At 35.4% G+C, this 72089-nt stretch overlaps 5 protein-coding genes across 6 annotated transcripts; 3 read left to right on the top strand and 2 right to left on the bottom strand.

The window, feature by feature from the left end:
• Positions 1–4901: 4901 nt before the first annotated feature.
• On the top strand, positions 4902–8594 carry LOC109004890 (transcription factor MYBS3-like). Its single transcript, XM_018983596.2, has 3 exons — positions 4902–5327; positions 7234–7442; positions 7785–8594. Exons 1-3 carry the CDS (start codon positions 5027–5029, stop codon positions 8310–8312), a joined length of 1038 nt encoding a protein of 345 aa, XP_018839141.2. The 5' UTR covers positions 4902–5026; the 3' UTR covers positions 8313–8594.
• Positions 8595–16545: 7951 nt separating this feature from the next.
• On the top strand, positions 16546–18401 carry LOC109004883 (histidine-containing phosphotransfer protein 4). Its single transcript, XM_018983591.2, has 6 exons — positions 16546–16667; positions 17161–17291; positions 17385–17453; positions 17569–17640; positions 17953–18025; positions 18130–18401. The coding sequence occupies exons 1-6, from the start codon at positions 16608–16610 to the stop codon at positions 18181–18183; spliced, it is 459 nt and encodes a 152-aa protein (XP_018839136.1). The 5' UTR covers positions 16546–16607; the 3' UTR covers positions 18184–18401.
• Positions 18402–20976: 2575 nt separating this feature from the next.
• Positions 20977–22861, top strand: LOC109004882 (histidine-containing phosphotransfer protein 4-like). Its single transcript, XM_018983590.2, has 6 exons — positions 20977–21127; positions 21394–21524; positions 21626–21694; positions 22008–22079; positions 22439–22511; positions 22627–22861. The coding sequence occupies exons 1-6, from the start codon at positions 21068–21070 to the stop codon at positions 22672–22674; spliced, it is 453 nt and encodes a 150-aa protein (XP_018839135.1). The 5' UTR covers positions 20977–21067; the 3' UTR covers positions 22675–22861.
• Positions 22862–38017: 15156 nt separating this feature from the next.
• LOC108988262 (MMS19 nucleotide excision repair protein homolog) lies at positions 38018–53398 on the bottom strand. 2 transcript variants are annotated; one of them, XM_018961475.2, is made up of 20 exons: positions 53196–53398; positions 52116–52178; positions 51974–52028; positions 51555–51652; positions 49891–50049; positions 49597–49656; positions 48616–48804; positions 45905–45958; positions 44424–44510; positions 43609–44317; positions 42894–43273; positions 42497–42570; positions 41878–41983; positions 40742–41646; positions 40029–40104; positions 39815–39926; positions 38989–39065; positions 38720–38800; positions 38463–38542; positions 38018–38377 (listed from the first exon to the last, which is right to left on the bottom strand). In XM_018961475.2, the coding sequence occupies exons 1-20, from the start codon at positions 53265–53267 to the stop codon at positions 38344–38346; spliced, it is 3471 nt and encodes a 1156-aa protein (XP_018817020.2). In that variant the 5' UTR covers positions 53268–53398; the 3' UTR covers positions 38018–38343. The 2 variants fall into 2 exon arrangements, with proteins under 2 accessions (XP_018817020.2, XP_035548542.1); XM_035692649.1 differs by lacking the exons at positions 51974–52028; positions 52116–52178; positions 53196–53398 and having other exon boundaries at positions 49891–50045.
• A 7842-nt stretch (positions 53399–61240) lies between these two features.
• On the bottom strand, positions 61241–65117 carry LOC108984463. Its single transcript, XM_018956434.2, has 4 exons — positions 64877–65117; positions 63045–63155; positions 62016–62958; positions 61241–61913 (listed from the first exon to the last, which is right to left on the bottom strand). Exons 1-4 carry the CDS (start codon positions 65087–65089, stop codon positions 61684–61686), a joined length of 1497 nt encoding a protein of 498 aa, XP_018811979.2. The 5' UTR covers positions 65090–65117; the 3' UTR covers positions 61241–61683.
• Positions 65118–72089: the final 6972 nt, after the last annotated feature.

The following is a 72089-nucleotide window of genomic DNA, read 5'->3' as shown; positions in this document are numbered from 1 at the left end:
GTTTTACTTTTAGAATTTGTTTTTTTAGATGAAAGTTAAAATTTAAATAATATATTATTATAATATATTTTTTTAATATTATTTTTATTTTAAAAATTGAATTAAAATTTAAAAAAATTATAATAATTAAATAAAATAAAATAAGATGAATTGAACTATAAAAACAAACTAAACATATCCCAAATAAAATGAAGATGTTTTGGGATTTTTTTTTTTTTTTAAATGAAGATGCGGTCAATGAGGACAAATGTCATTGGAGAATGGTGAACACGGGGGCGGCCTAACTCGAAGAGCTGACTTCATAGGTAGTGGTCGTGATTTGGGGTTGAGGCTGTCTCTCTTTCTGTCTATTCGTCCATCGAAGAAAAAATACACAAATTCACTCCTTTTATATTTGCATTATTGAGAGAGAGAGTGACCAAGTCAATGCTTTTCTTTCTTCTTCCATTTATCTGCCTTCCAAAAAACTGTAGTAAAATATCTTAAAATGACAGTGATACCAATCCTCAAAAGATATTTATATCCTTCGCTTTTGTCGAGTTTAATATATTATTAATTATTAATTAGTTTCTATAATATTATTTTTCATCATTTAATATTCAACTTTCTTTTAAGAAAAAATGCCTGTATGTACATTAAATTTACATTTTAAATATGCACAATATAGTTTATAGACTTTTGTTACTTATTATTTCTACACATTATATTAATTTTATTTTTTTTATTGTATTATTTCTAAATTAATTAAGTTTTTCTACTCATTATCTATACACTACATATTTAATAAAAAAAATTAAAAATTAAAAAAATTATATATAGTGTAAAGATAATAATCATTTTAATATATTGTATTTGCATAAAAATTGTATGAGATCTGATGAGTAAGATGTACGTTAAAGTGTTTGCTATTATTTTCAGAAAATAATATACGTACAACTCTTTATAGGATTATATTTAAATATAACATTTTCTATAAAATAAATTATAAAAATAACATCATTTTATAAAAATATATTCAATTTAATATATAACTATAAGAAAATTTTTCATTATTTTGACAGTAAACACCAAAGAGCGGATCCATGCTGGGACTCTCGTATTTTTTTAAAAAATATTTTAATTATAAATAAATTATATAAAAATAATTTTATAAATTGATATGGTTTCACGTGATTTATCAGATTATAAAATTATTTTTATTATAAAATAAATCTAATAAATTATATAAAATTACGTTAATTTATGTGATTATTTTTATGTAATCTATTTGACAGAAAAAAATTGAATAAAAATAGATGAAAGAAAAAACATTATCAAAACATCCCTTCACTTTACTGTTATGGGATTCTTTCGTATACCTTGCTTTTCTTTTCTTTTCTTTTTCCCCAATAATTTATCGAAGACCACAACCCGAAGGGTTGATGCATCTCACGTCTCATGCTAAAGTCAGTACGCTATCCTACACAATAAAGTCATGCGCAGAGATTCCTGGAAATTTATCCCTCCAAGATAACATCCATTCGTGGAAAAGATGCAAGAGAGTCACTCTATCTACGTCCTCCACCACATCATACTTAATTCTGCAAAGCTTGACTTCCCTTCATCCCTCTGTAATTTCCTACTTTGCAGCATCTGCTTCCACGTGGCATCTCCAAAAGTTCCTTATCCCCCTGCTTTCTTTTCCAATTCACGCGTCCGTACACATCAGCTTTCATCTTTATCTCGTATTGTGATGATAATGTTGTTTATGCGTGAAAAATCCCGTATATTTAACCACAACTTGCGCGGTGGGTTGAAATTAAATATTGAGGATGAGTTTAAGATTAAAATATTTTAATTATATAAAAATGTCATAAAAATAAGTTTATAAGTTTACATAATTTTAGGTAATACATTAAATTTTAAAATAATTTTTACTATAAAATAGATTTAAGATATCGTATAAAATTATATAAATTTATAATTTTATTTTTATAAGATATTGTAGCATTTCTCATGTAAGATATAAGGACGGTTCTTCTCCTATAAGCAACTTTTCCTATATATTTTCAGTCTTTCTTTTTGGATTAATTTATGCATATATGAAAAAGAGAATATCACACGTGAATATAATGGAGTTGAAAATAAGAAATAACATAGCGTAAGCGGTCAATGCTGCAATAAAACCTTTATACTGTTGAATTTTTATTGTTTTTAAAAAATACTATAGTCATAAAATAAATTTATAAAATAATCTCATTGTATCTTTATTTGACTTGTCAAATTTTAAAGTTAATTTTATTATAATGCATATTTGATGACTCATATAGAACCATATTAATTTATAAAATTATTTTTATATAATTTATTTATAAAATTACTTTTTATATAATGTATTTATGAGTGTATCACTCTCGTTATTTTTTACCTATCAGTCCGGGATTTAGTAGCTATGAGTTTCTTTTATTTCCTTTTTGTTTTCACTATTAAAATGGGTTTTAGCTCAATTATTAGGATTAGAGGTACTAGGTTTGATGAAGAATAAATATATGGGTCAAACTCATGATTAGGTTTTGGGACAATTGGAAGAAAATGACAACATATTTAGAATCTTTTGGTTTTAGAAATAAGATTAGATGTCAATTCAGTTGGATTTAAAGCATCCAAAGCTTTGTTGTGTCCCTCGACATCTGGTAAGCTAGCCCAATCATGACTACATCTTTCCAATTTAGTAATCCCTTTTACTGAGATCATTAAACTTCAAACAATTAATTACAGTTGTTCGGATAATACAATAATTGTAGGAATAAATGTTCGTCTTAAAATGTTTTATGAATTGTGTATTTGTAATTTAAATTAAATTATGAGTCGGTAGCACGAGAGTGGTCACCCATAAGGCTTAATACCCTTTTTTTATTAATAAATTTTTTTTTAAAAAAAAAAAAATTCACAAATTCATTTAAAAATTCCTCATTAACAATTAAGTAAAAAAAAATAAATTAATCGGTGACTTTTGTAGTGCGCTGCATCCACATGCCGCATGCAGCATTTTCCTTAAATTATTGTTTGTGGGAAGCTCGCTAAGGGTGTTAGTGTAATAAGAACGCGAGGATTAGGACCGATTAAAATGGGTTTGATTGAGATATATTCCTTTTCAATTTTTTTATTTATTTTTGGATAGGATATTCCTTTTCAATTAGTATCTAACAAAGAAAGCTTTCCAATAGGGCTTAATTTGACGTGATAAACATAAAAAATAAAAAGTTGAAAAAAAATAAAAAAAGATAGCGAGACGAAGCACACGTGAATGGTGATCCATGCCGTAAATATCCCATCCATTCTTAGGTATTCAACCCCACATAAAGCAGACATGTGCCACTTGCTAATTACAACGTGGCATATTGTGGATGACCAAGTGCATCCACTAGGCTTTTTTTTTTTTTTGCCGGATAAGTACTCTTTGGGGAAGCCCAATTGATTTGAAGCACCTCCCTTGTCAATCTGCCATCGGATCAGTACCAGCATTAATTAATATATATATATGAATTATTATCCATAATCTTTCATTTTTATATTAATATTTTTGTATTTTTTTTTTTATATCTTGTATTTTCTATTTGTCTATTTAATGTTATATTAAGGATAAAATAATATATCGTTTATTCTTGCTCTTGTGGCTTCAAAAAGTGCAGTTTGGTCGTTATAAAAATAAAAAAAATAAAAAAGAAATTGGTTTTCGTGAATTTGGGTAAATTGTGGATCACACGTTTTCCTGCCGACCATCCGTTTCCATAAACAATCAAAGACAAAAGTGGATTACATAGGTAAGTAGATTGACCCAACGTGTCACCCGCTAGTGAAATTACTTTCCTGTTCCTGGATTTCTTGACCTCGAATTTACATCATCTAAGGTTAATGAATAGACTGATTCATAAAATCTAAAATTAAATAATCATTTTGTCACCTTCCCACCAATCCTAATAATGGAGATCATACCATCGTATAGCGTTTATTATTTTAGAATTTTGAATAGATATTTTTTTATTATTATATTGGACATTTTCACAAAGTCCATTGATACTGAGATGACATAGGCATCAAGTGGAGTGGGGCTTCCTTACTTGGACTAATGCAAAAAAATGAATAATTAATTAATTTGATTGATTGAATTTCAAACTACATAGGGCAAAGGTTTAATTTTAGAGCAGCCCCCAACTTGATTAATTATAGTGAGGTGACTGGTGAGCTATAAAAAGATTTTTCCACCCCAATTTCTCACTTTTAAATTAATTATAGAATTTGTAAAATTGCGGAGGAAGTATGATGACGTTAACAGCAATTAGAAGGTAACAACTCTTGTTAAACTAATCCAGGAAAAAAAGAGGAGCAATGTTCATTTTTTCATTTAAAACATGATTTTTTAATTTCTATTATTATTTAATTTAAATTATTTTGGATAAGAGGGAAATCAAAGCATCCAATTAAAACTAAAAATTATCTGATTAACTAACATTTACAATAATTATTAGTTGTCAGGAATTATGAGACAAATGAGAAGAAAAATGAAATAAAATCGTCAGTTGTAGGGGCTAAAATGAATTAAATATAAAAAAAGGTCCAAACTGCAATGAGAGAAAAACATAAGATCCAATAAAAATACCAAAAGAGCAGGACGTTTAACGTTATAAGCTCCAAAAAAAAACAAAAACAAAAACAAAAACAAAAAACAAAAACAAAAACAAAAGAGCAGGACGTTATCCCTTCTGAAAGGATGAAATGGTAATATCGCGAGAACTTCAACGAACGAACCACCGCATTCCTCTATCCCTTAATTAATTCCCACTAAAAAGGAAGTTCATTTCCCGTTCTACCCCTATCATTCCCCAATATAAAATCTCCCTATTCGCTCCCAAAGACCAAACCCCAATCATTTATCTTTAAGTCTTACCCATCTCTCTACTTCTCCCTGGCTCTCGCTCGCTGTATCTGACAAAATATTCATCGGACTAGGACAAACTTTGCAGTGACACGACCGACTGGGCTTGGCATGACTCGGCGGTGCTCGCACTGCAGCAACAACGGCCACAATTCGCGCACGTGTCCGAACCGCGGTGGAGGAGGATGCGTGAAGCTCTTCGGCGTGAAGCTAACCGATGGCTCGATCATCAAGAAAAGCGCGAGCATGGGGAACCTCTCGGCTCACTATCATTCCTCCTCTTCCGCCGCCGCTTCCCCCAATCACCTGGACTCCCCCTCCTCCGACCTCGTCCACGTGTCCGATGGATACTTGTCCGACGATCCGGCCCACGCCTCCTGCTCTGCCAACCGACGTGGCGACCGAAAGAAAGGTAATTTGAGAATATTTTACTATCATCTTCAGATTTAGCATGGTATTTTTTGTGTGGGTTTGAGAAGGTTTTATTTTCTTTGGATTGGTTTGTAGCGATTCTGGATAATGGTTTAAGGTCGGGCTCTGTTTATGATTTGTTATTGAATTAATTAACTAACTTGTCTCCCGTTCTTACTTTTTTTTTGCCCTTTTAACTTTTTGTTTTAGTGTTTGTTTGCTCATTTTTGACTTTGTCATTTTTCGAACCTTTTGCTTTCCGATCTTTGGGTAATTTTCCATTTGAAGAAAATTAAGTCATTTAATTTTCGAAGGCGGTGTTTATTTTTCTTTGTAGTTGCGGAAGGTAATGACGAAGATATAAAGCATATATATTTGTGTGTTCCATACTTAACCCGTTTATGGCTATTGTATCTTTCAGTACAAGTCACAGCTTTGGTGATGAGCTGGATTGGTTTGATTTGGAAGGAATGTTGCTATTTATTTTCTTTCAATGTTAATAATTTTTAAGTTTCTTCGGTAAACGAGGTTATGTTGGTGAAAAATGATGTACTCTACGACAGATTCGTTGAACATATATTTGATTTCTGGATACCCATAATTGCTGTATGATTTTTACTGTAGGTTTTCCACGTTTTGACATTTGATCAAGACATGAAAAGTGGTTCTCCATGGTTTTACTTTACTTTTAATTTTCTAATTTGGGAAATTCCAGCAAGTGGCTTTTGGGCACGGGACAGATTCTATTAGTAATTTTTGTCTTTTTAAAACGATCAATGAATTTCTTTATCCATTTGGAACTTGACGTTGTATGCTAGGCAGCCTTACGACAACGGGTTGTATTTGCTTGAAGATTTCGTTTGTAGTTTTTTTCTTTTTTTTTTTTGTTGGCACTGGGTGTCCAAGAACTCAGTTCTGACTAATTCCAGGGTGCACATGTCCTGAGGACTCAAACCTTAGACCTAGAGGGAGCGTACTACCAAGACCAAAGTCTTTACGGCTTGAGCCAACCCTAGAAGTTTTGTCTGTAGTTCTAGAAGGACTTTTTTTCTCCTTACGCTTTCAATACTAGTTCTTGGGTAGATACGGCCTTAACCTGATCAATAGCTAAAGAAGTCTAAGTGACTAACAATGAGGGGATGGTTGAATATAATATATACTATATGTATTTGTACATGTATATGTATCATGGTTACGTTTTGTCCAGAGCTTTAAGTTAGTGCTTTACGAAAAAATAATGTGTAGCTTTCCGTTTAATTTTATCAACGTTCCCTGGTTCATTCAGCAAATTCTTTTACATTGAGTCTATTCATTTATCAGTTAAAATTTCCTGTGTTTAAATCCATGTCAAATACGCTCACCCACATATTTGCATTATAACTAGATTACCTGCTGTTTCAAAGCAGAACTCTACAATCCTTACCTTACGATATAGATAATTTATTGGCATTGGTAATGCCTAAGTATTTGTTTTCTTATGTTTTTGGCTCTCATTCACGTGAGCTGCTGATTCAATCATGCATTGCTATCCAAGATTGTCTGATATTTTATCAAATAACAGGTGATATATTGCCTGGCGAGAGTATTTGATTATCTGGATTGCAGATTTTTGGTGGGTTTCCTATATAAAACAGAGTGTTAAGACTGAATGGATAAAAGCATATCATTTCATATTTCTCAATTTACATGAAGGGCTAGTTGCCAAAAACCCGACAAAACTTTAAGTACTATGGAAAACTTGTTCGTAGACATTAATTCATTATGTTCGTTCTGCCATATTAGAAGTGACTATTCAATTGGTCCCTGTACTTTTTTAAGGTGATTTAAATAATAACAAGTATTATATTGGGAAGTTTCCCACTAAATGGAGAATCATTTTTTTTTCCCATTCTTAATTTGGTTTTCAGGTGTCCCATGGACAGAAGAGGAACATCGACAGTTCTTAATTGGTCTTAATAAATTGGGGAAAGGCGACTGGCGTGGGATAGCACGGAATTTTGTCATATCGAGGACTCCAACACAAGTGGCAAGTCATGCACAGAAGTACTTTATCCGGCAAACTAATGCTAACCGAAAAAAGAGACGTTCCAGCCTTTTCGACATGGTCCAAGATATGGTCTGTCTCACTTCTTACATTATCTTAGGTATTTCACACGTAAAGACACTCAAATCTTCAGGCACAGACAGTCACAGCCAAATGGTTATGGGTGCCTAATTAGTTCACACCTTCCAGATTGTCCATTTTGCTCGCTTTGGTGAAGAAAAATCCATTGGTCATTGCTTGTTAATTTTCCTTTTCCATTGCAGTTATTGCATTTATTTCTTTTTGTAAACATATAATATATGTAATCCAAAGAACGCAAAAGGTATATTATTAATCAAATGGAGTTTAATGGTGGTAGCAATAAGTTATTTCGTAGATATGTTCTGGGTTGATTATATTTTGTTTCTTTTTCAGGCCACAGAGACACCGCCTGTGCCAGAGGACCAAATATTGCTACCTTCTGCTCAGACTAGAGAAACTGATATTGCAATGTCATTACCTTCATTAAATCTCACCCTCAAGTCAGAATTTGAACCTATGGAAGCCACACCTGAAGAAAAAGTTCAAGAACATGATGAAAGTGAGGGATCAAGTGGACTGGCACCTATGATTCCTGGATTCTTCCCTGCTTATTTACCTCTCCATTTTCCAATTTGGCCACCTAATACGGCTCCTGTGGAAGAAGAGAAGGGTGGAGAGACGTCCCATCATCAGGTCCTGAAACCAACTCCAATCCTCCCCAAGGAACCTGTCAATGTAGATGAACTTTTTGGCATGTCTCAACTCAGTCTCGTTGAGGCTGAGAGAAGCCATAGAGAGCCTTCGCCCCTCTCTTTAAAATTGATAGGAGGGCCCTCGAGGCAATCAGCGTTTCATGCAAATGCTCCAGTCAGCGGATCTGATTTAAACAAGGGTGAGAGTAGTGTAATTGAATCCGTTTGAAATGGGGGTGAAGTGAAGCATATCAAGATCTTTTTTCCTTCCTTTCTCAATCTTGCACAATCATGTTTTCACCGAGTCATCTTTGTTTATTTCCTATGTTGTATGATGTATTGCGGTGTTTATAACGTAGGTTAGATCAGTTTCGTAGGAAATATTTATTCTTTCTAACTGTAAACAGCTAGCAGTTGAAATAATCGAATCAAATTGGCAGCATTTTTAGCTTTGTAGATAAACTCTGATTGGCATATATGTCTCGTAGACTATGATTTATTATTTTCCCAACTGTTTGTTCATTCATTCTGAGGCAGAGCTGGGTCCCGTTTGGATCTTGGAACATACTGAGATCAATTCAATTCAGTATAATTTTAAGCCGAGTTTAATATTGAAATATCTAACTTTTAAATCACTAAATATTATTTAACTCAAAATATTTCTGCACAGGAGATTTATAATTTTTTTTAATTCAACATCGGACTAATAATTTTTTTTTTAATTTTTTATAAATATATCTAAATTTATTTTAATATTTAAGTATATCTAAATTTATTTTAAATAAATTCTATAAAACTCATTTTATTATTTCAATTCACTGAAATATCACGTTAACTCAGCCAAAAATCCGCCAGTTAATTCTACTGCCCTCTGGTATGCCCTTAGGTAGTACCCAGCCCTCAATCTCGGCCTAGCCCTTCAAGGACCTATATTATCTTCCATCAGTGATCTTGGTATAATTGTTTATGCAGAACAACTTCAATTTCTCCCTGGGGAATTTGTTAGACTTTTGTTTCGGCTATTGGGAGATACACCGCACGGACTGATGGTTTTACTTATATGATTCCCCGGGGGAAACGCTGAACTGCATAAAGGACCAAAGTCTTCATTGCAGCAATATGCCATCTTAAATAAATAATATTTAATGGCTGAACGCGTACATTACCATCAATTTGAACTTTTAAGATATGTGGTAATATAAGTCACCAACGTATTTTTTTTTTTTTTTTTGCTTTCTAATCAAACCTCCTTATCATAGATAAAATTAAAAATATTACAGACTTGAGGGAAGGTCATTCCCTATCTATATATAAGTTACAAGTAGGTAATTTATCTATAGGTATGTGATAAAAAATAAAGTTGGTTGCTACCTATTGCGCCACTGAGTGTGCATATCGATTTTGAGATCGATCTACTTTTTTAACGCTCCAACCTAATTGATTTTCTCACATTCAAGCAATATCATCCATGATAGGTCTTATTTTTCAAGCTTGATCTTCACTTTGAATTGCCGAGGTTACAAGTTGTGAGTCTCCTTCCATGATTGTGCTCACTTTTAACAAGTTTTTTGTCATTTTTGTTGCAAGGAGAGCTGCACAGGCTTTTGCAATTAGCATATTTGTGGAGTGATTTCTTTCCATCCAGATTTCTATGATTTCTCCATTTGAATTTCGGCTTAGTGTTGACGAAGTGGAGAATGTATCCCTCATTGCTGCATCAAAGGATATGCTTATGTGCCCTTCTGGTGGATTTTGCCATTTCATAATTTTTGCAAAATTTGACTTTGTTTTCCATGTCTGTAAATTTTCTTGGTATAAGAAACACAGTTGCTCCTCTACTTTCTTTAGAGAGATAACGGAATTGTTGTGAAAAATGTCATTCCTCGTTCACCAAATGAAATCTAACATCAATATTGCAAAGATTTGGAAGGGGTGTTCTACTTGGATGCCCAGCCCCAATTTTGACTCGAGCTTGATTATGATCGAGATCCATTCTTGTATTGTATCAATCGCCATAGAAATGACCAGCTGCTTTGACTTCATAATATTCTGGTCATTGGGCATTTTGTAAAAAGATGAAGTGTTGTTTCTTCTTGATCTTCACATAATGGACATTTAGAGCAAAGCAGACTTGGAATATAGCACTTCAACTCATTTTCTTGTTGGTAGTATATTCCAGATGATATTCCATAGAATGAGCTTGTGGCAATCATGAATCTTTAACTGCCAAGTTTTCCCGAGCAAATTGCTTGGAAAGTTTTGCGGTAAGGGATTTGCAGTTTCGGTTGTTATATGGTAGGCTGTTTTGATAGAGAATTCTCCATTTTGATTTTTTTATCCAAATCAGACTATTTGTTCGCTGATTGGATTGGGGCAATCTAATTTTTTGAATTGCTTTTATAGTGTCATGTTCAAAAAGGTTATGCAACTTTTGCATATGGGATATTTGGTTAATCAGATCAGAAACTTTCAAAGTAGGGATGGCTTCTATATTTTGGTTCTGTGGTTTGGGTCTGAAATTTTCTAGTGTTGGTATCCACGGATCTGACCAAACTTTGACTGTTCAATTAGGTTTAGAAATAGAAAGGCCCGACTATTGCAGTATATAATGGCCTCCCATCAATCTATTCACTCCAATCAGTCTCCAACGAATCAGGTCCTATATTAAACAAATGTCAAAGGAAAACAGAAAGCAGTAAGTTAGCGATTGTGTTAACTTGCTAATGGAAATCAATTTGGATTTAAAAGTTGGAACACATAGAACATCACTAAAACAAGATGTTCAGAAATAAAAACAGAGTCAATATATGTAACAGACACAAATTGACCACTAGGAAGTTCACAGAAGCATTAATAGAACTGGAAATAGAAGTAAAACAATCAATAGAAGGAACCATATGATTAGTGGCTCTAATATCAAGAATTCAGGAATTTGAATCAAATATAGCAGACTGAGCAACAGAAAAAACAAAGTGAGTATTATTATGAGGAAAAATAATACACAAAAAATTAATCGAAACAACTGCATTGACAGCAGAAGGACCTTCATCAGCAGATTTAGAAGGATGAAGCATGGACAAAAGTTATTGATACTGAGCCTCAGTCAAGGAAAAAAGAGAAACAATCGAGGAATTGCTAATACTAAGGACAACATTATTAGCCATAGACTGTTGCCTTAGTTTCAGTTTGTAGCCTGGGAAGAACCATGCAACTTGTAACATTTTTTAATCACATGACCAATAATTCTACAGTGTTTACATATTGATCTATCCTTCTTAGAAAATGATTTAACAAATCTAATTCCATCAATTTGAGAAACAAAAATATATGAATCAACAGGGGCAAAGAAACAGAAGAGATTTCTTGTTGTTATTTCTCTTGTAAAAAAGAGAAACAAATTTATTAAGAGGAGGTAGAGGCTCCATGGGCAGAATCTGTGCACGAGCATGTGCAAATGATTCATTCAATCCCATCAAAAATTGTAAACACGTTCCTGTTGAACATAGGAGTTCAATGTTCACACAACTCCACAAGAACATGCTTATAATTAGTAAGTTCATTCCAAAGGCCCTTAAGAAGAGTAAAATAATTACTTACCGAAAGAGAACCCTGAGAAAGAGAGGAAATCGATTTCTGCAATTGAAAAATGCGAGGTTCATTTTATGAGAAAATTGTTCCTTAAGATCTGATTATATCTCACAAGCAATTGTAATATACAAGATACTAAAAGAAATTTCAGGAGAGACATAGTTTAAGATCCAAGATATCACCATATTGTTACATTAGAGCCATGAGGAAAGGAGTGAATCCGTCGAATCCAAAGGTTTAGGAATAGAGCCATCAACGAATCCAAGCTTATTCTTCACCGAGAGGGCCATGGACATCGAATTGGACCAAGCATGATAGTTCTCACCAAGAAGAAGCTGAGTGACCAATAGGATACCAAGACTATCACTAGGATGAAGAAAGTAGAGAACTAGTATCCTCAGAGACGGATTTGTGAGACGGCATCATGGAAGCAATAAAAAAAGGACATCTGATACCATGTAAAATGTAAACCCTAAAAGAATACAAAGGGGCAAAAACATAGCACAATAGGAGATGAAACCCTAGTAGAGCATAGGTCGAGACTAAGAGAAGCTTCTGGAGAAAAAGAAATCAATTGAAAATAAACTGTCTGTGTACAGAGACTAAAAAGCCAGTATTTATAGCAGTACATAGGAAAATAAAATACATGTGACTAGCATGTGATACAAAGACAAATAAAAAGAATTAAAAGAATAAATTTAATTAATGATAATGAATCTCCATCACTTGATTGTTACTTCTTCATGTTTGATATGTGTATCGCGTTTCGTTTGGGCTTCTTTTGGATAAAATTTTGGAGGTTGGAGCAAAAGCTGCCGATAGTGGGGATGCTGCTTTCAATAATGTGTACCATACAAGCAATGGATTCTTACGAAGATGAGTGGATTAATTGATGCTGAAAAAGAGGAGAATATATATGAAAGGGTCACTAGTAAGAAAGCAAGTTTAAAGCTAGCTTCTGTATGATTGCATCAATGCCCACAAGTTTGGATTATTCGTGGAGGTTCTGGGAGCAGCTAATTCCTTGATGTGGCAACCCCAAGCTCCTCCTTCTAGGACAGTATGGCATTGACGTGACAACCCGGTGTTCCTTTCTTGTCACGGATGCTACCTCCAGCTTTACTTCTTTTCTCTTCAGCAATCTGTAGTCGGATGAGACGTTTATCTTTTAGTTTAATATAGGAATGTTTTCCTCGGCTACCATTGAAAAGTGTTAGCTGGCTTTCCAAGAATCAAACAGATTTCTCTTCGAGCCAATGACAAAGTGTTAAACATGAGTTGTGGTTAGATGCCTTTTGATCAGGCGTGTTGTATAGATTGACTCTTTGCACTGCTTCTTGTGAATTCTGAACATGAGTAGATTTTCTTGAGCCTGATTTTCTCCGTCCATTAAAAAGGAAAATGAAGATATAACATTTGAATTCTGCCCAACAAACCGTTTTCCCATTTTTTGGAAAGATCTTGGTGGATCCTCTTCCACAAATATCTTAAAAAATGTCACATCTTCTTTATAGAAATTGAGAGGAATGAGATCCCTTGTATATGTATGGGATAAAGCTTGTGATAGATGCATAGGATCTCCCAATTTGTTCTTGCGAGCAAGGACGAAGCAGGATTTATATAGAGGGGGCCGAAGGATATAAAAATTTGTAGGTAACAAAAATTTAAAGATTTTTACGTGGATTCATGTGATCTGTTAGATATAATTTATAATAAAAGTAACTTTACAATTTGATATATCACATCAAACCACATTAATTTATGAATTTATTTTTATATAATATATTTGTGATTAAAATATTTCTCATACTTTAAAAGCATGCATAAGTACTGCATAGTAAATTTCAAATTTGAGTGTAGAATAAAAAAAATTTAATATATAAATTGATCTCAACGTTTTTTTAACAAATAAATATCATTAATTATCACGTTCATTCTCAATGAGCATGTATGTAATTTATGAAGGATAAAACATATTTGGGACTAAAAAAATTTACATATAATACTCTTTTATTACAAAAATATCTTTACTCATTTTTTGATAGATTAAGTCTGCAAAATTTTTTACAGAAAATTATAAAAGCATGACATCATTGACATGCATGGTTGCTAAAGCTAAACTCCTGCTTTTGGCTGTTTTTTGTTTTTAAAGCTCTACTTTTGGCTATTATAAAAGCAAACAAACTAGCTAGGGTTGTATAAAACCATCTCATGCGAACGTGATTGATCTCTGATTGTTATCAAGACTATTTTAGAATCAGATCCAACAGGTGAAATGAGAAATCTAAATCAATTGTTATAATTTCCAGGAAAGTATACATAAATGCTAATATTACAGGGTACAAGCAAGTTGTCATGCAATGACCCGGCCATCCATGATGTGCTTTTAACTTAATTTCAGTACTTTTCAATCATTTTAACAGTTAGCATGCAATAGTATTAAACAAGGGTGAAAATTATAATTTTTAATAGTTTAAGGGTGCAATATGAATGTATTGGTTTAATAAATTGTTAGTTGGATACCAAGTATATTGGTTTGAATTTTGTTTTATATACACAAAATCATATTTTCATGGACAAGCATGGAGATGATTGATCATTGTCCAGGGTGGGATTCTTATCAACATATAAGACGGTGATAGGGGAAAAGAATCGCAATCAATGCCAGGTATAGATCAGAACATATATATATATATATTACCATATTCCGATCCCAATTCTACCCACCCAAAACCCTTCAGCTTTATAACAAAGTAGCAGATGTGACCACACATCTGCAAAAGAAAATGAGAGAGAGAGAGAGAGAGAGAGATCTAGTGAGTGAATGTAAAACATCCATCTGCTTCTCCCTCATCTCATGACTTGGGTGTGACAGAGGAATAAAGGGTTAATCTTTTCTGCAACACTCTCTCTTTTTAACATATTGCTGAAATTGCAGGCTGAATAGCCGAATGGGGGGCTGAGGGGACATGAAAGGGCCACTTGTTTTGCAAGGGAAAGTTCTTATGCCAATCATTGGTGGGATTTTTCTCTCCTTAATATTAATTTTCCTTTTCTGGTCACTCTCGATGATTCTCTCCTTTTCTGGTTATTCTCCACCCACCAAACTCAGCACCGCAGCATAGATTTTTTCTTGTTTTAATCACTTTTGATAATGAGGGAGAAAAAAGGACATAATATATAACATTATCATCAAGGTTCGAATTCAAATTCTGTTATGATAATATATGAAATTATAGCACTGCAGCATAGATTTTTTCATGTTTTAATCACTTTTGACAATGAGGCCGGACAAAAAATGACATAATATATAACATTAATCAAGGTTCAAATTCAAAAATTTTATTACAATAATATATGAAATTATTACTTGTATTAAAAGTTTAAACCGAAAGAAAGAGATAGATTTTATTATTTAATTTATATCTTAATACATACCATTATAGCTTAACATATATATATATATATATGTTATAATACATGTGTATGTATCTGCATGTACATATTGTCACCGATAAACAATTGAGATATTGATTCCAATGAGATCAAGATAACATGTATTTCATCTCAACTCTCTCATTGATCATCTCTATTGAGCTAAAGCTTCTTTTCTTTTATTTATTTATTTTTCATTTTCCTGTTTTATTTTTTTCATAATAAGAAATTAAAGATATGCATATTTGAACGAACGATAGTTCACTTTTATTTCGTTTATTCATTTAGTTATTTAGTTTGGGTTTTGTCAGGAATATCCTTAAATATCCCTCCCTAACTAATGTATTGCCAATATACCATGCATGCCATTCTTTTACAATGACGTTGACGAAAGTTCTATATATTATTCTTTTATGGCTGACATGCAAAGCTGTTATTCGTCATTACTTACCCCTTCATTCTTCAGTTGTTTTCACAGAATATTGGTTGGATTGAGTACAAAAAACGCTAAAATCCGTTTTACTAGAAAAAGGGGAAGCGGTATATATAGAATCTGCAGCCAGTATTTTGTTACGAGTAATTCTATATACAATCTTAAAGTGTATAAATGTCACATAAAGTAATTCTAGATACAGTTATAGGATATACAAGTCCCGTGCACTTTCTTTAAAAAAATAGTGAGACCCACAATTAAAAAATAATTTTTTTTTTATATGATCTCAAATTTATTAACTTTTTAAATAGAGTACATAAAATTTGGATATCTTAAAATTATATAAATTATTTTTCCTTCTTTATTTATCATAACGGTTCGGATGTGGGTTTTATTTATTTATTTATTTTTTGTAGTTGAAGGGTATAATATGTGTTGATATTAGTAGTTTGTGGAGCAGAATATAAAACGCTTAGAGGGAAGATGTGGTTCCGTTTGAATACAGAAATGATTTCATCTTATCTTATTATTATAATTTTTTAAAATTTTTAAATAAAATATAATAAACAATTCAATTTTGTTCAAATCCTAAAACTATAATAATATTAATAAAAAATATTCTAATAATATTTTATTTAATTTTCAACTTTTATCTAAAATCATCTCATCCCATAATCTCACTGTCCAAAAAGTGCCGTAATTTCTTATGAAAAATAATTATTTGTTTGGAATGTCAGAATAGTTTAACTCCTAGGCCTACCTTCTAACATTCTTGGACATGACCTAAATCTGCCTTTTCACTCCATAGTAAAATCATATACTTTGTTCACCCTCCTCTCTGCTCTTGAGACAGAACGAACAATAGATAAGAGAACAAAAATAAAAATAAAGATAAAATAAAGGCGTTCCCTCTCCTCTACTTATCACTTTCGGTCCCTCGTCTCCACTATATAAACCCACTGCGGCCTTGCCATATTGCATTATCATTCAAGCCTTACCTAAAGCCTTCACCCAACTCCTGCACTTCTCTCATCTGTCTCTCTGTCACACACACAGATACATTCTGTAATGGAGAGGAACCAGATGCACAAACACATTTTCCTCATGAGGCAATCCTTCTTTGATCAGGTTTGCTAGTTTCTCAACAGTTCTTGCTGTCAGTACTGGCCTGATTTTATTTCTTTTTATCTGCCTACTGAAGAAATACATACAATTTAAGGCTTGCCTGTTTTATACATAATACCTCACACAGAACAAACACTTTGCATGCAAATATGCAATACTTGTTCATTCTCATGATCACGATACATGAATAACATACTACTAAATTTTCCAACACCCTGAGTAATCTCTGTTCCACGTGCATGTATTGGAGCAATTTCGTCTATCAGTTAATCTCTAAGGTTTAGTCAGCATGCATATATCTTATTTGCAAAGTTGTAGAGTGCCTTTTCAGCTTAGTTATTTTCCATTCTTTAATCTTTCTAACCGGATCCGGTTCATTTGAGTATATGCACAAAGAGTAGAGTTGTAAAAGAACGCTCGAATTCCATTTTAAAGTTTCGATTATATATCTTTTCTCATGTTTATGACGGATATATGAATATTGGAGCGTTTGCAGGGACTGCTTGACGAGCAATTTATCCAGCTGGAGGAGCTGCAAGACGATGCTAATCCTAACTTTGTGGAGGAAGTTGTTACATTATATTACCGGGATTCATCCAGGACTTTACTTAACATAGAGCAATCACTGTAAGTTCTTCATTTTTCAATTATCTTATAATTTTTTTATTTGCTAATTATCTTCTTAACGTATTAGTGACAATGTTTCTGTCGTTAATGCAGAGAGAAGAACCCTCTTGACTTCAATAAGCTGGACAACTATATGCATCAGTTCAAGGGGAGTAGCACCAGGTAGGTAGAATTGAGAACTAAAAAAGTGTAAAATAAAACAAAAAATACAAGTTAGTATATATTTATGAAGTATATTCTGTTCTGTATCTAAAGTTTTCTGCTATAATGGGTGCAGCATTGGGGCCAAAAAGGTGAAAGCTGAGTGCACACAGTTCAGAGAATATTGCAGGGCTGGAAATGGAGAAGGGTAATTCATTTTCCTCTTCATTCTATCATCACATTCCCTCAACTGCACGAGATACTATTCCCATGATCCTCATTATGCCCTGTTAGACTGTTTCTGTACATGTTGCTAATTAGCAGGATCAATTCAGTCGTATTCACATCTGTACATGAGACAGAGGAAGAGGCATAGAAATTAATTTCATGCCCTGTGTCGATATTTTTTTATTTCACTAACACCCTGTGATGGGATGTGATGCTTTTTGCATCGAATTCTCATTGTTGCAATGATCATTCTTGGAGTTTTTGATAATGGTTTCTGCATGAACGTAAGCAGATGCATGAGGACTTTCCAACAACTGAAGAAAGAATATGCCATTCTCAAAAAGAAGCTAGAAACTTATTTTCAGGTGCCTTTTCCATTTAAATATTGAATGAAATTATTTTGTAATCTCAAATTTGCCACGAAACTGCACTTAATTACCTTTTTTCCCCCGGACTATTCTTCATTCAGCAAACAAGACAAGCTGGGCCCTCAGAGACAGCATGTCGCCCTAGGATGAATTGATGGCAGATGGCAGAGAAGGATCCGACGTGACAAGATGTGAATGGGCCAGTTTCAATTAACATGTTTCATGTTCTAACCCACCAAATGAATGGAAATGCTTAGTGTCTAGTGGGATTATGATGTAGGCTATGTTTTTCTTTAACGATAATGCTATGTTTGTTTTGCTCCCTGGCCTCTTCGCGCTCTTCCTTCCAAAATATTGCTTTAATTAATAGTACTTTAAGTTGCTGGGCTCAGTCTCGGTTCGTCAGTTCTATTCTTATTGGCAAGATGGCCCAGATCCAGACCAACAACATAAGGAATTTGCTCGGGCCTTAGCCTCTATCTATTCCTTGTCGTCGATCAATTTCATATATAGCTTTGAAGGCCCAAAAGAATAATATTCTCGTAAATTTGTATAGCGAGGACTAACTTGTTGAAGTCTTTTTTATTTTTTTTCTTTTCCCTACTGGAGAACAAGTTCTTTGCCACTTGTAGAACTATTTAAACGGGCTATTACTACATGAGAAGTGCTGCAGTCGTAAAAAAAATTTCATAAAAATAAATTTATAAACTTTAAAATAATACGATTAGATTCACTTTATAATAAAAATAATTTTATAATTATTGAGTTCGTAAATTTAATTTTATAATTAAAGTATTGTTTCTTACTATGCATATTATATAGCTGGGTGGCTGGACGCAAAACGTGCCATAAAAGCACTGGAAGCTTTGCTTTGTTTTACATTATTTAGTTGGAAACAACCACAAAAAAAGCGCTTTCATAGCAATTATATATGTAATTAATAAAAGAAATAAATTAGATTGAATGCAGTCTATATATAGTACTATATTGAAAAGGGAAATAATTAAAGAACTCTTTAGATCAGACGTTGGATTCCCTGGATTTTGATTGTCAATCCACGTAATATATCCAATGATGGATGTTTTGTTTCGTCAACTGAATGCGTCAATTATCTTCTTGTCAGCATATATCACTAACAGTTTCTCTCAACTAACTCTTAATTAGTTAATTAATTCAATTAATTAATCGGATTCCCCGTTTGCCATTCCACGTGATACACACACACACACACACACGATGTTCCTTCAACATTAATTTGGTCATTTACTAATAATAATCTATTCTAGAACTAAGCGCGCGGTGACTGTGACCCTGAAAAGCCAGTACTACTAGTACCATTAGAAATGGTAGCCTTGTGACTAGGACATCTCATCTCTTTTTACATTGGGTGAATGACATGATCATCATCCTCGTCAAGATTGAGGGGATCAGGTTTGGGTGAATGTTTAGAGGGCCAGGATGTATATAATATACATACTTTGTCAGCACTTTTTGTTCAAAGGATTGAGTGAATGCATCTCGTGTACGTTTTCCCTGCCATTTTCTTTATATATATGTATATATATATGCTGCTGTTTGGATGGATGCATGAAAAATTAGAACAGATGACAACAGATCGAGGTACTTTATGGTTGTTACAACGTGCATATGAAAGCTTACAATGCACGATCGACGTTCATGCAAAGGTTAGAAGGCATATCTAAAAAATAAAGGGAAAAAGAAAGTAATGGATCGAAGTGAAAGTAACGCGTTATAAAGAAGAAAAGTAAGTAGGAATAATTTTGTTCTGTGAGTGTGAGAATTGAAAAAAGAAAGAAAAGTTCTCATATATGCACCGTTGTACTTGAGAGCGGAATGGTCATGTCCGGAACTGTTCTGCTCAGCCACAGTACTCTCCAACCAAAAATACATGAAACCGTGTGTCATTCGTGGGTGTAATTTTTATACCTTGGGATTTATTTCGTCAATAATTTAGACTCGCTTTTTGGCGGATCAGGATAAATTCTGTGTCTCCTACGATGCCCATTATTGTTATTATTATCACTTTCAGATCAAGCGGATATCGCATATGCCACCTCATTTTTCTTTTCGTATTGGGCACCCTACCCTTGTATTTGTTGATCAACTCACTTTTTATTTTCAGCTTAATTACTGCCTGCCATTAAAAAATCAGCAAAAATAGAGCCATTTCTCATTATGGGTAAGCTGGTTTTGCTTTGATGGTGTTGCATATATTATATTTTGTACACGGGATGGAATTATATATATAGTACTGACAAGAATAGTCCATTAATTTAGGTGAGCCAAAGAGATTGCACCAAACTATATATATCCCATTGATGTATGTCTAGTTTAGGTTGAGTGAAAGAGATTGCACCAAACTCTTTGTTTGATCTGAATTGATAGCTTAAGTAAGCATCTCAAGAATGTAATCAGTGAGCGACAGAAAAAAGGGCATTTAGCTTAATTTGTAGTTGTATTTTGTAGAATGGTGTTTGTATTTATGTGAGCAGTTGAAACTGTGAGAGATATTATTGCCATCTCACCACTTTGATCCGCTTCTTCATCTTGTGGAATATGGTGGACTGAGTGCTGCATGATATATCATATAATGAAGCGCAAAATACGCGCCTACATTTAGAATCTGCATTTACGTACGCCTTTAATTAGCTAGCTCATGACTAATGAGCATAAATGACCATAAACACACCCGATAATTATATTTTCCTGAGAATCATATCTCCAAATTCCCAATACCTTCCAACATTGCTTAGATACTAATGGAATCTCCCTTTTACCCAGTCCACATGAACATCGCCCTCTATTCTAGAAAACCAGAAAGAAGGGAAAATCAAAGAATTGTTTGTCCTTTTCTAGGCTCTTGATTTCTCCCCCTCCTCCAGTCTTATATAAACCCCCATTGCCATATAGCATTTTCACTCAAGCCATAAGGTTGCAGCCTTCTCCTTGATCATCTGTTTCTTTTTTGTCTCCCTCAGACAGACACATTTCTTGCTTGGTTTTTGGACATTCCTTCTAATGGATTGGAACCGGTTGGCCAGACAGGTTGCCCTCCAGAAGCAGTCCCTCTTTGATCAGGTTTTTCTTCTCAAGACAGCACCACACCCACAAGTCATGATCTTCTGTGTCTTGTCTTCTGATATGAAAAAAATGCATGAATGTGTCATATGCATCCATATAAATGTTTATACTATTTTAAAACACTAGGGAGCTGCAACATGGATGCAATATTCTGGATAAGATGATAGAAACTCTGCATGCACATTTAAATGTCATCCATTCTATTCCATGAATTTTTTATTTTTCGTTGCTGTGATGGAGAAATGCATATTGTGCCGTTATAGGGATATGTCGACGAACAATTTATCCGGGTGGAGGAACTGCAAGACATCTCGAATCCTAATTTTGTGGAGGAAGTCGTCACATCGTACTACCAGGATACTTCTAGACTAATCGCCAACATAGAGCAGGCATTGTAAGCTTTGTACCCTGTAACCTTTTCCTTAGACTTCTTTTTCTTTCTATCTTTTCTGTCAAGGTGATGGAGATAAAAGTGTTGTATTTGTGTCTTTCCAGGGAGAGGAGGCCACTTGATTTCGATCAGTTGGATGGCTATATTTATCAGCTAAATGGAAGGAGCACAAGGTAAATGTTTTTTTTTTTTAAAGGATAAAATAGCAAAATAACAGTTATTAGATTTCTGAAAGGTACCTCTCTCTCTCTTTGTTGGGTTCAGCAAATAATAATATTTTTAGGGATTTATTATGCATGACTATTCATTCTCACAGCCCACACCTATAACTTTTTCACAAGATGTTGAAGTGTTTTTCACAGGATATGATGGTGTTTTTCGTAGGATGTGAGATGGTAAATAGTGATTGATAAAAATAATTTTTCATATTTTTATCTCTGTCCCTTCTGAATTTTTTGTTTTTGTCTTTTTTCCCAATTGATGCAGCTTCGGAGCCAAAAAGGTGAGAGCCGAGGGTGCTCTGTTCAGGGAATATTGCGAGGCAGAAAATACAGAAGGGTAACTAATTTTCTTCCAACTCATCATCACACTAGCTCCATGCATGGATTGGTGTACAATTTGAGCACTCGCCTGGATTGAGGCCCTGAGTCTTTTCTGTAGACTGTTAAAAGTTTTGGTCGGGTAATAGAAAAAAAGTCTTTTCTTTTTTTGAAAAGTTTTTAGAAATTGTGTTCTAGGCCAAGCTTCTATGTGGTAAACAGTATTCTGACTCTCTCTAGACAACTCCAAGTTGTTGAAAAGATATTCACAGGTTCAGTATCTCACAATTAGCTTGTAGGGATAAACATGCACCCTAAATCTGATAATTAAATTATTAAGTCATAATCATTGTGATTGTGTTGCACAAACGAGAACAGATGCAGGACGACTTTCCAACAACTGAAGACAGAATATGCCACACTAAAAAGGAAACTTGAAGCTTACTTTCAGGTACCTTTCTATTTGCCCTTTGATTGAGTGGGGATTCCATAGCATTTCTATCAAATATATAGAAAAGAGTACTAGTAGTATCCATTTTTCACTGCTTTTATTCCTAAAAATGCAGCTAGCAAGACAAGCTAGGCTCGCCGAGACAGCATCACGACCCAAGTAAGGAATTTGATCAGAAAGAAAGCTGATCCAGATGTTGGAGTATTAAGAGATTTGAAAGTGTAATGTGGGGGAACTTTGTACCTTGCATATGTACAAATTCACCCCAAGAAGGTTTTCGGTTTTTCTGTAACCTATGTTTTAGGTATATTAGCTCCTAAATAAATCTGCAGAAGTTGTTTTGCTGTGTTTCTGTGATGACTATCTTGATGCAATGGGTGGGGGCCAAAGGTGTGTGCGCAAATCAGGAGGAGGAGAGACACCCACAAAAAATATAAATGTAAATTTTATTTTCTAAGTAAAGGTATTTCCAGACATTAAATTGAAAAACAAAAATGAAATTTGGATCATCTATCAATATCAAGTGTACTAAACATTAAACAGAGTCCAGACATTTAGGTTCAGACCAGAGCTGTGTCTTGAAGCAGTTGGTTGCTGGGCTGAAAGATGGATAGTCACAGTCACCAAGGCAGACCCAACCCTTCAGCAATTAGTTGCTGGGCTCATCAAAGCATTTGAGCTTGTTTTGCCATGCTTCTGTTTTTTTTTCGCACACCATTAATTAAACAAAGAATTCTTAAATCAATTTTAGCTTTGCATATTAAATCCGAGCTCATCTTCTGCATTAACAAATATGATAATTTTTTTTTCTTTAAAAAAGGCGACTTGTAGAGTTTTTCTATCATAGCGTGAATATAGTATTTTATTTGTTGGAACCGGATAGGGGTGGAAACAAAAATTGAAACCACACCGACATGTTTTTCAGGGGGTGATACCGCTTGAAACCGGCCGATGAAGGGTGGTAAAACCGGCTAGCATAATTTCGACTGGTTAACCTCGGTTCACAAATCTAAATTTCACAACAAATAGTAGCAAATCTCACAACAAATAATCAAATATCACAACAAAAAATAGAAAAATGAATCGGAGAGAAAGGTAGCCCTTTATCGGCCTTTTGTGCGTGTATCGTCTTATCAAAACTGAGAGGGAGATGAGAGATCTAAGAGCCTTAGAGGGAGATGAGAGGGAGATTGCATCGGAGAGAGAGAGAGAGAGAGAGAGAGAGAGAGAGAGAGAGAGAGAGAGAGAGAGCTGAGAGGGAGATGAGAGATCCGAGAGGGAGAGACAGAGCTTTGAGAGAGAGATGAGAGGGAAATGGCGCAGTAAAAATGATAAAAGGGAAGGAGCAGGGGTCAGGGGTTAGGGTTGAAGCCCTAACCCAAAATGGCGTCGCTTGGTGTATTAAACCAAACGACTTCGTTTCATATATTTTTTTTTTAAACCCTGGGTTTAAAACAACGTCGTTTCACTTATTTGAGTGAAATGACGTCAATTTATACACGTATAATATATATAATCTGTTGGTTCTGAACCAGTCGACGTAAGTTGCAGCCTATTTCTATCGTCGGCCGACCGGTTCTCTATCAGTTTTGGCCAATTCTTTACTTCGACAGCCTATCCGCATCGGTCCCGATAGGCTTTAACGATTTTTGTACACCCCTAAACCAAATACGAGAAAATTAGGAAATTCAATGTATTATCGTCAACTAACAATCAATGGCCCTGCTCTCTCTCTCTCTCTCTCTCTCTCTCTCTCTCTCTCTCTCCCCCACACAGACACATTAACGTTGTTTGATCTCTCTCTCCATTCTCCAACATTCTCTCCATTCACTATGCTTTCTATCCGTCTATCATATGTATCCATATCTATATATATCTGTATATGTGTATACATTTTCACAATTCGGGGTTTTACAGGGATTAAGGAATTCTATCTACTAGGGCTTGAGTCCATTATGCGACGAAAGTAAAGAACTGGGCTCGTAATTCGCGACTCTCTCTCTCTCTTTCTCTCTCCTAGTTTTGCTTTGTTCGAATATTAACTCAGATTTTTTTTTCTCCTTGGGTTTATTACATGAAAAGCGCGTCCTTTTAATTTTGTCTGCATCAGTGAGTATAAAAGTCTACAAAAATTTTTATGGTTCTGATTTTGTCACCCTTTGTCTTGACCGCCTGAGATTCTGTTTCCAATAGTTCAAGACCAGGGACCAGTAGCTCCCATTTTTAGAAATAACAATGGGACTCCAGAGCTCCAGAATTAGGAATTGACTTCTGTCAATCTCTCTCACCCCTATAATGTCAGATTGAAATCAACCATGGCCTCGTACAGGTCCTTCCCTCCACAAACTTCATTCGCGCCCTCGCCGAGTCAAAACCCCCTTCCACCACCACAGCCACAACCGCTGCCGCCTCCACATGCACCGCACCAGCGAGCTCAGTACAATCAGAATGTGGATATGGTGATGGTGGTGGTGGTGGTGCTGCTGCTGATGGATGGGTCTATGTCGTCAGCTCTACCCCCATCTTCTTCATATACCCAAAATTACAACACCACCCAAATGCACCCAAATTTGAATTACCACCACCAACAGTACGGTCCGCCCATGGGTCAACAACACCCTCCTCCACCTCCTCCTCCTCACCAGTATTTGTATCCACCTCCTCCAGAATCTTCTTACCCACCACCCCCACCGCTCCCAGCACCTTCTATGCCACAAACTTCGATGAATATGTAGCCCCCACAAGGTCATATTTATCCGTCTAATAAGTATAATCAGTACGGTCAGCAGCCAATGCGGCCACATCACCACCAAGTTCTTCTATTCCACTGCCAGCTCCCCCGAGTTCACCACCACTTCCTCCTTCGGCTCCTCCACAGAACAAGGAGATTGGACTAGGTATGGGTTCTCATGAGCATGATAAAGGGGCTTCCAAGGAGGTATTGCCTTCTGGAAGGCATAACCATGGAGTTTCGAATCACGTTTTCCCTTCTGAACAGTAGCAGAAGCCCATGGTTCCCCTTGTGCCGGTGAAGAAATTAACGACAATGGAGACTGATGAAAAGAGGAGGTTGAGGAAAAAAAGGGAGTTTGAGAAGCAAAAACAGGAAGAGAAGCAAAGACAGCAATTGAAGGAGTCCCAGAACTCGATTCTGTAAAAGACCCAGATGTTGTCTTCTGCGAAAGGACATGGGTCGATTGTGGGGTCACGGATGGGGGATAGGAGAGCTACTCCATTGTTGAGCGGTGAGAGGGTTGAAAATAGATTGAAGAAGCCAACAACATTTTTGTGCAAGTTGAAGTGAGTACATTGATGATAGTCCTGGGTTTCACATTTGCTTATCTATTTTTTAGATTCCACTTATAATCGAAGTAATATGGGAATGAGACTGTTACTAAAACTAGGTAGCTGAGACTGGAGTTTTCATTTAAGTGTAATTGACAATTTATATGTAGTGGCTTGGCTAGGAGTATGTGTAGATTTTTTTTCCAAGGGGGTTGGGGGGTGGGGGTTATGCGAAAAGACTTTGGGATTTTTCACGTGATTACTTCCCATGCATGCCATCTATATACTTGCATGGGATATTGCAAAGTTCAAACACTTGTACAGTTGTTTTGATTGACACTAATGTTGGTTAGTAATCTTTTGGTCTGAATCGACACTCATGCATCTTCCCATGTGACAATGTTTACACTGTTCACTTCCTATACTAACATTCTCTTTATATGCAATATTCCATTTTTTGCTCATTTAATGTTTCGCAATGAACTCCTAGATCCTAGTGCACAACCAAAGCTCATGGCTATGAAGAAAGAAAAAGATCAGTAAGTCTCCCCCCTTCCCCCTCTCTCTCTCTCTCTCACTCTCTCTCTCTCTCTCTCTCTCTCTCTCACTCTCTCTCTCTCAAAGACTTAATTTTATGAATATATATATCTCAATACATGTCTGACTCATGAATGCTTAGGTACATATGGTGAATATTCATTGGCATGCAGCTACTTTAGGCTTGTAAGATTTAACAAATGAATCATGGATTCTAGCATCATAGAATGGTTATAGGTTGAGTAATCCATTAGTTGGTTAGGTTGTGGAGGCAACATTTGTGACTATTGGAGGAGTTAAAGTACATATTTAGGTGTTGCTAGGATGAGAAGCGACATCATAAATGAGTTATAAAATTCATATTTATCTTTTTTTATTAGAATTTTATTTTGTTTTATTATCTTTCTTACTTATAAAAAAAAAATTATTTTGTTTTATTAACTGAAAAACTACTTATTGATTCCAAAGAAATTAATCACAATTAAACAAGAACATTTGGTGTAACCTGTAGAGCCTGGGGGTTCATCAAAAGGAAATAAACAGTACTGGTTTCAAAAGAGTAAAGAAGGAAGCTGAGCAATTATGTTTCTTGCTTGTAGTTCATATTACTAAGAAGAATATTTGCCCTATCTGTTAAGGTGCTGCCATGACTCCAATATTGTGCTAGATTTCATATTCACATTGGTGATAAAAAGTGACTGAGATGTAAGCATAATGACGATTCTATAATGCGGAATAAACACTTAAAACAGAATAAAAAAAAAACTTTAATGCCAAGGAAACAGTACCTCCAACCATAGATGTTTCTCACGGTTTTGCTGCATTCTCTTACTAATGTTTGGCACTTCCAAAATTTGATCACTCTATTTAGATGGTGTAAGACTAAAGGAGATTGAGTTTGGGGACCAAACCGTAGTATTTATAGCCAAAGCTTCTATCAAGCTTTGGTGGCTACATATCCCACGTGTTCAGTTTATCATGAGATAGTTCCAACGTTCTACTAGCGTGATGAACAATCGGAGTATACCACTTTAAAAACTCCTAAAAGTAAGGGGAGCTGGAGACTCGTTCTTACGAACGGCCTCCATGAGAAAAGGTCAACATTCTCCCACTTGGTTCACACTTAAACCCATCAATAATCTGTATTTAAGTAATAAATACATGAATCATGGCGATAAGTCCTCTAATGATGAGTATTACATTTCATGTATTATTATGTATTTATTTCTTAAATATTATAATTTATGTAGCAACAATTTCTTAATAAATGAACCCTATGTTCATTCTTGATCCAACACAAATGAATTTTCTCAAAATTAAGGTGCACATAAATATGAGGAAAACATCACAATAATTAAGAATTTCATTAAAATAATATTGTTTATACAATGAAAAATTACATAATGGAACTAAGTCTCATATTCACTACATGATTCTTGAATTTCAACGGTGGCATGCCTTTAGTCAAAGGATCAGCTATCATTAACTCAGTGCTGACGTGCTCAATGACTACTCTATTTTCTTTAACATGTTCTCTTATGGCTAAATACTTAATGTCGATGTATTTACTTCGACTTCGACTTTTGTTGTTCTTAACCATAAAAACAACAGCTGAATTATCGCAATACATTCTCAATAGCCTAGAGATAAAACCCATAATTCTAAGCCGAGAAATAAAACTTTTAAGCCATACACCATGTGAAGTAGCCTCAAAACAGGAGACGAACTCGACTTCCATAGTGGAAGTGACAGTCAAAATCTATTTGGCACTCCTCCATGATATAGCTCCACCAGCCATCAAAAAATGTATCCTGATATTGATTTGCGTGAATCAATACAGTCAGCAAAGTCAGAATCTGAGTAGCCAATCACTTCTAGATTGTCCGTCCGTCTATACATAAGCATATAGTCTTTGGTTCCTTGAAGGTGACTCATTACTTTCTTTGCAGCTCTTTAGTGGTCTAAATCTGGATCACTCTGATATCGTTCCAACATTCCCACAACAAATGCAATGCCAGGCCTTGTACAGACCTAAGCATATATTAGGCTTTCGATGGTAGAAGCATATGGAATGTTCTTCATTTGTTCCATTTCAAGGTCGTTCTTCGTGTATTGGTTCAAATTGAACCTATCACCCTTCACTATGGGAGCTACACTTGGTGAACAATCATTCATCCGAAATCTCTCTAAAACTTTATTAATATAGGTTTCCTGAGACAGACTCAATATACCTCGAAATCTATCTCTATGGATCTTAATGCCAATGACATAAGATGTCTCACCCATATCTTTCATATCGAAATTTTTAGAGATGAATTGTTTCACCTCATGCAGCAAATCCTTATCATTGGTTGCTAGCAAAATGTCATCTACATATAAAACAAGAAAATAAATTTTACTCCCATTGACATTCTGGTATATACATTGATCCATAATGTTTTCTACAAAACCGAATGAAAAAATTACATTATGGAATTTCAAATACCATTGGCGGGATGCTTGTTTTAAACCGTATATGGATTTCTTGAGCTTGCAAACCAATTGCTCACCATCACTAGAGGGGAATCCTCTAAGTTGTTCATGTAAACGTCATCCTCTAGATCTTCATTGAGAAATGTCATTTTCACATATATTTGTTGCAACTCTAAATCAAAATGGGCTACTAATGCCAAAATAACGCGCAATAAATCTTTCTTAGATACATGAGAGAAAGTCTCCGTATAATCGATTCCTTCTTTCTGAGTGAATCTCCTAGCAACAAGTATTGCCTTGTATCTCTCAATATTACCCAATAAGTCTTTCTTTGTCTTAAAGACCCATTTATATCCAATAGTTTTTATACTATTAGGCAACTCAACAAGATTCCAGACTCCGTTACTCTTCATAGAATTCATCTATTCCTTCATGACATTGTATCATAATTATGATTCTTTACAACTCATGGCTTGTGAAAAGAACTCGAGATCATTTTCGGCTCCAATGTTATAGTTAAATTCTTGTAGATACATAACATAATCATCAGGAATTGCTGATCTCTTTGGTCTAATAGATTTTCTTAATGTTGTACCATCATAATCTTGTGAAGTATGTGGTTCAACTCGTTGTTCAAAAGTTCTTGGCAACTCTTGAACTATCTTATCTACTAGAATGTCGTCAGCAGCTTGTGGAACTTCAATGATTGGTTGTTCAACACCAGTTTGTACTTGAGGGGTACTGTAAACAATAACCAATCTATCACTTGAGCTGGAAGGTTGAGATTCTGAATGATCATTCTCAAAAACTATGTTTCTGATTTGATCACTCCCACTGATTAAGTTATTTTCAAGAAACTTTACATTTCTTGATTCCATAATCCTAGTACTGTGAAATGGACAATAAAATCTATAATATTTATACCTTTCAGCACATCCAATGAAATATCCATTAATGGTCCTTGGGTCCAGCTTCTTATCTTGTGGATTATAAATTCTCACTTCAGACAGACATCCTCAAACGCGTATATGTCGCAAACTCGATTTCCAACATTTCCATCATTCAAATGGCGTTTTAGGAACAGTCTTGGTTGGAACTCGATTTAATATATACACTGTCATCTCAAGTGCTTCAGCCCACAAGGATTTAGGAAGATTGGAACTGCTAAGCATACTTCGCACCATGTCCAATAATGTTCGGTTTCTTCTTTTTGTTACACCATTCTGGTCTCGTGAACCAGGCATGATGTATTGGGCAACAATCTCATGCTCTTGAAGAAACTTTACGAATGGCCCAGGTGTTTGTCCATCTTCTGTGTATCTACCATAATATTCTCTACATCTATCTGATCTCACGATTTTAATTTGCTTACCGCATTGTTTCTCTACTTCAGCCTTAAAGATCTTAAAGACATCTAATGTTTCGTTCTTGTTATAAAGCATGTAGAGATACATATACTGTGAGTAATCATCTATAAAAGAGATGAAGTATTTCTGACCATGTGAGTACATAGCTGGACCATATATATCATCAGTATGTATGATCTCAAATATGTCTGAATTCCTATTGACACATTTCTTTGACTTGTTGGTCTGCTTTCTCTTTATGCAGTCCACACAAGTCTCAAAATCAGCAAAATTCAGAGTATTAAATACCCATTCATTTACTAATCTTTTAATTCTTTCTATGGAGATATGACATAATCTCCGGTGTCATAATTTAGAAAAATCCTCATTAATAACACATCTTTTAGTGCCAGTGTGAACATGTATTGAATCATAAGTGGCATTATTTTGTAAATTAATGCAGTAAAGACCATCAAACAAAGTATCATTCCCAACACAATCAGATTTATAAAATAAACTAAATGATGAATCTGAAAAATTAAAGGAATATTTAAAGGTACAAGCCTTGAAACTGAAATCAAGTTTCTAGAAAAACTTGGAATATAAAAGGTCTTCTCTAATTTTAAAACAAAATCACTACTTAAAATTAAATGCAAGTTCCTATAGCTTCCACATGCGAGCTCATCTTATTCTCTGATAAGATGCTTTACTCACTTCTCACTGACTTCCTTAGATTTTACAAACTCTGCAAGGAATTCGAAATGTGGATTGTTGATCCAGAATCAATCAACCATGTGTTAATATTGACATTAACCATATTATATTCATAGCAAACAAATGAGGTTGGATTACCTTTGTCCATAAGGCATTTCTGAAATTTGGTGCATTCCTTCTTCATGTGTCCCTTCTTTTTACATAATAAACACTTGGAATCTGGAGGTATTTTACCTTTCCCTTTCTGATTGACTTGAAATTTTCCATTTCCACGTGTTGCCAGCATTGCACTTTCACCATGTTCCATCACCAGTCTGCCTTCCTCTTAAACACACATGGTCATGAGTTCATTAATTGACCATTTATCCTTATGTGTGTTGTATGAGATTTTGAATGGTCCATATTGGTGTGGAAGGGTGTTCAGGATGTAGTGCACCAGGAAGGACTCTGACATTTCAACCTTGAGTTTCTTCAATTGAGCCACATTGTCCCTCATTTGCATGAAGTGCTCGTGTACACTTTTCACACTAGTGAGCCTTAGGGATGAGAAATTAATGATTAGGGTGCTTGTTAGTGCCTTGTTTGAAGTGACGAATGGATCATCAATGGCTCTCAGCAAGTCTCGGACCTTTTCATGCTGATTGACAAAACTACGAATATCAGCAGAAATTCTAGTCTTAATGAATATCATGTTGAGGCGATTAAATCGCTCCAATCGCTCATAAAGCATGATATCCGCTGCAGTGCTAGTAGTTCGTTTTTCCTAATAGCATAGTCTATGTTCATCCACCCTAATGAAAAATTCTCTCCTTCCAGACCTTATAGTTATCTCCCTTAAGTTCAGGGATATCATAATGAATATTAGAGAAATTTGCAGGTTGTACAACTTCATAAAATTATAGATTACATGCTTACGCTAAAACTGAGGCCTAAATAAAATTTCATACTTTACCAATGTAAATCATGCTTAAAAATTGAATCTAATAACATAAAATTTTTATCAATTATTCTTTATGATTGAATTTTATCAAATTATTTACTTAATTCATAATTCTAAAGGGTATATTATGATTATAATTTTATATATATTCTATTTTAGATTAAACTTTATGATAAAACTATCAAATTATTTACTAAATTCATAATTCATGTGGGTAAGTTATGAATAACTTGATATTTTATCCTAATTAATAATTAAATATAATAAAAATTCTTGCAGGATAAAATTTATTATATTAAGTATAATTAATTATAATTAATGTCTAATATTCTTTATGTAATCATAATCAATCATAATATATAATTTTATTTAACTAAAGATATTGTGGCTATTCTCTAATTAATTAAAATTATATGGATCACTAGACATTAAATCGCATAAAGACTAGCTTAATATGAGAATAATTACGAATTATATAATTTTAATTAATACTAACATGTTGTTATTATCCACAAAATATTCTCATAATATAAGCATAAATATTGCATAATTAAAACTATAATATTATGCATAACATTTAATTTTATGTCTTTAACTATATATATACTCATCCAAAAATTGCATGTATTAGTATAGAGCAAAAATAATCAATTCATGCAAACTAAATATGAGCATAATAAATAAATTTGCACAACAATTATCCAAATTGCATATAATTAAATCAAATAAAAATTATACACATAAACAATATAGTACAAAAATTATAAGCACAAAGGCATGGGCCCAAAAACCCACTTTATAGACCATCTATAAAAGTGGAAACTAAATATCGTTGTTTGTCTCTGTTTTTGTATTTTTTTTTTAAAAAAAAACTGGCCCAAATAAATGACATGTCGCTTTTTTCAGAAATGAAAACGACGTGTTGTTTTTCTCCCTTTAAAACTAGGCTCATATACACGACATGTTGTTTTTTCAAAACTTAAAAAAGGCGTGTCGTTTTCTCTATATGGAATGAATGATGACCCAACTAAACGACGTGTCGTTTTCACCAAAACTAAAAACTACGTATCGTTTAGCTCGATACAGAATAAAAGGCCTCCCAACTAAACGACATATCGTTTTCACCAAAACTGAAAACTATGTGTCGTTTAGCTCCATACTGAATAAAAGGCCGCCCAACTAAATGACATGTCGTTTTGTCTAAAATCAAGACAACATGTCATTTTGGTCTTCAACCTCCAGACTGGGTTTCAGGTCACGATTTCTTAGACATATTTTTACGTCAAAAAACACATTTTTAATCATAGAAAGCTTAGAAAAACTATTTTCACATGATTTCTAATCTTCTTTTGAATAAAAAAGGTCCAGAAATCAAAACTTAAATTTTTTTCAAAACTTTCGGCCAAAAACAGAGACAAACAGAGCATCACTAAAACACCAAGGTAGAGAATAAAACATGGCCCTGATACCAAATATAAGCATAATGACGATTCTATAATGTGGAATAGACACTTAAAACAAAATCAAAAAGCTTTAATGCCAAGGAAACAGTACCTCCACTCATTGATGTTCCTCATGGTTTTGCTGCATTTTCGCTGCGTTTTCTCATTAATGTTTGGCACTTCTAAACTCTGATCACTCTATTTAGATGGTGTAAGACTAAAGAAGATTGAGTAATTGAGTCTGGAGACCAAACCGTAGTATTTATAGCCAAACCTTCCATCAAGCTTTGGTGGCTATGTGTCCCACGTGTTCAGTTTATCATGGGACAATTGCAATGTTCTATTAGCGTGATGAACAATCGGAGTGAACTACTTCAAGAGCTCCTAAAATTAAGGGGAGCTGGAGACTCGTTCTTACGAACGACCTCTGTGAGAAACGGTCAACATGAGAAGCACAAGGGAGAGGACAAGAGGAAAGGAAATAGAAGGAAGACCGATGATCAAGGGAGGAAGGTAATTTACATCTAGTGCAGTATCTATGCAAAACCAGCAACAATCTATGTTGCCTTTGTCTCGGTGAGCTTACATCAAACAAGATTAGCCCTCTAGATGATATGATGTTGGAAATATTTTCAAAATAAGTATATATAATATTTATTATTAATAATATTTTAGAGATTTATTTTTGAAAGTTATGAATTATTTTGGAAATAGAGAAATTAAGGAAAGTTTGTAAGCTATTGCTTATGGTTATAATAATTTGGGTCCATTGTCATGGTTGTAGTTGTCAACTGGCCCAATGGTATTTACTATCATTATCTACCTTGAAGTTAGAGGTTCGAACCACACCTCTATCAAAGAGGAGTTTTAATTATTATTTTGTAGGAAGGATAGCCTCCACTCAGTCCAAGCACTCGTGCGTGAAGGGACGTGCGTGTGGCGCACAAAAGCCACAACTCTTGGTAACGAAATTGCCAAAAGTCGCACCAGTCAGGATTTAAACCTGTGCGAGATGGTTGGTGGAGAAGCAATGTGACCGTTGGACTAGGTCCAACCTTTGCGTCACTTGGTAACAGGCACAATAAATATACCTGTTCGGTTCAGATTTCAGAAAAATGAAAAGTTATAACTTTTCATTCACATCTTTTGACCCTCTATAAATAGACCCATTGGCCTACGAATTTTAATGATGGTATACAGAATATAAAAGGAAAGTAGGCAATTTCGAAATTCTCTCTCTCCCAAAAGTTTTTCATTTCTTCAAAACTTGTTATTAGGATTTGTTCATTCTGCAGAGAACAGATTTCTAATGTCTTGGTTGAATAACAAAATCTGAGGGTATTCGGTGTCTAATTTCGTGTGTGCATAACGCAGTTAGACAAACAGACTTGTTCTAAGCTTCATTGTATCTTGGAAGCAAATTCGCTTGTAACTCGTGTGCATACCGTTAATGGTGGGGGCGAATATTGTCTTAAGGAAAGCAACATTCGTAACGCGCCTTGAAACTAGGGGTGTCAAATCGTGTTAACGGGTCGTGTTCGTGTCGTGTCAAGGCATGTACATTACACTTAACGGGTCAACACGAACACGACCCGTTAAGGATTTCGTGTTAAAATTCCAAACCCGAACACGACACGGTAAGATAACGGGTTGACACGACACAACCCGTTATGACCCGTTAATGAATAATAAATAAATTGACACGATATGACACGACACGACCCGTTCCGTTTCAACCCGCTTACGTTAATGGGTTGAATAGATACGATACGACACGACACGACCCGTTTGACTTAATTGATTTTATATAAATATTTAAATATAAATAATATCTATAAAAAATAAAAAACTAACTACAAGTCTAAAATTACAATCCAAACAAATATGATCTACACAATTTATAATAATATTCATTATCAAATATAATAAACAAAACATATAATATTAATATATTAATATTACAATCCCAAATATAATAAAAAATTTAAAATACAGATCTAAACAAATTTAGAATTTGAAGAAGAAAGTAGAGCATCCTCCTTGCCCTTTAGGTCTAAGGGTATAAAGGTAAATTTAATTTTCTTAACGGGTCATAACGGGTTATAACGGGTCATAACGGGTTGACCCGTTAGTGACCCGTTAAGCAATCGTGTCATAACGGGTCAACCCGTTTTGACCCGAACCCGTTAAGGCTAAACCCTAACCAGCTTTTATCGTGTCGTGTTCGTGTTGGGTTAACGGGTCGTGTCACATATTGCCACCCCTACTTGAAACAAACTTTTCTCTCACTATTTTCTATTTTGCAGCCCCTTTACACCAACATATGAAAAGAGCGTCTAGAAGTTATAAGGATTAAGAATAGCATTGCAAATGTACAAATTGAGATAATATGAAAGCAATGCCACTTGTATTTTTTTTATTCCCAAAGATTGAATCCTCAAGGTTGTAGTGGTGTGTAAGCACGTATAACTATAAGTGGAGCTAGCTTTTGATGATGTAGCAGTTTACAGTTAAATTTATGGGAACTTCTCATGGAAAAATATTTTAGGTTGAGGATGTGAATCTTGTGATACCCCTCGTATTGAGTGAGTATAAGTGGTGAATGAGACCCTACATTGTTGGGGAGGGAGAAGTTGAAGCCCTTTATAATGATTTCAAGGGACTCTAATTGTAACATTGATTAATCTTTTAGGAGTATGGGCCCAAGCCAAAAATTGTTATATAAGGTCTACTTATAAATAAAATAAAATAAATTGCTACATAAGGTCAATCTTTACCTAAGCTGGTTCTGCAGAATACAGATGGAAATATGGTTGTTTGACACTGAAGGGTTTTGTCTGATAAGCTTCTGGGCATAATCATTTTTCTTTGTCGTGGAAATATTTCAAAAAACAAAGATATTAGGGCATCCAGGAAATATTGTGGTCATTTTTATCCTCTGCTTTTGCAGATGTACAAAATAGATTAAGTAATGAAGTTCTATAGCCATTTTTGTTCATTTTTGTCATATTGATTATGGTTGGGATTCCCAACTTGGGAAACTCTATCAATTTATCAGTCTCTATATGTTTTATGGTGGCAGTTATCTGAGGATATCCATGATGCACATGAAGATATATGATAGATACTCTTGGGTTCGCGAGTACCATTATGAAGTATGTCCCTAGATTTTTCATATATTACCCTGGCAACCAAGCATTTAATTGCTTACAGAAAGATGTTTCTTTTTACACCTCAACAGTTTCGTCTGGATGATGCGGATGACCCCACAACATATCTTGTTTCATTTGACAAAGCAGAAGCACGCTATGTGGTATCCACTTGAACCTTGATTTATTATCATTTTCCCCGTGTCGAGCACACATTTTGGGTCTTAGTCAGCCTTTTCTTTTAATGCAGCCTCTTTCAACAAAACTTGTTTTAAGGAAAAAGAGGGCCAAAGAAGGAAGATCTGGCGATGAGGTTGAACATTTTCCCATACCTTCTAGAGTTACCGTAAGGCAGAGAGTAGCTGTTGCTGCAGTTGAACTGAGGGATTCAAAGGTATGACTATGGAGCCATCTATTGAAGATTAAACTAGTAGTAAAGGACATCGTTGAGTTTCATCAAGTTTATCGTGCTTCCAGGTTTATTCCAATTCAAAGGGGAATTTATCAATTCTAAGCGAGAGAGAGTCATTGAAGATGGCCGTGGATTGCTACAGAAGGTTGCACGACATTAGGACATTGATCAATCTAGTGGTGCTGAAGAGGAAATGGCTGATTGATTGTTTCTAATCCAAATTCTGCTGCCTTGAAAAATAAAGTTTTCCAAAATTTTCAAGCAGGTAAACTGGTGGCAGTTTGGTTGTGTATTACTGTGCTATATGCTGCAGAGACGTGAGTAAATAGTGATATACATAAGCCTTAAATATGTTCATTCCAGCTTCCAATTATATGTATAAACGCATTTTCAGGTTGTGCTTTGTAGCATGTTCTAGTTTATATAGATTTTTCCTTTGATACCATTGACAGAAAAAGTGAAAAATAGGTACTGTAAAAAGGCAGCAGGACATAATAGAATTTTTTTAGTTCTCGAACACGTTTATTCAAAGCACTAAAGGTGTTTGGTATAGCAATTCAAGTAGACTAATGTTCTTTGATCTCTCCCGTTCGTGAGGAAAAAAAAATAGGTTTACGCCCTCACTTTATTGATTGGAAATCGCTTGAATATCGTATTAAATACCAAGCAGCTCCCTTGGCGCTGGAGATTCACATATTGGGGATGAGATCATATACAATTTGGCCTTCTTTAGTCAGTGCGCTGAACTCTCTTGTATTTCGATTATGTTGCAATGACACTTTTTTTCCCCAAACTTCTGGAAGTGGTCATTGCCTTCCTATTATCCTCTTTTATAGTGCCAGCAAAAATAAGCAACGGTTTGCATTCACTAGCCGGTTAAAACTAAATATCTTTTAGAATTCATACCAATTGGATTTGAACAAGGTAAAGACTAGTTACCGTTTAGGAATGGTTCCAACTAAATCTTACTCCTTTGTGATGGCCTGCTAGTTGAGAGGCTGCAAATAAAAAAACTATAATTAAATTAAAAAAAAAAATTTTGAGGGGCTGCAATGGTGAAACAGAAGTGGAAAACCATACCTGCTTTGTCCGGCTAGAGCAGCATCACAGGCCTGCCAGTTGGGATGGACTCTCATCTTCTAACATTTCCAGTTGCGAAACCTGCGTCTATTCTCTCAGTCTTTGCCTGTCCAACAGGTTGAATGGTAATTTGATAATTTTCGTAGTCTCAATATATTTCCCCATCACCGCTATTTGTACATTTTATTTTGGCTATTATCTTGTAAAAGTTCCTCTTTTCCAGGGAAAATCAAATTAATTCCCGTCAATGTTCTTAATTACCACAAAAATTCCTGTCCCACTTGGATATATATACAGGCGGTAAAGTCAACTAATGTTAAGTACTACTCATAAAAAAAAAACTAATCTTTCGAACTAGGCCTAAAATTTAGAATGCTGACTAAACACGACAAATAACAAAATACACGTCCCAAGACTGTCCAAAACAGCTTCAGAAAACCTCTGGCTGCCTTCCTTCAGAAATGAAGACTTCTCGATGCAATTGATGCCCTAGTCGATGATCAACAGAAATTAATTGAAATAAACACAAAAATCCTCCCAAAAAGAAGAAAAGAATAGATCTCAAAGCATTTACCATGCCTGCCGGCATCTGACAGCTTCCTGACGAATAGCCCTCTTAGGATCATTAAGAGCATTTGATATAGCCCGAAGTACCTGAAAATGCATAGAATCACAAAGTCGAGCACCACAGCCATATAAAAAACATTCTTATTAAAGAAAATGAATAAAGATAAGTTGGTCTAAAAGTACTCGAGTGGAGCATTGCTGTTAATATCCGTAGGATAGTTCTATTTGGTAATATTAACCACTCTTATGCTAAGTTTTACTAACCTGTATTCTCATGGGGTAGATCCTTGCATGGGGCAGCTCGGACATGGCAACCAGACACTGTATAGCTGTCTCCCGAACAAGCTGAAGACATACAAGATAAAGAAATCTCAGATACTTGCAATTTGGCTCTATTATAAAGCTTTACGTCCACAGCATAACCAAAAAAAAAAACCACTCAACAATGTAGTAATTAAGAACAAGTGAATTTATTTCTAAAACAAGTCAGCAACATCGTAAATTTGATTTTCTTTTGAAGAAAAAATCAGTACCATCATATGAGGATAGGCAATAAGCTTGGTAAGGTTATTAATAACATGATGAACATTCTCAATGACAGCTTCTTGCCCTGCAAGTACAAACAGAATAGATCATATACTAGAACTGGGTGAAGAGTCGCTGTAGAACACAGCATAATCAGATAATTTTGAAATAATCATCTATTCATAGGAGTGAGACACAACATTGCATTTTTCATAGTCAGACAAACATGTTTCCTTCTATGGCTTTTGTAGGATCATGCATATCTGTTTCCCCATGAAAAGCAGCAGCAGCAGCGTTTGGATAGTAAAAGTGTTTCGTCTCATCTCATATCATCAGTATAACTTTTTCAAATTTACACACAAAATATAATAAACAATTCAAATTTTTCAAATTCCAAAACAATAATAATATTAAAAAATTATATTTTAATAATATTTTATTCAACTTTCAACTTTCATCTAAAACCATCTCATCTCATTTCACTATCCAAACCGCACCCTCTAACAGCCCCACCAGAGAAATACACCAGTACTGTCTTATTTATTAGCTGCAACATTTTGTTATTAGATCACAAAACTAAAGTCCTAATGTGCAGGGAAATGATAAGATACAGAAAATACGGATAGGCAAAAGCCCATGTACACTGGACTTTTTTCACGGCAATATCTTTCATAGATACGTTTTGGTAAGTAATATTTGTAGCTATTTTGACATGGGTGATAAGGAAATTTGAACAAAAATGACGCAATGTTCTAAATGCATGCAGTTATGCACAAAGCACAACTACCCTGAAAAATAACAAAAGAATTGCACCAACCATAAATTTAGCCTTACCATTTTTATCCGTCAATATCCCAGATAAGACTAGCAGGAGACTGTACAATATATCTTTATCCTGAATATCCTTGTTCAGCATGGACAAGCAATCCAGAATGATAGGTATAAGCTGCAAAATTTTTATGGCATCTTACTTTCTTGATGTAGTCCAAAATATGGAAAAGGACATGAAATCTAATCGCTGCAGATACTGAGATATTCTGACACTAACCTTCTTGGCTTCACTCAGAATAGGAGTTAGTGGAGTATCAGATATGATATGTGCAAAAGCCCGGCACAGCATAGATCTGAGATTATAGAGGAATTACTTCACGAGTACCATTAATCCTTTTCAAACTTTTGCTAGGATAATCTCAAGTAAAACACAAAATATTGTGCAGAATGTTAAAACTGAACAGAGTTACTTAAACAGCTAAGCTTCCAGGATATTGTGCAGAATGTTGCAGTGCAAGACAATCCTGTGACTCCAGTCTGATATGTAACTCTACAATGACCCAAGTGCATATTGATACCATATAGGTGAGAAAATTAAATAGAATTAATTTATGAGGCTTATGAGAGTAAGCAAAGGAAACACTGGCTGTTACGACATCAACACAAAGCTAACCTAAACCTACGTAAATAGTGCAGATTTTTTTCTTATGGGAACCGATAGTGATGAAGGAAACCAGGCCGCAGTGGCCAGTGACGGGGACCGCAAGGTTCCTGGGAAACGACGTACCCTTTGTAAAGAATTTCAAATCATTCTAGAAAGGATCAAACTTCGGTTTTTTATTTAATAAATAACCAGGTAAGAATCCTTAAATCAATTTGAGAATTTTTCAAGACAGACAATGCACAGTAACATAAAATAGCTACACTGCATCAGATGAGCGCTAAGAAAAGCCAAGCTCAATTCACAGTGAGTAGGAATAGGGTCTGTACCTGGAAAGTGATGAATCATTTTTCATTATCAAAGGCTGCAAAATGGGCATCATGGTAGAGAAAAAACGTTGCTTATAGAGTGGTCGTATCACTGCATGAAATTTTCGGTTCAAACAAACTTCAGAATCACTCATTAGAATATGAAATGCATCCGCAGCACTTTTTATCACCGAAGGATGTAAATCCCGCTCACTACTGCTCTCTAGTGAGTTCTGCTTTAATGGAAAAGCATCTGCTTTGTTATTTTTGAGTAAAAACTCCAGAAAAATCATAGTTACATCTTTAAGCTTTTCATGACCTCTCAGAAGCAAACCTTTTCCAATCCATGATAGTCCAGTAATGGCATGTATCTGGGGCAAATTATTGTTCACCACACCAAGGCATGAATCAGCAAAGCTCATTTCACTTCCATTATTTGTTCCACTACATTTCATTAAAGCACCATTATCATGAGAACTCCATAACTTAGTTCGAAAAATGGTTTCTAGAGCTTCTTCCAAGGTACAGTCACTTGAAATCTTTAACTCATTGGACTCTTTACCCAATTTGTTGACTATGGAACCCAATGCCTGAGCTGCTGGAACAGAACCCTTGAGAAGTGTAGTCATAAATAATTGCAATATTTCTTTAAGATTTGGAATGGGAGTTTGAGGACGAGCTGCTATAACTACAGATGCAAATAATGAAAGAATCCATTCATCTCTATAGGACAAATTGTCTATCTTCCGAGCAAGCTGTAGCCCACCCAGTTGAAATTGAATGGTTAGGGATGTGAATTCCTTCAGTGGAAAAAAAGTGCTTGATGAAAGAATGCTGTAAGCTTTCTGGATTATTTTGTTTTGGCTTTCCACTGAACAAAATGCAACAGCATGCCTCATTGCAGTCATTGTTGCATCAAGAAGCTCCTAAAGCAGAAATAAACACGTCAATAACACTTCTCAGAATAGAAATGTGTTTGATCTTTAATTGGTAACCAATGCAGCCCAACCAGCAATGTCAGCTTTACTTGGAGTTTTCAGCACATCAGACATCATAGTAAGACATAATAATATTTTTAAAAACTAATAATAATAAAGATTGTAAAACAAGATAGCAGTTTTTTTATGGGTATAAAACCAGACAGCAGCTTTACCTACCATTTCTTGGACTTGAATACTAAAATCAACATGACTTTCAATTTGGCTCCATACATTAACAGGGAAGCGCAACAAAACTTCGTCAAAACTTCCATTTTCATGGATCCTGCAGACCATTCCAACAAAAGGATTGACTTGCTCAGCAGGAAATCCTTTTTTTTTTTCCTAATAAGTAAAGGTAATTCAAACAAGAAATCACAACGAATGGCTCCATAAAAAAGTTGGGGGGGGGGGGGGGGGACATTAAAATGGGTATCGCAATAGCAATAATATGGCTCTGAACATTTTTAATAGGAAGTTTTTATGAATTCACTAGACATCTTTAGAAATCAATGTTGTTCTACAATTGTGAATATGAACTGAATCACAGAAAAAAGAAGAGAATGAGGTTGGGTCTTCGTAGTAGTGGACCAGTGGTGGTGTTTGATAATTTAAGAGGGGAGGATCAAATCTTATGTTTTGAAGGGGAAGGCTTAAAGAAAAATGTCCTAAATATCAAATATCGTAAGCATATCACATTTGCAAAAATAAGTTCAAACCCACTCAATGCATATCATCGTAGTGGAAGCACAAGGAACTGAGAATATGGAAAGAGAACATTCAGGGTTTAACTGTTTACCATGGAAGCACCTTATTAGAGTAGCATTCCAAGAGCCGGATGGTGATTTCAGGTGACTTCATATTTTCATGTGCCTACACAAACAAATGTGAAGTTGAACTGCCATAAGATCAAGAAAATAAATGATCTTAAATTTAAGTTGTGCAAGAAAAGAACAAAATGAAACCAACAATAAATACAAGGTCGGGAAATGTCCTCAGCCCCGAAGTTGGCCTCGAGAAAACTGATTTTCCCCACAGAATTCATAACAGAGAAACCAAGTAAATAACATCATCTTGAAGTAAATTAACACCACTGAAGGATGTCACAAATACATAAGAACCAACTTCTTACACAGGACATTCCAGGACCTAGTTTTTTAACACTACCCGATAGAGAAGTAAAATGTTATACATACATAAAACTCAGATAAATTGGTGTATATAGCTTCTTCCAACCCTCGGACAATTTTCAGCATATAATTCAGTCCACTAGCGCCAATGCCAGATATTGCTTCCAGTTTGAGTGGAAAAGGCATGGTAAAATCATCAAGAGACACCAAGGAAATACTCTTTTCAACTACAACACCCATGTAGCTTGAAACCTTCTCAGACTCGTGATATTCATCAATAAATGAGCCAATATTCACCAACGCCTTCAATGACAACTTCCATAATAATGTCTTCTTGAAATGCAGGGTGATAATTGACATGAGTGTGATCAAAATACTCTCAAACTCAGATATCAGCATTGGAGAAACATATCCTGGGAAAGTAGCCAGAATCTGCAAACCCTTCACTACATATATATCCAAGAGAAAAGGGCAATACCGTCAGGATTTTACAGGTACTTTATTCTCATATATCAAAAAACTTGAACCGATCAGAACCCAAAAAGCAAATCATGAAAGAACAAAAAGAAACAAGATAAAACCGACCATGAAAACTTTCAGAATAACTGAATTCACATGAGAACTGACTACTGGTATTACTCTCGACATTAGATTCTGATTTTCTTCTTTAAGAGAAAAAAGGGGAAGAAAGAAAGAAAAATCCTAGTATCCCCACCAGAATTTAACAAAAAATAATAATAATAGATAAATTCCAAAGAAGTTCCAAGGCAGAAGCATTCACCTCCAAAATAAATATCTGCATCTTGAGGACTAGTCACCAAGGTAGAACAAAAGGCCTCGGTTAATAAATTTGAATAGCTCTGAAGCATGCCGTAGCATGTCTCACTTGCAGAAATGGATTTGGAAGCAATTTCCTTGGATCCTGCAGTCAAATCTCTGTATGATGCAAGAAGCTCAATGCAGAGATAAAGAGCTCCAAAATTAAGTCTTTTGGAGATTAAAGAACTGACAATTGGTGAGTGATCCGCAGACAAGTTTTTTACAGGAAGCCCTAGAATTTCCATCAATCGCGGGAAGAAACTTTCAAACACTCTATTGCAGGAAGCAATGGAACTCCTTGCAGAAATAGAGAGGAAACGACCAACTACATGTAATTTCAGCCTGCCTTGCGAGTAAATATCATTATAACTCTCGTAACTGGTGATGGTGTTCAAAATCATATTTATGTCTTCATCTTTAACAATCAAACTTAAATACAAACTATCACTTTGCACAATAACCCGCTGGAGAAGTGTTAAAGCTTCTTTAGCAATTTCATTCTCCTGAAAGCCAAGACCAACTAGTGATTCTGAAGTAAAGGATAAAGCCGGCTCTTGTATTGAATTATATATTGCATCTTTAATTGCCAACCAGATAGCTCCAGCATGTTTTAACATTCTCTCTGCTCCATACTTCAATGTGCAACTGCTGAGATACTTTAGAGAATCAACCTAAGAGCATATAAGATGGTCTCAGCAGATTTTAATGCATAATAGTAAAAAAATGCTACTTAAAAAACAATCATAGAACATAAAATTACATAGAATTGGCACCAACCTTTGCAAATGGTAGAGAAGAAGAAAGTTTTTCAAGAAGCAATGGAATGGCAAATGGCTCAAAAAAGGGTGTGGAGGAGAATGCTAACTGCAGAAAGATAAATACAGTTGATGTTAATGAGAAATGTGAGAGTAACATGTCCAACAAGAAATGGGGTTGTAATATACAAATAAACTATAAGAAAAAGGCATTACATCATAGAAAATGCACTTGGATTATGCATTAGCATTACTATCAGAAAATTAAAATTATGCATATGACCATCACTTCCCTCACATAGAGTGATTAACTTGATTTGCTTAACTTATAAACTCTTTAAAGTGACTCAGCCTATGCCATGCGAAATGCCAATTCCACACAGTTGGATAAACACCTATTGAGTGGCGTCCTGCTGTGTCATAATCAAATAAATTGACAACTGAAAAACCACAGTTTTTATTTTCTGATTTAAACACGGTCTTCGCAAATGCTTTTCTTTTGATTTTGCATAAATACCCATATTTTTACTTTCTTAGAAAAAAAGTGGAACAGCTCATTGTGGAGGGTGCATAACATGGCAGGGGCATTGGTTACTCCAAAAGGCATAACCAAATCAAACATCCCTTTATTAGTAAGGTTGCATGCTTGTCACACAGGTTGTCTTTGGCTTGTCTCCTTCCGCAATATGCACTTGGTAGTAGCCCGACCGTAGATCCAACTTCGAGGAGCCAGGCAGGGAGCTGAAGTTGGTCTTGCCTACCTTCTTTACTACTGACAATCCATTCCAGATAATAACTACATACTTTTGTAGCTATCTAAGATCAAAGCTTCACATAGTGAAAGAGCAAACATGAAGCCAAAAAGAAATAGGGAGCTTATGCTTCCCACGTACAGGTACAAAGTACACACCTCCTTCCTCTGTTATGTTTTCAACCTTGTGTCAAATTTTAAGAAAATTGCTCAGAAGACTTTATTGAAAATTTCAATTAAATATAAGAACCTGGGACCATACTGGTATTCCAAAGAAAGAGATGAAATAATGAGCAAGGTAGTTGTAAATGTTTTATTCTCATGCAGAGAAAAACATCTTCCTACAGCCACAAATAACTGGAAAGGCAAATTGTATGCCCTTAAGATTAATGAAGTGGGTCGTATGCATAACCATTGTCCTACCACATTTCCACCCCAAGCAATCTCATTTCCCTTGTATAGAAAAAAATCCCATCATTTGCTCATTCTTCATCAAATCATATGGATCAATCTAGCAATGAGAGAATTTCTATTCTGTTTAGCAGAGCACATGAAACTTCACCCAACTCCATATATGTAATGTATGAATCACATATGACTGGAGGAATCAAAAACAAGAGGGGGGAAAAGATCTTTTCCCAATAAGTCACTTCGAAACTCTAAACTGTGAAAAAAGTATTACAGTAATGAAATTCAGCCATAAGACTAAGTATGATAAGCTCTAAGAAGACTCAAAAGTAAGCAGGACATACCATTAGTGCCTCTGATAGGTCATCTCTTTTGATACCAAGATCCTCTGCTTTTGGCTGTGATATGGGGACAAAAAAAAAAACCCAAATATCACATATCAGTGACAGGCAAGAGCCTGTAAAGTGTCACCAAAATATTGTCTCCAGGAACTTCATGAATCGGTTTCAATCCAAGAATTAGAAAAGTTCAACTTTCATATCAAACAATAGGATATCAAATGACTTGAAGGTGGCCTCGCACTCTTAACTTTAGTAACTTTTATTTAATTAAACTCATTAGTTCACATATAAGGCTTCATATCTTCGTCATTAGGATTTAAAAATAAGTTTTTTTTTCATAGCATTTACAAATAAGTTTTTTTTTCATAGCACTTACAAATAAGTTTAACCAAGTAGAGGAAGATAGACTAGATTTTATTCAGTTTTGAAAAAGAAGATGGGCTTTGAAATCCTTGGATACTCTCATGTTGTGCTGTGAGCATTATAAGAGAAAGTCATTGGTTTCTCATTGTGCTGAATGTCTTCAAGAATCCCTAGTTTTTGCTTGAGTGAAGATAAAAATTGCATAAGAAATAGTGATAGATTATGTCAAAAGACATAATTTTTCTTATAAGTAAGAAGATCTTTATTAATAAGCGCAACAAGACAACCCAAATACATAGGTAGTATACATGAGAGACCCAACTAGTAAAAGAAAAAGATTCTAGAAAATCATGTAAACTAAGGGTTGGTTTGGATAGTGAAATGAGATGAGATGAGATGGTTTTAGATGAATTGAATGAAATATTGTTAGAATATTATTTTTTAATATTATTATTGTTTTGGGATTTGAAAAAGTTGAATTGTTTATTATATTTTATGTAGAAATTTGAGAAAATTGTAATGATGAGATGAAACCATCTCTGAATCCAAACAGGGCCTAAGTCCATTTATAGATGCATTCCACAGGAGAAGATTATGGATAAAGAAATTCTTGAGCTCCTCCGTCCTCTGTTCACGTTCCTTGAAGATTTTAATGTCTTCAATTCCATATACATCAAATGAGCATATAGGAACAAAATGGAACTATCACCTTGAAGATTTTGAAAAATAGCTAAGGGCATCGAGATCAAATGCATAGAAATAAGAAATGATGCAATATTGCTCGAGGGAAGATAATAATTGCATAAGAGCAGATTTGGAATGTATTGATTGAGAAGGTGGAGCGTAGACTAGCATCTTGGAAGAGGTTGAATTTGTCTAAAGGTGGTAGGCTCACCTTGATTAAAAGTACTCTATCCAACCTACCCACTTATTTTTTATCCTTGCTCCCGTTACTAGCAAAGGTTGCAAACCGTCTTGAGAAGCTACAACGCGACTTTTTGTGGTGGTTTGGGAGATGAGTTCAAATTCCATTTGATTAATTGGTCAATGGTTTGTACTCCAATTTCCAGAGGTGGATTGAGAATTGGTAGCTTAATGAAGTTCAACCAAGCTCTATTGGGTAAATAGTATGACGGTATCAACGTAAAAGGGGGGGGCTTGTGGAAGTCTGTTATAGATGCGTAGGTTGGAGAGGCATGGGATGGTTGGTGTTCGAATGAGGTATGTGGTCCATATGGGGTGGGTCTGTGGAAATACATTAGGAAGGGTTGGGAGTTCTTCCGAAGACATAAATATATTGTAGTGGGTGATCACTTTCGTGTCAAATTTTGGTATGACAACTGGTGTGGTGAACAAAGCCTCCAAGATACCTTTCCTGCCATATTTGAGTTCGCACGAGCGAAGGATGCAACGATAGCGGTCCTCTTGGTTTTTTCCGGTGGCTCCCCTCAATGGAATGTTGATTTTATTAGTGTAGCCCAAGACTGGGAGTTGGAGACGATCACAGAGTTCTATGTGGCACTGTATTCTGTATGTATGACTGAGGGACCATGGATAGGATGATTTGGAGTCCATCCAAGAAAGGTAAATTCACTGTCAAATCATTTCACAAAGTTTTAACAAGCCCAGGCAAGCACACATTTCCATGGAAGAGCATTTGGCAGACAAAAGCTCCTTCAAAAGCTGCTTTTTTTGTTTGGACAACAGCATTAGGCAAAACTCTCACCACAAATAACTTAAGGAAATGTCAGATAATAGTGTTGGACTGGTGTTGCATGTGTAAGAAAGATGGGGAATCGATAGATCATCCATTTCTACATTGCGAGGTGGCGAGAAACATGTGGAATCACTTCTTCACAGGACTCGGTTTATCATGGGTCATGCCTTCTAGTTTGGTGGATTTTCTAACTAGCTGAAGAAGTCTCCGAGGTAATTCACAATTCACAGCAATCTGGAAAATGGTCTCTATTTGCATGTGTTGGTGTATATGGCGGGAACGAAATGATAGGAGCTTAGAAAACTGTGAGAAGACAATGGAGGAGCTGAAAGTTTTTTTCTTAACATTGTTCTCATGGGTGGGGGCCGTTGTTTGTAACGGACTAACTGTACATGACTTTTTACTATCAGTTGTAAACACTAACTAGGTATTTCTCATGTATACTCCCTGTATACTTGGGCTTTGCCAGTTTGCCTACTCTTATGAATAAAATACCTTGATTACCAATTAAAAATAATAATTGCATAAGAAATAGTGACAAATTATGTTAGAAGAAATAAAGGAACTTGCACTAATCAAATACATAGAAATAAGAAAGAATGCAACAAGCGTTAAGGCCATACATTCAGCTTACATGTGTAAAATGAATAGGAAAATAACAGCCCAGAATTTCAAAGAGATCCCCAGCAAAACTAGCAAGCGGACCAGATTGATCTGGAAATAGTCGTGCCAGTACTTCAATGATACGAAATGTCAGCAATAAGCATTGAGGATCCTTTTCTGAGTCAACAGCTTCACAGATTCCATAAACAAGCTCATCACCCTAGATAACATAGGAAAACATGATTAGTATAAAAAAGAAGTATGTTACAGAGAAACATTAACTAATGACACGCCATCAGACAACTTAAATCGCTCTAATGTTGGTTGCAAGCAACAGTTCATTATTAAGAAATCTGAAAGATTTTAAAATGACATGATTAACACCTAGCTTAAAGAATTGGAATAAAATACTTTATTTGAAGACAGCGGTATTATAAATTGCAATGCCAAATAGACATGTTCAACTCTAGATTTTACGTGATTCATATAATATATAACTCAACAAGTGCAATGTCGATGCATGGGATCTTGAAATCAAAAGCTTTTATCATAATTCCTGTGCACTTGGGCTTTGCCTATTATTATAAATAAAACTTCTTGATTACTTATCAAAAAAAAAATATATATTTAAAATGACATGACTAACAACTAGCTTAAAGAATTGGAATAAAATACTTTATTTGAAGACAGCAGTAACATAAATTGCAATGCCAAATAGACATGTTCAACTCTAGATTTTACGTGATTCATATAATATATAACTCAACAAGTGCAATGTCGATGCATGGGATCTTGAAATCAAAAGCTTTTATCATAATCTTAAATTGATATTCTAAGAAACTCTCTGCATCATACATGGTTGCACTAAAAATGGACATGCTAAATTCTAAAATTAAACAGGTTTCGGGAGAAAGTATTTGATCACTCGCCATGGTAAGACCAGTGAAAGTGATGTCAATCCTATAAAAAGAGGACAGCATAAAGCAAATGAAATATATACTGGAAACAATACCAGTGGAGCAACTGAATCAGGGTAGCATTCTAACAGGCACTCCAGAAGTTCAAAGCAAAGCTGCAAGAACATTTTTATTGTAAAATCAAATACTTTGAAACCATAACAAGGCATTGGATTGGTAGGTACCATTGCAGATCTATTATATTTTCTGCCAGTAACAATGGCTGCAAAAAATAGTCCATCATTCATGTAAAAAGTTGCATACTCCTGTCCCTTATGGTATGGTTAATTGATGAGATTTCGCGCATTACATATACCGTATCATCATTCTGAGTGAGAAGAAAAAATCACCTTCCTATCATGCTGTCCTAAAGACTGCACTTGTAGGTTCTGTAAAAAAGAGTGGGCAACTGCTTTTGCATCGGTGTCAGTGACCATCCCAGCATCAAGTTTCCTCCTCATCAGTGCCAAGCAACCAACTAGTGCACCACGTAAACATTTCCAATCTGCCTGATATAGATATGGTATTATCAATTATACCTCGATATAACAACAAAGTACATAATTCTTAAACAACAATGCGGTAGGATCTGAATGTAACCCTGCAAACCGATACAAGAAGCTCATGGACACGTAATCCATTCAAATCTATTACAGTTGACTATTTGACTGTTAAGACATATATCATGTCTAATATGAGTGTCTGAAACTACTGACAGCTCTTCTCACAACGTGTACAACCAGAAAAGAAACGACAAAAAAATCAAGCAAAGAGACTCCATATGAACTCCGTTTTACAGAATAATTCAAAAAAAAAAAAAAAAAGTAAAGATTACATGTGCTTCTCACTTCTTAAAAAAATATTACTTGTCAAAAAGAATACATAGCATTGCCTGTCCATATGCATGAAAAAAAAAATAGGAAAAATAATTGGCAGCTATCAAAATTCAAAAGCACATTTTTCAAATTTGGCACATTGGGAGAAAGAATCCCCCATCATAATTGCATCAGCATGTCCCACACAAAGTCTAAAAAGCCTATAGCTGAAAAGATAAGAAAAGAGTAATGTGTGAGTGAGCAACCAAGTTCAATCGCCCTTTACACATATAACATCTATTCTCTATCGCTACTACAGCTATTTACATTATTAACTATGATGAAACCAGATGCAACCTATGAATCAAAATCCAAATCACAAAAATTCTCTCATGGAAATAACCCTTATTCCATGCTATCAAGTTACCAAAGGAAATGCTTCACGATAGAAAAATCATCTCAACAAGAGGAAGAACAAGCATTATTGGTGAAACTTGAATAAATTCGTGCCCGGACACTTTGAGAATGCATGCAGAGAGGCTTGCTGCCACGAAGATGACACCAAGAATTCTTGTTGCTCAGCAATTTCCATGTTATGACAGATTTTTTTTATAATGAGGAATTCTGGAGACCATGCAAATGCAACCCCTTTTGATAAATTTGGAAAGCATGCACATGCATATATGCGTGTATATTTGCCTGTAAACAATCACAATAATAAGAAGAAACAACGAAAATCCCCTGGAGATTACCCGATACATAGTTCTAGGGGGTGGGGTCATGTATCCAAAGTTTATTCCCTAGAGTGGGTCCAAAGGGACCCACCTTGATGAGGTTTCACATCATCAATATATGTGTGTGTGTGTGTATAAACAAAGACTTGATGATCTTGTTAGAAAATATCAATCATACAAATAAGAATTAAGAAAAAAATTACAACACCACGATTATGATATTTGTAAATGTGTTAAAAACCGGAGCAGGATCTATCCAAGGCTCCAATACCATTATAAAAATCACACATGCCAGGTAGAATTTAGAAGGAAAAAATGAGAATAATAGAAAAAGGATGAAAAAATGAAGGAAAAATTTGGAAGTATTAAACAAAAAATGAAAATGAAAATCAGAAGCAGAAGCAGAAATTAGAAATCAAAATTTCCTAAGTAAATGATGATGCAGAAAAAAAAAATCATACTCACCAATCTGTCGGTGAAGAAACCTATCAAGCTATGTATAGTAGCATTCTCTAACGGCTTTGATACAAGACATGCGAGTACTTCTCCAAGAAGAAGGATACCTGGAAAGGATTACCATGTTCTAGAAATTGTTAGGTGCTGGCTTCATTTCCCTAGAGGAAAAGAAGCTTACAAACAATTTAGTGTTTCATAGTTAAATTATAAGGCCCTTATTCCCCAGACAACAACCCCACCACTACCATAAAGAGGAGGAAAAAAAAACAGTAATTTTCCTTGCAGATATCTACAATGGACCATCACAAACATAGATTTGCATAGGAAATATGTATTGCACTACTCACACAAAGTGTAACTTGATTTATTTTTATAATAGTCACCAAAAAATCATTCAAACCAACACGTCTTAAGGTTAACTGAGGTACCTCTAGCACGAATGATGTTATCGGTTGTGGTCAAATACATCTCCATCTCTCTGACCTAAATACAAACGAAAATATTTAATATACCAACCATGCATGCAAATTTGCAATAATAAATAAAACTAATGATACAGGTAGATCATACCAGTCCTTCCACAGATAATACACCATTCTTCACAAGAGAAGTGATTGTGTCCAAGCTAGCAGCCTGTAGTGCACATACAAATTGAATAAATTAAATTTAACCTATCTCACAACACAGCAACACATAAACTGTTAGTGGTGGCTCATATTCTGAACGAGGAAGTAGCACTGGTCCTAGTATAAATGCCTTGTGGGTGGACAGTAGCGGAGAGAGCATGTGAAGTGAATGCAGTATGCAAAAGTTTGTCCTGGACATCTATGAAGTGATGGGTAAAAGGAGTCAGTACTACATTATGGTTTGTTCACAAATAAGGGTCTAATGGCAACAAAGGAATGAATTTGGATGAATGGTTGAGATAATTAAGCTTTTTGTGTGGCATTTTACCATGATTCTAGGGAACAGAATACCTAAAAATTCTTAATAAGGTTGTTTAGGCAGATATAAAGTTAATTTTCATTTTGGGCAAAATATAACATTATCACTAAGGCAATTTAAACCAATTATTAGATAGGCTTCATGATTCTTATATTTTTTAAATAAGATCACCGTGCTTAATCATGTGTTAGAAGGTCAGGTGCTTGTATCAATGTTTTTCCAAAATGCTTCAACATCGAAAGATCCTAGCATCAATTAATTATTTTCATTTCTTTACTTGATCCTACAACTCCATTAATTATTTCCATTCCTTTACTTGGAAGCTGTCCCCATTATTCCAATGCACCTCGTTAATTTCCTAGATTTCAAAAGTCCTCTCTCTCTCTCTCATACATACACACCCCAAACGTATAAGCAATGGCCATATTAACACACGCATAAATTATTCGTGTTCACAGCAAGAAAGAATATATGGAACTAAGATTTTGGTTTGACAACTAGATATGGAACTAAAAAACAGAACAAGTACTATCATGTTCCACCAAACTTAACTTTTCCCTACTTATCCCATAATTATATAAATTAGGTCAAATTACATTTTTAAAGATTTTTCTAGGCAAATAAGAAGGCATTCAAATACTTAAGACACGAGATAATTTACAATGAACGTCGATAACTTGGAGCAGAAGGAAGCAGAGCGTGAACCTGCTGTGTAAGGGAACAAGACGAGTCGACGAAGGAGTCAATGGACTGACCCAACCGAGACGATTCTGCCATTCGAGGACAAAAATTAACTTATCAAAAAAGACAAAAATTAATTTAGGGTTTTAGAAGCGAGAGAGGGAGAGAGAAGGAGGGAGGGTTTTGGGAGCCTGAGAAGAACGCGCGCCCCGGAGTCTAGAAGCTCAAATGCGACCGAAAGGAAAACGGAATTTGTAGAGTAGAATGGGACCCCTTTTTTAATTATAGATATTTTACACAATTATGATTATTTTTTAAAATAATTTATAATATAAATATAATTATTTTAAAATATAATTGTAAAATATATTATAAAAAGAAAAATTATATTCATTATTCACACACTAGACATCAATTTTTTATTTTTTACCTAGTGTATAGATGATAAGTCAAAAAACTCAATTAATTTAAAAAAAATTAAATTAAATTAAATTAAATTAAATTAAATTAAAATTAAAATAAATAAAAACAAACATAGTATATGATATATATGAATGATGAATAGCAAAACTCAAAAATATCTAATTTTTGGACATTCTAACTCCGTATAAAGTTGGTGCTTAAATAATTTCATGATTTCTTTTTTATAATTTTTTACTCTAACTTTTTTATAATTAAGAGAAAAAACAAAGCATATTATGTGAGTTTCAGTGTATTAAATTTGTCCATAATCTATAAAAAAAAATGAAGATATTAATATATTCATAATAGAGTCTATTCGGTTCTAATTATTAAAAATATTTGGATAAACAAATTGCTAAAAATCTCTATTTATATAAATACAACATTTATTGTAAAACTTGTTAAAATTTTAAAAAAATATAAAATATTACGAAACACTTCTAAATAAATAATAATAAAAAAGTATATCGACGAGAATGTTCTGTTTGGATAGCGAGATATTTTTAGGTATCTAATGAATAATAAAAAAATATATATATATTAAATAGTAATTAATAGCATTAAAAAGTATATAAAAAATAATAAATAATAATGAAGTATTCTGAGAATAACTCAGTATTCTTTAAGTTAATAATAGGTAATGCTACTCATAATTCATTTTATCATAATCCCATGATATGATATTAAATAATTAAAAACTATTTATTATGGTTTACTTGTGAACCTATTATTTAATGTCACACCAAAAAATATTGAGAGAATGATGATAAAAATAATGATAAGTAGTTTTTTCCGTCAATAATTATTAAGACATATTAAAATTTAAGATTTATTAAATAATCACGTTAATAAAATAAGGTACGAAGCTGCATGTTTATGTCACGTACCTTTCCATGAAAACTCATCCTATTTTTACTGCTCAACTGTATCGATATTCATATTTGCCTGTAATTTAATTTTGGAGTAATGTCTTTTAGTTATCATTATTTTATTGTTTATTGGTGTGACATCAAATAATTTAAAATTGATTTATTAATTTTATCTGATATTAAATCAGGAAGTAATATCATTCCTTCGGGATCTTCTTATTTGGTATTTAATAATTAAATGATAAGTAATAAATCATAAATAATTTTGTAATAATTTAATCACACGATATAGGATGATGAAAAAATAAGATATTGTTACTATGTCTCATAATTTATATCACTCATTTTATCCTCTTAATATGGTACTATAATGAGGTGTCACATGTCTTATTAAAAGAAATTAAAAATATATATTCAAAACAAAATAGCTTTCAAAGATACAAAAAAATATAAAAAATAAAGACTACCTTTATGTTTGTGTTTTAATTTTTTAAATAAATAGTACATCAAAAAGGCATAGTGAAAGAAAGGCATAGTGAATGGTATAAAGTAAGAGTCGTAGTAGCATTTCCTGAAAGAATAATAGCAAAAAGATATGAAAAATGGTAAATATTTCATCTTTTACAACACATTACACAATTCTATTTTAAAATAAATGACAGTTTAGTAAAATATTTTATAAAAATAATATCACTTTATAAAATGAGAAAATCTTCAAATCAGCCCATGTTTACTGCATTCAAATTGCACACCTTACGTGTCGTTTCTCTCTCACAGATTGGAGGCTACGTTTTGAATTTTCCTTCTCTCCTCTCCCTATTTCTTTCGTTCCTCTCCCCCCAACCCCACGCGTCGCTCTTTCTTCCTCTCCTCCCTCCCCATTTCTTGCTTCTTTCATTCTTCTAACCCTCATCCCCCATGTCACCCCCCACCCCTTCAGTCGGTCTCGTATTTGAAAGAGTGCTTCGACGGAAACCCCAAACTGCTTCTAGGTTTCAACTCTCGATCCCTGCACGTTTCTAATCTAACTTCTTCACTGTAAATCCCTTAACTTTCCTCAGAAAACCATGAACCTTCTTATTATTCTCTATGAATAGCAAAAAATTCCATGACTATTTCGAAAACTCCAAATCACTGAATATGTTTTCGGCAACACCTTCTTCTTCTTCTTCTTCTCTGTGATTCTCTCAGTCCCCTCACGTGCATTGTCATTTCCCCCTCGAAATCTGTAGCTCCCACTCCATTCCCTGGGTTTCATCTCCCCCTCTTCGAGTAGTCCATTACATTTCTCCCAAAATGTAACATCTTCTCTCAACGGTGTGTGATAGAAATCTGGAGCAAAGATCTGCGAAAGAGATCTGCAGTTTGTGACTTTTTCTAGGGTTTTAAGAAATAATCTTCCACGTAAATAAGCTTATTCAAAAATGATTATATGAAATTCTAAGGTTGCGACAAATTCTATGAAATTCTAGGGTTTACTCCATCTATTTTTTTTTTCCCCTGTGATTCTAGCGTTTAGGCATACATTTCGAAGTCTTATCTCTTTTTTTTCTCTTTGTGATTTTGTGGTTGCACACAAACATTGGAAGGTAGAACACGTCCCTACTTCCAAATCTGCATCTCAACACGGTAAGAATCTTCTTCAAATATTTTTGACATAATTTAGCGAAATTAGAACAAATTTAAATTTTTCTCTTGTATTAATTTCAAAGAACATGTGCATTGCGTAGGAGTCAACGTGTTTTTGGGAATGAATCCGATTGATTAATGAAAGTTGTTAACATAAGACAAAAGACTAGTCAAGATCTCTTGGATAATGGCGAAATTGAGAAATCCTCAAAATTTTTTTTTTTTGGCAAAAAATTCTCGTAGTCGTGGATAATAGCAAAAGTTCTGTCGATTCACATAGAGCAATCCTTCAATTTGTACTCCTATTCAAGACTTATTTTGTCCCATATCAATGTTTCCTCAATCAATTGAAAAAAGAAGCTATTATTTGCTTTGATTGATTCTTGGTGTGATACCCTAAAAGAAGTCCACAACAAGATAATAATGTTTTACAGTGTTTAAATTAATACCCATTCTACTATTCTATTTAACAAATTCAATACAATATTTTCTTCTTTTTTCTTTGAGATAGAATTTTAGGTTTGGCATTTCTTGCTAGCAACTTAAATAACATAACTTAAATAGTACAATTTCAATATTGTACATCTCTTGCGCTTCAAAGTGAATAATATAGATTTGGAGTAAACAAATCATCACTTTATGATACTGTTTTCTATTGTTTGAGTGCAGAATATTGACAAAATTCCATTGGTCAACTGTCCTGTTCTAATCATTAATGCAAGCATGCTAATCTAAGTGCTTCCTGTTTTATAAGCACCAAGGCTAAAAATCATAATCATATTGATGTTAGATATATGAGACAACTTTTCATTTCTTCTTGAATTGTTCGCAGCAAAAAGCAAGATGTCAATTCTTCATTGGGCACGTATACTTCAATTAGTATTACTTGAGAAATCCAGACAATAGACAATGAACTTCGGAAGAGAGAGGATACTTTATTGTTGCGTGAGTATGAAGTTCCAAAACAAAAGGACAAACTAATAGAGAAAATGAACTTCACAAGCATAAGGACGAACCTCAAAGAATGATTGCAGAGAATAGGGGTTATTATTTTATCAATACTGGATATATCTTTTGTAATAGTTTTTGGTTGGTTTTGACTATAGATGTATCATGTTAGTTTTAAATGTAAATAGATTGATCGGATCCTAACATGTATGGTATATTCTCTACGAATATAATTATGACAGTTTATTATAGATGTTAAGTGGACTTTTCTACTTTCATTCAATTATGTTGGATTTATTTTTCTATGTTAGTAATTCGTAGCATATTTGAAGTCCCTCAAAAAGGTTATAAAACTACATCACTTAGGATTTTTTTTTCCCATCACAACACTGTTTGCAGGATGAAATGTGGCAGGGAAATGCTTATTGAGGATTTCGAGTTGCATGATTTTTGCACTCAAAGTGTCGGAAGAAGCACATCTATGTTTAAAAAAAAAATGGAGTTGGCTCATCTGTGAGAAGCATATCAAATTTTACTTGAAGAAGAATTTGCACATCTATGATTTACTTGGCACATCTATGATTTTTGGAGTTGGCTCCATGCATATCAAATTTATGAGCCTGGAACAACAGTTTGCTCATTACATCGACAACATTTTACTATGTTGCTCGGCCATTTGCTTTGTTTGTACATTTACTAAAGCTACTACCCGTGTTTGCAATACAAACATTAAAATATAAACTTTAGATAAAATAAAAGATTACAGTTGTCAGTACCAAAGATGCATTATCAGTACTACGTATTCTTGACTTCAAATACAAATTTCTCAATTGGAAATACAAATTTGTCAAATTTCTCAACTCCATATTTCTTTACAAAAAGTCATTCTCCTTTCAACCTCTAGGAGTCTAGTGTCCTTTACATGTTGAACCTTCTTTGTATGTACATGTAGCAACAAAGGAAAAAAAAAATCATGTAACACTAATACATAACATTAACATCAGGGCTAAAAATTTGAAAATTCCTGCACTATCACATGGTGGTCTTCCAACCTCCCCAAGTTAGTTGTTGTATGGGACTCGGATTGGCACAATGGGCCAATGCCTGATCATCTAGTTTTTTTTTTTTTTTAATTATTAAATAAATCATTTAATGAATTAAGCTTTTTGGGCTCTTTGTGATAATGACCATTTTGTTTCTACAATAGAGATATGATGCCCCTAAACCAGTTTGACAAAACAAATGATCTAAGCAAATCCTATATAGGACCTATAATATAGTCATGCTCCCTAAGCTGTTTTTTAATACAGGGGCATTCGAGAGACATGAGTGGCAAAATCAAATGTAATATAAGCAAATGTGCCTCTACATTGTGTATATATGATTTAGCATACATTTCTCTATTCTTTTATTCTTCTAAAACACAAATGGAGATTAGAATTCTTGACTTCATCCTCTCCTTTACCACTTGCTATAAAATAAAACAATAATATCATGATATTGATTGAGATGCAACTCAAGTACTGATAAAATTAAGGCAACCTTTTATTTCTGATAAAATTCTTGTCATAATCTGAATAACTCGATAGTTTCACTGCAGGTGCCTCCAGATGGGATTGGGATACTGCATACTAGTATTGTAAATTGATGAGGCTGAGGTTCGGATGAATAAGGAAGCAATTCTCTTTGATGAAATATATTCGTACTCCTGCATATGTAAAGTCATCAAATTGAGATTTCTCAATTTTTTGTTTAGTTATTTATTTTTAATGAACCGTAAAGTATGATGACATTAGTCAACCAAATGTGAATGACAGAGTACTAGCATAATAAAGAAGATAGCAGACAACTCCAGTGAAAACATATGCATCACAATAAAACTAAGAATGCCAATAAAGGTGCAATTTACTGCCTGCAACTGAAACCAAAAGTGGTAACAGCAGCAAGAACTTTTCTCCCTTAAATAAAGTAATCAAAACAAACAAGCATTTTCAAGAACAGGATCTCTCAATCTAGCTTCCAAATCTTTTTGCACACCATAAGATTATGGCCATATTTGGTTAGAATCTTTTTCAAAATTTTCAAAATATTTTTCAACTTCAATCAAAACATTTTCCAATCTCAAAAAAAATTATATTTCAACTTTTCATTAAATCATTTGCCTAGTTTTCAATGAAAAGTAAAAACACAAAAAACCAACATAAATCTACCATTTCACCTAATTTCCCTGAGTTGAGACCCAACAGCAACACATGATAAATAAAGACAATACGTCTTTCCTACCACTTACATATATACATGATCTATATCATGTTTCTTTTTCACTTTAGCTGTATCTGAGTTTAAAAACATAACAATGCCATTTTGCATTTTCTACAACTCACTTTAGCTATATCTGAGTTTAAAGATCATCACCAACAACCATTAGCTTAAAGAAAGCATTTTAACTTTTCTCTTTAGCCATTCAACTCCACTATAACAATCAATTTTGATCAGGAATTAGACATTTTTATTTGCAAAGACTACTAAAAAATGATGTCCTTCTGGAAAGTTTGTATTTTTTGTGAATGATATAACAGTATGGTTCAAATATTGACTTCTAAACAACACATGATAGATGACTCTGTTGCGCACTTAATCCAAACTCCCCTCAGCTGAACATGTAGAATAAATTCACTGAGACCAAATAACATCAGTCCTACAGGGTTCGCACCAACTAGAGAGCTTTATTAGAAAGGAAAATATTACTGGAATTACCTAGTGGAGTCGCCTCTCACAAAGAGCTTCCCTTTGGTCGAGAAAACAATTAAAGCCACCTTAGCATCACAAAGCACAAAGATCACATGTGCTTTCTTCAACAAACCGGACCTTCTCTTTGAGAAAGTGACCATCGATGGGTGGCGCTGGGCCGAGGGTTGGTCGTTGCGGGGGTGGCGCTAGGCAAGCGACGCGACGCGGGTGCTGGGGCGACACGGGATGTGTAAATTCGACGGGCAACAAAGGAGGAACAACGGGCAGTGCAAGACAGAGCGATGGGCGGCGCGAGGTGGTGCTGAAGAGAGACACAACGTCACCTGGTGGCGCTTAGCATAGGAACCTGACGTGGGTTGTTGTTGAGGGAGGAGGGGGTTTTGAGGGGCAAATTCGAATGGAGATGAAAACACACGTCCTTTTGTTTTGTTTTGAATCAAAACGACGTTTTGGTTAAAAAAAAAAAAAAAGAAGGCAGAAGCCACGTAAGGTGTGTAAAGAGTGCATTGCTACAAGTTATTCTATATAACATTCATTGTAGTGGTGTACACAATGCACACACTACGTGGATGCATGTGATTCATTAGGAGTGATATCTGCATGGTGCGAGGCGGGGGTACCCTCCCCCGCACCCCACCCCGCACCATGCGGGGGGTTGGGGTTTTTCCCTTGCCCCCCACCCCAATGTCGAGGGGCGGGAAAAAAAGTTCCATCTACCTTGCCCCCCTAGGCTAACATACTGTGTTTAAAAAAAATTATTTAGACCAAAATTATAATATAATTTAAATAATAAATTTAAATTTATAAATATAAAAAGAATTTAAACTCATTAGAATTTGATTTTGAATTGTCTTGATCTCCTAGGCCAACCTTTATATAGAAAACCAAGACAATACAATAGTTATTCTTAAGCAATGTGAGACTTAGTAGCCAAGGCAATCCAATAACTTGAATACAGTTTTAAGTCTTTAATAAATTGTATATATTTATATACAATATATTTATTTATATATATAAATAAATAAATAATTATATATGTAAAGCAGGGGTGGGACTCCACTGGGGTCATCCTACCCCCTACCCCCGCTAGGCCCTCTCCATGCGGGGCTCCGCTACCCACCCCTATGATCCATTTATTTTTTCAAAACTCACAGACGACTACCCCTCTCTCTCTCTCTCTCATCATCTCTCCAACGTCTCTCTCATCAACTCTCTCTTTCGCCAGCTCTTTGTCTCTCCTCAACTCTCTCTCTCTCATCCCTCATGCTCTCTCTCTCATCTCGGACTCTCTCTCACATCAACAGCTCGCTCTCATCGGCTCTCTCTCTCTCATCATCTCTCTCATATCTATATTATCAATAGCTGCTCGTGTGACATATAATGTGTGCAATTTGAATGCAGCAAAACAGTAATTGCTACCAAGACTTTTTCATTATGAAATGTGTTTCATAGATATCAAAGACAGCATTTTTCTAAATAAAAAGATGACGACGTTTTAGTACAAACATAGCACTGTTTTGGATTTTAGAACAAGTGCGTCCACTTCTTAGGCCTTCGCATGCAGAAAACTGACAGATAAGAGTGTCTGCAATCTGCGTCCATCCTCAAATGTGTACACTAAAGGGACCTTAAAGACTCGAGAAAAACAATCAGCAGCAGCATATCTGCTTTATCAAGAGAAAAAACAAAAGCGCCACGAAAAGATGCACAGGGGTCATAGACTCATAGGTGGTGCGAAACTCATGGCTGAGCCCCTGATTGCTTGCAACATACAACACGAACCACCATTTACAAATCAACAATTAAAGATCAAAATTATAAGTTTGCCGGCTCAAACCCACATGCATTTAACTTCACTCATCACAAGAGGCTTCATCCAGTAAATCAAGAAACCCTTTCTCAACAGTATTTTGCGGCACCGATACATTAAAACGAAGCCCATGAGTAGATGCTGCTTCGAACCTTGTCCACAATTCTTTCTTTAGTGTATTCTCACCAGCATGTCTGCCCCTTTGCATTATGCTTTCAGGTTTCTTCCACATTGGAGTGCTGTCCATAAATGCGAAATTGCCTCCAAGAGGTTCTATGGGGACAAAAAAACAAAAGAGACTTTTAGTTTTGTACATCATGTTCAACGCATGGCAATTGAGTTAATCAAAAGTTCAGGAAAATAGAAAAACAATACCTTGGTTACAAGATTTATTGGTTTGCTGAAGGCCACATCGAACACTGGCTCCCTTTAATGAAGCCAAGTTCACCTGCTGATTGGAAACATGAGAAGCTATAGGCATCTGGCAGTCATCAATTTCATTCTTCAATGACTTCTCATTGGGCGGGTCCAGTAAGACACATGTTTTAGGTGGTGACACAAACCAATCAGGTGATGCTTCTACCTTTTTCTTTCCAATTCCTAGTTTATACGCCTGTTGAATCCCTAAGAGCTCTGGATACTTAAATGCAAGACCCTGAGAAGTATCACCACCAGAGGATTCAGAAAGTTCTGAATCACTGCAATGAACTCCAACGGGAAATGGGGTGGACTTACGAACCCTAGGATTACCTTGATGAGAGGACTCAGATATAGGTTCAAGCAATACACAAGATTTTGGAGGTGACATTTTCGAGCATGGAGTCATAACAAGCATGGAGCAGTTTCGTTTTGAAAACATAGGTGAAGATTCAGACTGTAGAGTGTTTTCCATTTCGGTCACCGCAGAATCAGATGGCTTACTTGGAGTTGGCATTATAGGTACACCTTCAAGTAAATCATCATTTATATCCCCTGAAATAGTAAAAAAAGTTGGCGGCCCAGCAGTAGAATTGGAAGTGATCCTTTCAAACACTGATTTTGATGGGCCCTGATGTTTTGATGATAATGTTTTTGATATGGGAAGAGGTGTGAGTAGGAACAGTTGTCTACCTCTCTCAATAGTGCATTCAGCACGCCATGACACAAGAGGGGAAGGAGAGATTAACGAATCCAACTTGGTTTGTTTTGTACTATCATGAGCATCGCTTTTAACTTTATTAGTCGAAGTAACTATTTGAGTTGCCCCAGTCTGCCCCAACTGATTCTCAGATTCCACAGGAGGACTGCGGAGCACCTTCTGAAATCTGGGAAACCATGGCTGCATTTTGGGAAGATGATAATCCATATCAGGAAAATAATGCACGTAAGTGGAAATACGGGGACACAAACGCCAAGAGAAGTAACCTTTAAAGAAGAAACCATTTCGGACAAGAAATGCGTAAAAGATTCAATTTCTTTTCTCCCTTGTGTACTTGTTGCCTTCAGTTCAAATGCTTGCACGACAAGTTCATCAATCTGCCATTTCACACATCTAAGTCATGAATAACCTAGCAACATATAAAGGAAAAACTCGACCATAAAGGAATTCCATTTAATTTAACGGGAGCAATAAGAACAACAAAGAATTGTCATCCACTGTCAGATAACAGGTGTTTGAGCAAACTGAGTTTAACGATAAGAACGAATATTCATTCTTAGTACAACTCCACAACCATATCACAGCCAGTTAAAGTATTTGCATATATACCTAAACTATAACTTTTCTGTGAACTTTCAACAAAAACCCTATCGAATAATATAAATAAATCTGCTGCCTAAGTGAAATATATCAAAAACTTTCAATGAAACTTAAGTTGGGACATTCCACTTTCAACGTGCAGCGATGCAAACACCTTGTAACTATCATTTATGGATTCAAAGGCTGCTACATTCAAATATATTTTATTCCCCATTTATGTATGGGGAAAAAAGGAGAGAAGTTAACAAATTAATCGGTTTTCCAAGATCAACACATATTGGAACATCAGTGACGCAAACCATCGCAAACATGCACAGTTTTCCACTTTCCACCAGGAGGGGAGATATTCCGTCTAGCTTGTCCAATTCCTCCCTTAAGAGGCATAAATATCCCTATTTTGCTTCAAAATTTATCGATGCTGCTCTGGCCTTTCGTTTTCTTGTCCATTATGACCTTTCACATGTTAGAAATCACTTTTCTCTAAATCGCAATTCTACGTTTCAAATTAAGCATGTTTACATACGTGTTCTTCTCATACTATTCGTACAGTTTTAAGTATTCCAAGATAACTTTTATTATAGTATTAACAGGGCATATCAACTCACGAAACGATTATATCAATACGAATTGACGATGAGTTGCTACTCACATTCATCCGTCGTGTTCATTGGTATCAAATTTCTGCGAAACATACATTGGAATGGTCATCTTGTACCGCATGTCTCCGTGTGGCAATTATACCATTAATTCCAAAAATCCCCCCACTCCCAAAAACAAACAAAACTATGGGGTTGCAATCACAAGCGCAATCGTTTAGACTTGAAAACTCCAATATAATTCCAGTCAAATAACATGGATAAAAAAAATGTAAATTCCAAGCCCCCATTTCAAAAATATACGCATCTTGGTCACTTAAGCAACTCGGAATCCAGGTATACAGTAATAGAAACTGTAAGAAAGATTGCGCCGGGAGCCTCCATGAAGCATTTCCTATTACATTCACAAACAAAACCTCTTGTTTCCTGCATTTCCTAGTTACACAAACGTCGTCGGTCGTCCAAAGGTGGCAGTTAAACAAATCAAGAGACAGAACCAAATCCCAAATAGCAACAAGTCAAACTATAAGATTCAAGTACCTACAGCACTGAAGATTCTATAATTTGAAATTTATTCCAAGTTCTTCCCTCGTTTAAAGGAATTTATTGAAAAAAGTTTAAAATAAGCTGCGTCTCTCTGTCTTAAAAAGAAAGGATTTCTTGCCTACGCCCACACTTTCTCAGCAACCAAACAGCAAAGAAAGGCCGACAAAGTGAACAATCATAAGCACAAAAACACAGATTCACGCACATAAAGCTATGATAAAAACAAAAGGTGAAGAAATATAAATGAGTACAAATAGATTTTTTAGGATTAAATCCTTTTTCCCCTTCGTTTTTCACTCACAATTTCGGGTAGCCAAACAGATCCTGAGGGTTCTCTTTCGCTCTGAGACTGTTACCTGGTGGGTTAGAGACGAGAGATCGGACTGGACGAGAAGAAGGCGGTCGAGCGCGTCGTCTTCTTCTGCCTTCCTGGACAGATCCTCGTTCTCCCTCTCCGGTAACTTCTTCTTTGAATGCATCAGTTTCGAGATCCTTCCAACATCGTTGTTGTTAGATACGTCTTTCAGTGCTTTCCTCCCCGACTTCGCCTTCCCTTCGTTCCTTGGCATCTCTCTCTCCCGCTCTCGCTGTGCGTTTGAATTTCTTGTTGGTTTCTGTAAAGCGGGCTATTTATATTTAAAATTTAGCATAGTTTAAATTAAATTAAATAAACATTTTCATCTTTATTATTTATTTGATACTTTGATTATATACGATTTATTTATTTATTTTTATTTTCAAGGTCTTCTTGCTAATTGAATCGAATTAGTATTTCTCAAAAGGAGAATTTGAGAAAGAATACAAATTATGTTCAGATAAGGTGTTAACCTAATAATCATATGTAAAAAAGTTCGTTAGTTTCCTAAAAACTTATATTAATTTGGTCCAAATATTTGGTATAAATTACAAGAATTGCTGGAAGAAAATGAGGCCAATTACACACTGGAAAACTCTACTTGAAAGCAAATTTGCGCACCATGCGCATCAAAGATGACATAGAATGCAGCCTTTTAATGAAACGGTGGGTGTTGAAAAGGTGCACCCTTCTCCTTCTTCCATTTTTACCAGATTTTCATCATCTAATAGTGGAAGCAATGGTGTGAGGCCACCATTTCAGATTATTAACCCTTCGGTCCTTCTAGGTTCTTCTATCCAAAGCCTCCCAAGCTTTAGAAAGATAAGGCATTGAAGTTGCAGATTCATCATCAACATCTTCTTTCTCATCTTTCTTTCCAAATCTTTGCAACCTATAAATGATTGAAGCTAAGCTTGAACTCCTATCTTCTTATGAGAAAACAAAACCCAGATCCATAAACCCTTTTAGCTCTTCAAATTCAAGGACAAATAAAACTCTTGGTTTCGCCTCTCTTCTTTCTACTACCTGTGACTTTCTTCTTGGACGATACTTGAAGATCTGTTGGTTTAAGTTTCTCCATTTCTGTGATTTCTTTTCAGAAGCTTGCTTTTCTTTTCCTCTATGGATTGGAATCACTTGCCTTAGGAGCTTCTGGGAACAAGTGCAGATAAGCCTAAAAAATCAAATGCAGCTTATCAATCCTTGTCATTTTTTTTTTGCCACTAAAAAACTTGGCGAGATTGGGCATTACCTTCTTTTTTCTTTTTAATAGTGAATGAATTAATATGTCGTGCTGACTTTTGAACTGCTAGTGAAACTGAGATGATATATAGTCTTTTTTTTTTAATTAAAGCTAAATGTCACGTCAGCTTCGTCCACGGGATCAGTGCGCCAAAGTGCCTGTATCTAGACGGACTCTTGTACACTTGATCGGCTCTTATCTATTTTGTAGCTTAGTTTAGCTCAAACTATTGCAAGCATTTTGGTGGCCAAAGAACCACACATAGGATTGTTCATCCAGGTTTCAGCCCGGAAACTCGAGTATACTCGGACCGGAACTCGGGTTTCAAACCCAAGCTGGAATTCGGGTAAATCTGGACTTTAGGTTTCGAGTTAAATCCTTTTTTTTCCCAATTTGAATGGGCGACTCAAATTACTCAGTTCTGTATCATTCTGCTCATGTTTTCAAAGACACTTTGACTTATACTATTATTACAAAGTAGATTGGCTGCCATTGGCTATGGTTGCATTTGCATCCAGTTGAGAATCCACGTTATCATATGAAATCCGTAGTTTTTTCAATTGTGGCTAATGGAATTGATCTACTTCATGGGTTTTCATTTTCGAAGTTGAGCAAAATATCCGTTCTTCTTAAGGAATATGTAATCGAAGTGGGTGGTTCAAGTCCATAAAAGTTGGGGCTGATCTTGTTTCCATGGGAATAGTTCCATTGCATTTATTAATGGGATAGAAGTTGTATCGATGCCGTATGGCAACTCTCTTACAGTGCAATCCCTGTTTCACTGTGTAAAATAATAATAATAATAATAATAAAGGTACCGAGTTGTATTCTAGTTCCCTGGATTCCAGACCAGGCCGAAAAATACTCGACCCGGATAAATAATCCTAACCACATATGTCCTGTCAAGGCACTCTCAACTTTTCATCCTTCGGCACCAAGAAAAATCTATGCGAAAGAACTGGTGTACGAGATTTATAAAGGCTAAGGTGCCGTTTGAATAAGGAGATGAATTAAGATGATTTTATATGAAAATTGAATAAAATATTATTAAAATATTATTTTTTAATATTATTATTGTTTGTGATTTGAAAAAGTTAAATTATTTTTTATATTTTATATAGAAATTTAAAAAGTTATAATGATGAGATAAGATAAGAAGAGATAAAATCGTTTATGTATCCAAACGAGATCTAAATAATGCAGGAGTTTGGCACTCCATCATCTCACACTCCACAATGTCCACATTAAGGCTCAGTTTCAATGTCCACAAGAGATTTTATGTACTCCTATAATTTAAGATTATGTTTAGATGTTAAACCAATCTCAATTCATCTCAAACTAATTATAGTTATGATTAGAGGTGGGCTCCGACTCCGACGGAGTCGGAGTTGTCATTTCCGACCTCCGACTCCGACAAAAGTCGGAGCCAAAGTTCCCCTCCGACTCCGACTCCGAACGTAGTCGGAGTCCGATTCCGATCGGAGGTCGGAGCTCCGACCTCCGATCGGAACTCCGACTGGAGTTCGGAGGGAGTTCCGAACGGAGGTCGGAGCCTCCGTTCGGAGTTCCGAACTCAATTTCAGATTTTTTTTATTATTATTATTTAAATTTTGTTGTTCAATTTCGTTTCAGATAGTGGGCAACATATATATATATATATTTTAAAGTAAACCATCTACAAATATTTGGTTTATTCAAGAGTTTTCAATAATTTAAATATTCGTTCTGATTTTGTTACTGAATTTTGATTATATCTTTAATTTGTTTTATGTCCGCCTGAAATTTAGCATTAAAAGTGCTCATGACTCATGAGTTGAAAATTACACAAATTTAAAATGTTATAGAAAAGAATGATGGTACGAATTTGTATAATTCGATTAATTTCAGTTGGATAATAAATTATAAACTTTTGAGAGAGGATGGATAAGTACTAATAAAAATTATAGAATAAAGAGTACTTATCCAACGTCTTTGCTCGGGATATAAGTACATAAATATAACTATATAAATAGTTTAAAAAGTGAATAACATGTATGATGCAGCCATAAGTTATAACAGTCTCATTTATAACGTAATAACAATATGACTCAGTCTTGAAATACAACTACATAAAAATTAAACACGGGTTTCACTCAAACCCCAATGTTCCATTGGTCACGCCTGAAATGAAGATAGAAAGTAGCAATCAATAGATGAAAAAAAATTGATAATAAAAAATTATATACGGTAAAAGAATAATTTGATTCTTACCAAGAAAGAGGTTCTCTCAACTCCATCCCAACTCTCAAGTAGCGTCCGTTCCAAACTCTCAATCATCGGTAATTATGTTAGGGTTCACAATTAGATCTATAAAATCATAAAAAGTAGAAGTTAGAAACATTAAAAATAATTAAATCATCATTTAAAAGCATATAAACTTACTCAATTCAAGCCTATAGCTCTCGGCATCAACGCCAACGGTATCTAGTCCAATGGGCGTTTCACTTATCCAATTCTGTGTGCAAACGAGGGCCTCCACGGTTGACGGTGACAATGAACTCCGATAAGCATCCAACACGCGACCTCCAGTGCTAAATGCCGACTCTGAGGCAACCGTAGTGACAGGAATGGCTAGCACATCTCGGGCCACACGGGAAAGGACTGGATACTTGGTGGAATTAACTTTCCACCAAGTTAATAACTGAAATACATCACTAGGTGCCTCGACAGCTTCCATAAAATATCGTTCAACCTCAGATGTACAATGCATAATATTCCTTGTTGACATGAGTTGATGATACTGCCGTATGACACGATTGCCTCTAACCCCTACAGATGGGTCAGTATCACCTGAGGGAACTGTCGATCCTGTCGGCCTCGAATGTGAGGAGCTACCAACTGCGGATGAAGGCTGAGCACTAGTACTGTAGTGATGATATAAGTCATCAACATCACTTTTTAGCAATCTAATAAACTCTCCAGCCTTCACTGCCCCGAGGACGGAATTTACCCAAAATTCTAGAACGGCCAACTTAACTCGGGGGTCAAGGATCACAGCCACAAATAGCAATCTATTTATCTTCTCAATATTCTCCCAATATTTATCATATTTGATCTTCATCCTCGTAGCCATATCAGATAACAATCCAGCAGAGTCAGTACAACTATTTTCCAACTGGAAGTGAAGCTCTGAGAGCTCACTGAAAAATGAGTTCGCAGTCGTATATTTGGATCCAGATAGTCGCATGGTTATCTCATAAAAAGTTCTTAAAAATTCAACAAAATAACTCACACTGGTCCAATCATGTGTGTCTGGCGCACCGAGCCCCTATCCTGCTGGCTCCAACAAAGCATACCTCAGGCCCCCATCCTCGACCTCCATTCGCTTGAATGCTTTTTGGTAATTCTATGCCACATCCAACATCATGTAAGTAGAATTCCATCGAGTCGGAACGTCCAAGCACATCATACTAGAACATTCAATCTTCAAATCTTCTGCTATTGCCTTAAACTTGGCAAGCCTTTGAGGGAAACCCCTCACATATCGTACAATGTTGCGGACTCGGGTTATGGAATCATGAACCTTTTTTAATCCCTCAACAACTATGAGGTTAATTATACGAGCACAACATTGAACGTGAATAAACTCGTGGGCCCGAATGACATCATCTCTCACCGTCGTGTTCCGCTTAAACCAATCAATTGCTGTTTCATTCGCACTGGCATTGTCAACTGTAATACACAGCACTTTTCGAATTCTCCAGTCCTTTAAACAATCATCCATCTTCGCCCCAATGGATGCACCTTTATGATCCACAATTTCTTTGAAACCAATAATTTTTTTATGCAAAATCCACTCACTGTCAATGTAGTGTGCTGTGATACACATGTAGCAGACGTTCTGTATGGAAGTCCATGTGTCAGTCGTAAAAGACACTCTCTGGCTAGTGGTAATAAACATCTTCCTCATCTCCTCCTTGTCCTTCGCAAGCCTCTTCATACAATCTCGCATCACTGTATACCGTGATGGAATGGGAAATCGTGGCTCAACAAAATTTAGAAACTTTCGAAAGCCTCTTTTCTCGACTGTGGTAAATGGCATCTCATCAGTAATTATCATCTCTGCAAGCATGTCCCTCAACATCTTCTCACTGTATTGAGGGATGACCAATTTCTTAGTCTGTGTACCATCAGTGGCTGTAGAAGTTTGGTAACTGAGGTTGGTCTGATCAGTGGCTTGCAATCCCTTCGCTATCTTATATCGTTGGCAACCATTTAGATGTGCTATTAACACACTGGTACCTTGCTTCTTCGAATGGCATCCACAAAGTGATCCACAGTAATGGCATCTTGCCACTGGGTTCGCAATTTCACCAGGAATTTTGGTGAAATGCTCCCATGTCCACGACCTCTTTTTAGAAGGTCGTGGTGGTTGATCTTGCTCAATGGGCATCTCCTCCTCCTCGTTGAACATATCTTCATCCTCTATATCAACTGGGAGTGGGAGTCGACTACTCGCACAAGATGTAGCTGCTCTAGATGTAGCTGCCCTAGATGTGGCTCTAGGGGTGGAAGTACCCACCGGTGTAGGAGTTGTAGCATTGGCATCCGCCACATCCCCTTGTGGACGATCATCTCCACTATGTCTAGGATCCATATCACAATCAATGAAGCTGAAAAAATTAAATTAGAAGCAAAAAATTAGTTTAAAAATAAACTAGGCTATTGTATTATACAATAGGACATGTATTATTGTATCATAATAATACATGTATCGATGTATTATTACATTGAGGTTCGGTTGATGTGCGCTTGACTCAGACGAACCCATCCAAATGGGTTCGCTCGACGTGCGCTCGACGTGCGCTCGAGCAGAAGCCATACAGAGAGGTTCGCTCGACGTGCGCTCGACGTAGCGCTCGAGCAGAACCCATCCAGAAAGGTTCGCTCGATGTGCGCTCGAAGTGGCGCTCGAGCAGAACTCATACAGAGAGGTTCGCTCGATGTGCGCTCGACGTGGAGCTCGAGCAGAATCCATAATCCAGAGAGGATCGCTCGACCTGCGCTCGACGTCGCGCTCGAGCAGAATCCATACAGAGAGTTTCGCTCGATGAGCGCTCGACGTAGCGCTCGAGCAGAACTCTTCCAGAGAGGTTCGCTCGATGAGCGCTCGACGTAGCGCTCGAGCAGAACTCTTCCAGAGAGGTTCGCTTGACTTCCGCTCGACATATCGCTCGAGCCAATGTTCAATACAACGTGCGCTCGACTTGCGCTCGACACCTCGCTCGAGCGCAAGTCTTCAAAACAATGTAAAATTCATGTTTTTGAGCGCCGTGTTGGGGACTATATTGAATATTCAATACACAAGAATCACAACTGCTGGCTCCAATTCATAAGAGACGTGCTTGAATTAAATTTAGGGCTTATAAATTTAGGGCTCACCGTAGGTGGAAGCTGAACAGAGGGACGGCGGCAGGGAGGAGCAACGACGAACGGTGTTCTGAAGAACGCGAGACGGAGGGTTCACTGGTTCAGTCATTGGGACGGGAGACGCGAGAGAGAAGTGAAGGAGGAAGAAGAACTGAAGAAGTGAAGAAGGAAGAAGAAGAAGTGAAAAGGAAGAGGAAGTGAGGAACGAGTCGTTCTGATTCAGAAGCCCCTTCAAGAAGGAACTTCCAAATGACGCCGTTCCATATTAAGTGGAACGGTGTCGTTCAATAATTTTTTTTTTAAACCCAGCTCCAAAACGACGTCGTTTTGGAGCTGAGTTTAAAAAAAAAATTCAGAGTCGGAGTCGGAGCTCCTTCGAGCTCCGACTCTGACTTCGACTCCGAATAATTATTCGGAGCTACTCCGAATTCCGACTCCGAATTCCGACAACTCCGACTCCGTCAGAGTCGGCATCGGAGCGGAGGTCGGACGGAGTCGGAATTCTCGAAATTCTGCACACCCCTAGTTTTGATCCACTACTTTTTTAACTTTTTATAAAAAA

The sequence above is a fragment of the Juglans regia genome, chromosome 7 (assembly GCF_001411555.2).
Source record: "Juglans regia cultivar Chandler chromosome 7, Walnut 2.0, whole genome shotgun sequence".
Taxonomy (NCBI): Eukaryota; Viridiplantae; Streptophyta; class Magnoliopsida; order Fagales; family Juglandaceae; genus Juglans; species Juglans regia.
This window is presented reverse-complemented; position numbering and strand designations above follow the sequence as displayed.

Excerpts from the sequence above, each read along its gene's own strand:
- LOC109004882 (XM_018983590.2), top strand. The coding sequence starts at position 21,068 with ATGGATTGGAACCGGTTGGCCAGACAGGTTGCCCTCCAGAAGCAGTCC. Across the intron at positions 21,525-21,625 it reads GCCAACATAGAGCAGGCATT|GGAGAGGAGGCCACTTGATT; the intron begins GTAAGCTTTGTA and ends GTGTCTTTCCAG. Across the intron at positions 22,512-22,626 it reads AACTTGAAGCTTACTTTCAG|CTAGCAAGACAAGCTAGGCT; the intron begins GTACCTTTCTAT and ends CTAAAAATGCAG.
- LOC108988262 (XM_018961475.2), bottom strand. The coding sequence starts at position 53,267 with ATGGCAGAATCGTCTCGGTTGGGTCAGTCCATTGACTCCTTCGTCGAC. Across the intron at positions 44,511-45,904 it reads ACCTATCAGAGGCACTAATG|TTAGCATTCTCCTCCACACC; the intron begins GTATGTCCTGCT and ends ATCTTTCTGCAG. Across the intron at positions 38,378-38,462 it reads GTCAGATGCCGGCAGGCATG|GGCATCAATTGCATCGAGAA; the intron begins GTAAATGCTTTG and ends ATCATCGACTAG.
- LOC109004883 (XM_018983591.2), top strand. The coding sequence starts at position 16,608 with ATGGAGAGGAACCAGATGCACAAACACATTTTCCTCATGAGGCAATCC. Across the intron at positions 16,668-17,160 it reads GGCAATCCTTCTTTGATCAG|GGACTGCTTGACGAGCAATT; the intron begins GTTTGCTAGTTT and ends GAGCGTTTGCAG. Across the intron at positions 17,292-17,384 it reads CTTAACATAGAGCAATCACT|AGAGAAGAACCCTCTTGACT; the intron begins GTAAGTTCTTCA and ends TCGTTAATGCAG.
- LOC108984463 (XM_018956434.2), bottom strand. The coding sequence starts at position 65,089 with ATGCCAAGGAACGAAGGGAAGGCGAAGTCGGGGAGGAAAGCACTGAAA. Across the intron at positions 63,156-64,876 it reads TCTCGTCTCTAACCCACCAG|ATTGATGAACTTGTCGTGCA; the intron begins GTAACAGTCTCA and ends GTGAAATGGCAG. Across the intron at positions 61,914-62,015 it reads CAATAAATCTTGTAACCAAG|AACCTCTTGGAGGCAATTTC; the intron begins GTATTGTTTTTC and ends TTGTCCCCATAG.
- LOC109004890 (XM_018983596.2), top strand. The coding sequence starts at position 5,027 with ATGACTCGGCGGTGCTCGCACTGCAGCAACAACGGCCACAATTCGCGC. Across the intron at positions 5,328-7,233 it reads ACGTGGCGACCGAAAGAAAG|GTGTCCCATGGACAGAAGAG; the intron begins GTAATTTGAGAA and ends TTTGGTTTTCAG. Across the intron at positions 7,443-7,784 it reads TCGACATGGTCCAAGATATG|GCCACAGAGACACCGCCTGT; the intron begins GTCTGTCTCACT and ends TTTCTTTTTCAG.